This window comes from Homalodisca vitripennis, chromosome 5 (genome assembly GCF_021130785.1).
Source record: "Homalodisca vitripennis isolate AUS2020 chromosome 5, UT_GWSS_2.1, whole genome shotgun sequence".
Taxonomy (NCBI): Eukaryota; Metazoa; Arthropoda; class Insecta; order Hemiptera; family Cicadellidae; genus Homalodisca; species Homalodisca vitripennis.
In genome coordinates, this window is record NC_060211.1 from 173,792,172 (window position 1) to 173,849,587 (window position 57,416).

At 33.3% G+C, this 57,416-nt stretch overlaps 1 protein-coding gene across 2 annotated transcripts; it reads left to right on the forward strand.

The window, feature by feature from the left end:
• Positions 1–5,628: 5,628 nt before the first annotated feature.
• LOC124363198 (arylsulfatase B-like) lies at positions 5,629–54,383 on the forward strand. Of its 2 annotated transcripts, none has more exons than XM_046818359.1 (12): positions 5,629–5,754; positions 34,605–34,716; positions 36,538–36,697; positions 41,895–42,121; positions 45,388–45,637; positions 47,602–47,759; positions 48,031–48,176; positions 49,260–49,402; positions 49,990–50,129; positions 51,210–51,343; positions 51,894–52,118; positions 53,611–54,383. In XM_046818359.1, the coding sequence occupies exons 2-11, from the start codon at positions 34,609–34,611 to the stop codon at positions 52,099–52,101; spliced, it is 1,674 nt and encodes a 557-aa protein (XP_046674315.1). In that variant the 5' UTR covers positions 5,629–5,754; positions 34,605–34,608; the 3' UTR covers positions 52,102–52,118; positions 53,611–54,383. The 2 variants fall into 2 exon arrangements, with proteins under 2 accessions (XP_046674315.1, XP_046674314.1); XM_046818358.1 differs by having other exon boundaries at positions 5,635–5,754; positions 51,894–52,075.
• The last annotated feature ends 3,033 nt before the right edge of the window (positions 54,384–57,416 follow it).

Sequence of the window (57,416 nt, forward strand, 5' to 3'; positions counted from 1 at the left end):
GCGAGCCTATTGTTATTTTTGTAATATAGATTACTACTGCAAATACAAATGCCCAAATTTAACTGTGTTGTGTCAAAATTAAACTCGTTTTATTAATAACATGTGGTATGTACGAAATTAAATTATAAATTAATTACAGAAGTGCAGTGAAATTAAGAGCAAGGAAACGTAATAATAGTATGTTAGCATTTCTCTCGATTTTAACTTAAGTCTAGTTCACATTGTAACTTTTATAGCATTTAACTTTTTATAGCATAAAGATACAACATTGTTTTAACCCCATAAGAACAACATTAAACTTCAAACACGTTTACGACCTTTTTAGTCGTAGAATTAAGGGAGATGTTTTAGTTTAAAGATAGTTTATATGCATCAAAAGTTGGAAAAGATACAATTGTTCGCAAGTTATTGAAAACTGATGCAAACGTTACTTGAGTAGGTGTTCTTCTGTTCGGAAATCGTCTTTCATATTCACGTTTATCTGCAGGACTATTTCTATTGGCAAAACCATAGACGAAAACAATATCTGCGTATTCTTGATTTGAAAATGTAAATGGCATTTTGTCGTTAAAAACACTAATAAAGTACAAATAATACAATAATACACATACGCTGCACAAACCAAAGATGATAGTCGAGTTACTACAATAGCTAAATTGTTGGACAGCTGTACAATAATAACTTGTATTCAGGTATTGTTGCAGCAGTGTTGCCAACTCTCGATAAACTATAAGCATTTCAATTGACGCTGTATTTTTAAAATCTTGTTTCTCAGCCTACATGTTTTATACTGTAAATGTTTTGTAACTATTTACTTGTCTGAAAAACATCATTAAACGTTATTTTTACGAAGAATGTTCATTTTATTACAATATATTGCATTTTCAGTATTATTTTTCGTACGTGTTGATTTAATTAAGCATTAGTTTTTTAAACCTTGTGTTTGATTATTATTAGCCTATTTTACATTATTATCTTTGGAATTAAATTATCTAAAAGTTTTGGTTAAAAAGTTTGCGTGTTTATTACCATTTAATGAAGTTAATGTACTTCAAATCTAAACAAAGCATGTTTTTCTAGACCTCATTTGGTAAACGGACTGTAGGTCCACGTCGTAAAACTGTCGGGGTAATTTCTTACCTACTTCTGAAGGGGTGGACAGTGGGTCCCAGGCCGGGACCGTGGACCTACTATCCGACCTACGGGTTTCTTTTGACGAGGGTTTGACAGGGGATCGCCGTAACTCACTCTACTGCCCTTGAACGGATGTTTCGAAATCTATACTCTATAATATCTGCTAAATATTATTCAGTAGACTACTGTCTTTTTACTACTTCTTTCTGACTTGCTACAGAAGAAGACACCTACAGAAAGAATGAAACAAAAAGATAAATGCATAAATGAAAGTCGGGTTTATTTTCTTAAATATATTGTTAAGTAATACACCATTTGTACAATAATTGTACACCATTTAAGAATTGCTGTTACGGTTATAATGGTCTTTGCTTTGTGGATTCGTTTTTCATCCCGCTATCAAAACAACTATTAAAGTAGGTATCGTAAAATGCACGGAAAAATCAGGTAATCAGAACAAGAATTTACACTTGTTTTTGTACAAATATTATATCAAAAGAGTAATAAATAATGTGCAACTACGTTTATTTTATGTACCAATGCTTAAAAGGAACTTCCTTCTTTAGAAATTAATTTACTTTAAAGTGGATCTAATGTCCACATAAACAAGTAATATGAAAGGGGCATGTCATCTCACCTATGTATCATCAGCTAAAATATAATAGGTCCAATGCCATTAAATACTGTCCTCCGCTGTAAAATGTAATGATACAATTGTTCAAATCCTAAATTTACTAAATATGATGTCAGTTTTGTAAGATAATGCTTGGATTCTCATAAATGCTTCTGGTTTAGCACTTATATTAGGACAGGATTAAACTTGTCATAGCAAAACCGTAAATACCAACATAGCAATTCACTGAGCAGAACATGTTACATAAAAAAGGTATACAGGTATTTATTTTTATCAGCTAGGTTTCTAACTTGGTAATTTACAGTTTAATAAAAAAAAGATATAATATATATGTAGGGCTATCATATAAATATCTAGCGCTAAACAATAATAAAATACACAAAGATGCAATAAACGTCATTTTCATAACATTTCTGTTGAAAAAATATTATTTTATTGTTAATCGTCCTCCTTTTAAAATTTTACTATAGATATACAAATACATAGATGAGTAATATACGTTTTTTTAATTTGTTACCTATCTGGACTTAGGGCAACTTATTAAATTTGTATAAGTTATTATTTTCTTCAATAACAGTATCCGTCGGTAAAGTCATTTTCTTCCAGAGAATTATATTAAATTTGTAAGTCAAAAGTTAACTTACATTTTAGGTTAATCTAGTGTTACTATTCAATTCAGCATTTATTTGTAAATTGTAATTAATCATGTATTGGTAATTCAAAAATAATAATTGTTTGTAAAAATCATAATTAGTTTTCATAACACCTTTTGTAAAAATTGTCCATACTGCAAGCATGTTTTTTAAATAAACACAAAAGTTCGTTGTTAGTACAAAGAATCACCAAATTTCCCTAATTTTGTACCTCTTATAAAAGTTTAATTTTTAATATATCTTACCTCCTGATATACATGTTAGTACTCGTATAAACTCGCACTTTTTTTGTGTGAGCTATGTGTCTCTGTAGACAGTTTCATTGAATTTTTGGTTTATAGGCCAAGAGCCACTATTTAAGGTAACCTTGAGTGACCAAGATAAGGTATAATTAAAACAAAACTGTAGATGTTTATCATTCATTAGTATATTGCGGAATTACTCAGGTAGTAATGTAGTGATGTATGGAATTTGTTCAAATTTAATCCCAATAAGCAATTCACTTTATATGTGATACCTTGAGTTTTGGTTTAAGTAAGCTGTTGTTTATATTTACTGCCTAAGCAGTACGCTGTGCGTGTGTAGTGGAAGTATCACTCACACTCTTCCACAGAATGAAGAATGAGCGCAGGTAGAAAAATTATTGCACGGCCAGGTCAGTTTTGAAAATTAGGACAGTTAGTCCACGCCGACACTCGTGGACTAACTGTCCTACCCTGCAGAAAAGTGACGTCAGCCACCCTAGTCAAAACTAGGCGTGGACCTACAGTCCTACAATCACCTCATTTTGCATATTTTGTCTGATATCTCAGAAATGGGTGGTCTTAAAGGTCTGGCACGTATTTTATTCAATTTTCAGTTTACTTTACTTAAAATCCGATAAATTTTACAACTATCTTCACGCCATATAAACATCAGTTTCGCTTTATTTCCGTCCTTTCCTAGAAAATAGGGTGAAATCTTTCTTAAACCATAGCTCGCTAATAAAGTGTTTCCGGACATATGTTTATATGAACATTTTTCATTATTTTGATGAGAGGAAACCACCTGAGAAGTTTTTCGGGTTACTCGTAGGACATCCTGCATATACTACACATCCCTTATCTCCCAAAAGCACATTGCAATGAATATGTGACACGATCGGAAAATGTAAAGCCACAGTCAATTCATTAATATCCTGAGAGCCTTCAACTGTTTATACCGTGTCCAATTAATTTAATTAAGCACATAAATATTCCATGATTCAAAGATCTCACAAAATGTTCATTTTAAAACGATTTAAATAAATGTATTTTGTTTATGTGTTGTACTTCTTAAACCTCCATAAATTCAAAAACAGGTTAAAACATCGTGTCTAATTTTAATTTTGTTCGTGGATAAATTTAAATAATACAAAATCCTACTTCGTTCTAATCTTAGTATTAATATCAGGGGCACAGCGAGTAGAGGTTTGGGGATTACCCAGTTCAGTAGAGCTTAGAATTATAATATATATTTTATGGGATGAAAATATTTTAATGAGGCAGATAAATTTGTTACTAATACAAGGTCACCCACCACTCACCGTGAAAACCGTGAAACCATAATTTTTGTTACATTAAAAAACCTCCTTTAATAAACCGTGAATTTCGTTTGCAAGCCGTAAAAATCTCTTAAAGCGTGCGAAAGACGCGTGAAAAAATCAACATATCTCGTCGCAGCGTCATCAGTGGACAGGGGACAATCGTTATTGAATGGTAAAAAGCATTACGCAATCAAGGGAATAAACTAGGAAGTTTGACTGCTGCTGTACTCTCCTTGAATCCGTAAAAATAAATAGTTTTTAATTATTAAAACAATTTAATGTATTAATCTAAAGTTTCTGGTACTACACAAATATGCAAGTTTCTACAACGGATTTACTTCATCACGGTTCGGATGAATCAATCTAGAAATTTTCAAACTTAAGTGCACACACACTTCTTTATCGTATACTAAGAGCCTACAACTGATTTGTGTGGAGTCAGAAAGTGTTGACTGTGCATTTGTTTGTCATTTGATTGACTGACTAAATGTGTTGTAACGTGTTAAAGGTCAGAGCCATTCAGATTTATGGCCGTTCTTTAAGTCTGTCCATTTGCATAAGCGATATGCAGCCGTCTTCATACAATTGGTTAGTACGAACTTAGAAGCATGATGCACGTAATTCTAAAACCTACTAAGTTGTCAAATGAATTTCCTGAATGGCTTTATTCTGTTGTAACCAACTACAGAGAAGGACAACGTTCTTACTTAACACGTTAGTACAGTCGCTGCAGTTGTATTAGCACTGTAATAATTAACGGAATGTGACTGCTGGGGTTTTCAGTAGTTTGTAACAGGTAGGCTACAACCAAAATTCTATTGTTTACAAAGATAATTTTATCGTAAACTTACAGTGATGGTTAGAGTTATATTTTTCTCATTAACCTTAAGTGAAAAAATGGTTCAGAAATGCTATAACCTACAATTAATTCTTTATTATTTTATCATATAACTTTACCGCTGTCACCATACTATGGAGAAATGTTTCAACCACCAGATTTCTAAAATGTGATAATCATTTGAATAAGAAAAGTTGAACCAGTAGGTAGCATTAGATTATCCTTTAAATATTCAGTGTGTGGTTTGAATGTAGATGGTATTTTGGTTTTATCGTCTCCAATGTTATAGTTGATTAAGGATGATTAAGGACTATTACAAAGGCATAATGAAGATAACATTCTGTGAACAGTTCTTCTTGTTTCAAATTTAAATAGGATTGCTTACCATGAATGATGCTATTAAATAAAAATAACCTCGGAATCGTTATTTTCAAACAGTGTTCAAAAACAATATACGAAATGAAATTACCAGCAAGTAAACTCATCCATAACATTTAACTGTCGAAATCAGGAGCTTTTCGTGGCTGTATCTTTTATCTTATGTCTATAAAGACACTCTCCCGTTTGTTTGTTTACAAACTCCTTAAGAGGTGCCACTCCTATAAGTTGTGACCTGATAAACTATCTGTCTTAAATGTTGTATAATACTCGAAGGTGACCGATTTCAGATCGCCCTCCAATCACGTAAATCCTTGCCGTTAAACCACAAGATGTGCAGTCCGGTAGATGAAGAGGAAGAACGATAAAATGCACCAGATAATAACATAACCTCAAATTTGTAATCAACAACGTATGCGCATGCGCGTTGCTGTTTCACAGTTCGAAGCAGTATTGTGGTCGGTGGCCGCGGAGGGAGTAGCAGACGCAGTGTCTCGTTAGTTGATCTCCCGGTGTCTGAGCTCCACTGTCGCTAGTTCCCGCTGCTTCACAGGTAGGCTACTTTTCTAGCATTATAACAATCGTTAAGATTTAAAAAAATAATCTTAGAATATAAAAAGTTTAATTTTAAATGTATAATTGATCTGCAGTCAAACTCTTTTTAGTGTTGTTTTAATGTTTTTAGTACGTAGGGATTCAGTAAAATTCTCAAAACCGTTTTCTATTTATCGTTTTTATTTTCAAAAAGCATAATCTATACAAGAAAAACTAGAAAGCGTTTCGATGGATATAGATATGTCTAAAATTGGGCGTCTCCAATAATTTGTTGACCAAAGATAAGAGCGTAAGTCTTTGAGGTTAAATATTGTTTTTATGTGGTTGAAATCAAGATTGTCGCCAGGGACAGCCAGCTCAATATTCATCCCTTTCGGGAATGAATAGATTTTAAATTGGTTTCTAAAATGATATTCTAAATGTTTTAAGTAAGGTGTGTTCCATAATTCGTTGACCAAAGGTAAGAGCGTCAAAGTCTTTAAGGTTAAATATTGTTTTTTAAGGGATTAAAATCAAGATGGCCTCTGGTATATCCGGTTTAATAGGTGTTCATCCCCCTTTGGGAAAGCACTTTTTGGCGTAGAACTTAGTTTTTCTTTTTTCAAAGTAATTGTTTATAACTTCTAATAATTACTTTTTTAAATTTTTAAATATATTTTAAGTTATCAGTATATTGTTTTTGAAATATGTTGTTTTCAGTAGGATTAATTATAACAAATAAGCCGCCTACTTTCGTTTAATTTGTTATTACCACAATTAATTAAGTATCCTAAGAGGAAGATTTCATTCTCCCTTTCATCTCTTACCCAGTGGTATAAATCTTGTAGTGCGGGATTGGTCTTCAGTACGGTATCAAAGACCCGTCGTGGAAGGCGACTGATTATTCTTTTGTACCGAGCAGGTTACTTCTGCTTTGTTGGATAATTGCCCACTTTATTCGGTTCTCTATTGAATTATTCCTTCTAATAAAATGTTGAAACTCCTTTTCAATTTTGGGAAGTATTATACTTGAAACTTAATGTTTTCACTTATAATAAAAAATAAATATTTTATTTATTAGAACACTATGTATTAGTAATATTCCCTACTCATATTTGTGCTTGAAAACTCAAAAGCATGAGAGGCAAAACATTTAACTATACGGTTATGTAAATCTCAGCTCAAAATGTAATTTATTTACAGATCCACTTGTAATACTTATCAGCAACATTGTGTGGCTTATATTCTGCTATTTTGTTTATATAAGTTATTTTTGTACATAACAAATTTTCGTACGCTGTTTAAGTTCACACGAAGCTTTGCTTTTTGCACAAAGTGGTTATAAACCATCTTTAAGTTTTGAAAATAAACATTTATCACTTTAAAAAGGTAGTTTTTATTTTTAAAACTTATTATGATTTGATTAGTGTAGCTTGAGATTGTTGCGATGGGATTGAGTAAAAGGTGAAAAAGATACAGTGCAAATAAATAGGAAAGTACAAACACATTTGAAGCTTCTAAATGTTACTAAGCAGCTTATTTTCATTGATGAAGAATGACATGATTATTTTGTTAAACTGAATTTCGTATAAGACTATTGTCAAATAGTTTGTTTGAAGCGTTATAAAGATTGCGACTATTTTGGCGTAAGTTGCCCAGATTGAAAATTTAGTTCTGTATTCAAAAATTACATGTAAACATTCTTTCATGATATTTTGATATATGAAGAGCTTTCAGTGGCGTACTTTTTTATTAAAACAGTATACTATTTTTTTAAATTTTCTTGGACCCCATAACAATTTAAAATGAGCTGTATAATATATTGTCTAAAGTTACTCTTATATCCCAGATCTGTCCGAAATGGTACCATTTGTTATATTCGATTTATATGAACAAAAATTTTAAATTCTTTTTTTATTAATTATTAAATAATATTCGTGGTTAAATCGTTTTGTTAGGTGTTGGGCTATGAACGTATTTGGGGAAATTTTTGAAAGGTTTTTGTGTTACACTGGATACTTGTGTAAAAATAAAAGGTTGTGTTTGTTATTGAAAGCATAAATCGAAATGTATTTGGCAAGAAAAGAATTCAAAGTCAAGAATCCTCGCTAGAAATACTGTATACAACTTTATCTTCGTCTAAGGCCGCAGATCATTCTGAGCGCCCTTTTCTGATACACAAAAACTCTTCTCAAGAGGATTGATAATCCTCCTTCTGTCACGTGACATGTAGCCGAATGTGGGATGAATATGACCGAAATATACTCTTTTTAACGTGCCTTCTTTTTTTAATTGGATAAATCCGAAATAAAACGTTATGGAGAGCCAAAAGTCACTAACTAACATTTACAATAAATTTAAAAACTGTTATAAAACCCATCTTAGTTGTCTTTTGACACACGTAGGCTTCTCAGACCTGTGTATGTATATTATTTTCTTGATCGGAAAACGAGGCAAAATGAACAATGAAACAAAAATACTAAGATCGGAGTAAATTACAATAGCCATAAATGTACCCTTTTTACAGATTTTCTTCACTTTGGCTACAAGGAAAACTCAACATTGGCGTCGGAAATATAATTCACTCGAACCAGAAGTGTGTTCATATACGTGCAAAGCCAACGAGATTGAGTGCGAAGCTGCGGGTAACTGCTAGTAATATTTATACACAGCATTTCAATTGATGCTGTATTTTTAAAATCTTGTTTCTCAGCCTACATGTTTTATACTGTAAATGTTTTGTAATTATTTACTTGATTTAAGAAACATCATTAAACGTTATTTTTACGAAGAATGTTCATTTTATTACAATATATTGCATTTTCAGTATTATTTTTCGTACGTGTTGATTTAATTAAGCATTAGTTTTTTTTAACTTTGTGTTTGATTATTATTAGCCTGTTTTACATTATTCTCTTCGGAATTAAATTATCTAAAAGTTTTGGTTAAAAAGTTTTGCGTGTTTATTACCATTTAATGAAGTTAATGTACTTCAAATCTAAACACAGCGTGTTTTCGAGACCGAATTCAGCATATTTTGTCTGATATCTCAGAAATGGGTGGTCTAACAGGTCTGAAACGTATTTTATTCCATTTCCAGTCAATTTTACATCAAATCCAATAAATTTAACAACTATCTTTACACCATAAAACCATCAGTTTCGCTTTATTTCCCCCCTTTCCTAGAAAATCGGCCGAAATCTTTCGCTAGCCGTAGCTCGCTAACAAAGCGTTTTCGGATATAATATGTTTATATGCACTTTTTTCATTATTTTTATGAGAAGAAATAATGAAAAGAGTGCAAATAAACATATATCCGGAAACGCTTTGTTGGTGTTATTTTTATGAGAAGAAACCACCTGAGACGTTTGAAGTTTGTCGTGTTACTCTTGGGACACCCTGTAGACTATCCTCTGTGAAAAAAACGTTTATTTTATAAAAAATATACATCAAGCAATCATATGACCATAAACGGAAATAAAGCTCTAATATATATAGATTTAAATTATTGAAAAAGAACTAAAATCCTATTAACTTGTACTTTATATTTTTAATAAACATTATTTAATATATTTAAACGGGAATTAACTGGAATTAATTGTTTATTAGAATTAAAAAATAATTTGAATTGTGCAAAATCTTACAAAATCCCTTAAAGAACAATTTTTTTAATTATAACGGTGTCTTCTAAACACAGTAGGCCTATATTCTAATTGTCTCACAAAACGAAACCTTCGGGTATATTTGTAATGAAAACTATATATCAGTACAGAGTTAGATAAGTCGTATCTGAACTCAATCGAAGAGATAAAAAGAATTCGGCGAAATATGCTTTAAATCGATATCACTAATATAACAAATGGTTTTGTCCAGAGTTTAAAACATTTTAATATTACTGCAATTGCCTCATTTGTACGGATTATTGAAACACATATTAAAAGCGTTTAAAAATATTTAATAAACACTTTGGATTTTTATATTTGACTTACTTTAAACTAAAAGTGTCATACAAAAGTGTAATATTGGCATATTTACAGATTATACGATACTGGGTCATCTTTATTAAAATCGAATCGTTGTCCATCCGTCTGCAACTCTTAATAAACATTTCTGGAAACTTGTAACTTGGTACATAGGTCGCTCTTGGGTCAACGAAGAATGGGGGAATTTGTTTGGGGGTCAAAAGGTAAAACGTTACGAGTTTTCGGGTCCTTCCACAATCCGTTATGTCCGTCTATTATGATAACAATTTTATTTATTGCACTTTTTAAGCTCTTAGAATATGCTTAATCACAGTAACTTCGCTCCAAAATGTCGCAAGGCAAATTTGTCAAGGTTAACTAGGTGTATTTTAGGTTATCTCGCGGCAGAAACAGCTGATTCGCATCACTACCTCAAAGACAGTGTTTATGCAGAACTTCAAAGCAAGTTTGTAGGTTATGTGAAAGTCGTCCAACACGTTACGGATCTCCAGTGCTCCAATAACCTGACAGTTTTCAAATTGTGGTGATTAATAACAGCACTAAAGTGTATCAGAAGATGTACGCCAATTTTATTTATGGCATATAACGCCAATAATATTCTTTCTAAGGTCCTCCACCAAATGCTTTCCTTATTGATCTCAGAGTTTTTTTTTTATTTATAGTTCAACTTAAAGACTCTCTCGGTCATTTAGTTTGATTTTTAATCTCGATTGTTTATTTCATAATTAAAATCAATGTGCTACAATCCTTTAACACCAAACAGATGTTTTTATAACGTAGCCAGAAAAAAGTTTGGGGGGTCAAGACAAAATTGGGAGCCTCCCCTGGAAAGTTTTGAAGATTTTAAATTTAAGAAGCAAAATAGTAAATTTCGCACAGTATTTACGTATTTGAATTGGTTGTATTTACGATTGATATTCATAGTTGTGGAGGCAATGCTTTAGTAGGTTGTGCAGGATTAATAATTGAAATCGATTAGTAGTAATCTAATAACAAACAATATGCTTTTATTGTCTGCAAAACACAGTAGTACATAGTATACAAATCCACATTGTAAAATGATAGTATGTAAAAGAGATTTTACAAAAGTAAAATTTTTCTTGACTTCTGAGCCATGGTATCTAGTATTTGCTCTGGAGAAACTGATATCTTCCTGTAGTGGACAGAGAGTAAGACAAGTGCAGTCAACCTTATATTCCTCATTTTGTTCCTTAAAAAGCGCTTGACCCGTTTCAGTGTTGAGAACGGTCTTTCAGCAGTACATATGTTGATACAAGAAGTGTCCCTAACACTTTCAACAAACAAAATATATGTGGGGGACCGATTATCACACCTGTCGAGAAATTCGGTAAATAGAGCTCGTAAAGATAGCCATAATAAACAGCAGTCAGAATTTAAGAGGCTGCATGGTAAAATGAGTGTAAACTGATTTGGTAATAAAGTTAAAGTGAGAGTCAATACAGTTAAATGATTATAATCGTTTGTTAAAAAAGTAATTGAACAAATTGAAAATTTGGGAAGGGGTCCGGGCCTTTTGGACCCCCTCGCTGGTTACGCCCCTGCGTCTGACATCTTGCACTTTCACAGACTTGACTCCCGGAATCTGGAGTCCAGGTCCTTGTGAAGAAATAAAAATAATTCGGCGAAATATGCTTTAAATAGATAGCACTAATATAACAAATCTTTTGTCCGGAGTTTTAAACATTTTAATAATATAGCGGATATATAAAAAAGTGTAATTGTTGGCGTGTATGGGTTACCGGATATGCCATGTAGTACGTTTGATTATGTCAGAATAGACCTTGCATACAGATGAGGATTGTGTGACATAAATGCTATTCTGTAAACCTAGTTCTATTCTTTAAAACATAGATAGCGCTAATATAATATTTTTTAATAGTTTTAATCCATTTTTATCTTACAATAATCTATCTTCTTTTTATGGATTAATTTAAAATGTCGAGTGATTTTTATTATTGTCCGTACTCAATATAACATGTTTGGTAGTTTTCTGTAATATATTCACGATCGTTGTTTCCTTGTTTACCCGCTAGGTAGCGCACATCAAAAGCGCTTCAAGAGGCAACAGATTTTAGCACTGGGTGCAATATCTTCTCATAGACTGTTTCGTAATCAACGGTCCTAGCGAAAGTGCCAATAGCTTAGTATTTGATAGTTAATTGTATTCAGGCTTCTCTATTAATAAGTCACCAGATAAAAAAGGCAACGAGCAACTACGACATAACCATGCAGCTAATGAATGATCAAGATCTATGTTCCTTAATATAATGATAATTAGTAAATGTGAATGACGGTGTTGACATTACGCACGAATTAGCTGCATAGATAGACCTGTGAGTCGACCATCACGAATTATTTTTAAAAACTGTATCAGAATTTTGTACTTTTTTACCTTTTTGTACCACAAAAACAAAATTTTGTACCAATCACTGAAAAAAGTTATTAACCATTCAAAAGTCGGCTCACAGGTCTACGTTTTGAAAAAAAAACTTTGTCGTAAATTAAAATAAACTACACCATATGTTTGTACCAGTTTTGTACCACCAATTTTTATTTTTGTACCAGTCAAATAACGGCTCAGGAAAATATTTAAGTGTTGCTTAACACGATGAAAGAGAACTAGACGTGCCGTTGCCCATGCACCGCTGGTTGCAGCTGATTAATTGCAGGCGCTTGATTAACTTACCGCACTAATAATAGGATTGTTTAATTTTTATCCCATTTGCTTAACTACAACGTAGCTAAGTTAAAAGACGTACCAATTAATTAACCATTGGTTGAAGTTCTAACGAAAACGTGAAATTAAAGTATTTTCATTACATTAATCTTTAGTTTGATTGGATTCAACATTACCAACTGCCAACACCAAATATTGTATATTTAAAATTATTAACGTATACTTTTATTAAGATCAAAATTAAATGTTGATAATGATATAAAACAAGAAAGGGTTTAACTAGGGATTTAAATTGTTGGTAAATGAACCAACAGGTATAGGTTATCTTATCGTTCCGGTTCTCGTTCCAGTTCCCAGTTCCAGTACCAGTCCCAGTCCAGAATCCGTTGCAACTGCAGTCGTTCGTTGTAGCGGTTGCGTTATGTGATAGCTCCATTGGAACCTTCTACTATTGATTATATATATACGAAAAGTGAACAGTTCTACCTTTATTTGTACGGCCGGCATTCCTTGTAACGGTCTTATGGAACCAGCGTTCCTGGAACCTTTTACTTTTTCGTTTTCGCAGTTCTATAACCGTTCCCATTGTGAGTGACACTTAACATTCTTAGTCAATTAACCCACTGGCCGATTAATATGTTTAGGTTATGTTATAAATAATAATTGAAGGAACCCACTTTTGGCTCAGGAAATCAAATCAAAATCACATTTATTTCCACAAAATATATAACTGGACATACAGAAGTAACTATTTTGTGTTAAATAAGAAGAAGAAATAAAGAATTTCGACAACAAGTGATAATATGATAATTCTGAATAGGTAACATCAAATACAATAATACCTAATGATAGAAAAACATCTTATATCACAAAATAAATAAACTAACTCGTCAAAATAAAGAGAGATAATTAAAAAGAACCAACATTTATCATTAGAACTATTTTATACCTAATTTTGTTATGGTAAGATTAAGTGGAAAAAGAGTCCTTGTAGTAGACTCGAGTTTAGATTTATATTTAGGATTTTTATCTTGAGCATAGTGTTGATTACTTTTATACAATTTTAATTGAAAGAAGTGATTTGAAGTAGAATAAACTATGGATAAGATTTAAGAATTCTGATCATTAGCAATGTTGTAGAGAAAATAAACAAATCAAATAAAGATAATGAATGAACAAAAATTAATAAAAATAGGATAATAACTTAGTGAAAATGGATCGTTCTATATTTAGTTTGGGAGGGAGAGATTGGACAGTCCAGTCAGTTTATTTTCGTCTGCTGTAAACAGAGATAAGTGACTCGGCTCCTCACTGCTGATAAGAATCAACAAACCTTTGACTTGGAACTTTTCATAAGAGTGAGAATCAAACAGCTTTAAATTTCTAAAACGAGTAGAATAATTACGATATGAAATATGTGCTTGATAAACACTGTTGTTGTCACACATGATTTGTGTTGGCGTTAAGTAACAAATATGAATTTTCGATGATGAAGATGATGATAAAAGAGAAAGGAGTCAGCTCATGGGATTTGCTCATGGTCTACTCTGAAAAACGTAATTAAACATTTTTAAAGTAACAAATCAAACCAAATGAAACTATATTTGCTGTTGACCACAACAAGGAATAACCTAGTTAATGTCAATAATATTAAATGTCTAAAAGTATATAGCCCAGTGAAGCCTTAACCTATTCAATTGAAAATGAGTATTCACTAGATCTTCTGTAAAACCACTATCTTCAATTTAAGTATATAATAATAATTTTTATTGCAGTTTGACGATATGTACATTGTATTGCAAGCGTCATTTGTTTGAACTCCTATAGCTGAAGCATTCACACATACATTCAAACATACATAAGTGATCATTCATTCTCTCATTCAGTACTATTAGGACCGTCAGACGCGCACAGAGATTAGAGATTAATTATCACAGCGGCATGTCAGGAACTCATCGACAGGGTAAAAAGCATTTGGTACCAAAAGTTGTTTCAACTAAGCTTTGTAATGATTACACTTTTGGGGTCTTTTCTAACATGTCCCCGCATTCATAAAGATCGTAATTAAAACGGTTAATTCATTGTCAATTGAAAAGCGGGAAATCCTGAAACTCTATTTGGTCACTTTTAACCGACGAATCACGAGTTTGGCTACCTCCTACCTATATAAAGTGCGTTTTCCACTCGTCTTATCTTATCAGTGATAAACGCGCGCCGCTTGATCTGGGCTTGGACTTTGCAAGCTCGAGTTAATTTTTTTTTTCTAAAAGAGCAAGCAGCGCGGAGCGCTGCGCAGCGGGCAAGCATCGCGTGATCTAACCCATTCTGAAAATTTTGTTGATCCTACAACAGGAGCACACACACAGAGAATCGAAACGCTCTGGGCGTTGGCAAAACGGCGTAATAGGAACGAATGCGGTACAAGTCACAACTTGCTAGACTCATACTTGTGTGAGTTTCTGTGGAAACATCGCCACCAAAACACAGATTTGTTCGAACATATCCTGGAGGACATTAAAGCATTCTGGCCACCAGAATAGTATATTATTTTAAACATCTTTCATTACTAATTTGTGTTTTTTCGTACAAATTAATAAACTCGTTTTTCGTTTTTCAAAATTATTGTCAAAAACCTAGCTTAACCTAACCTCAATTACCTTTAGAAATTACATTTGTAGCTCTAGTAACGTAATCTAACTTATAGAAATTAAAATAGAGAATGCGGGGACATACTAGACCCAAATTTTGAGTGAGTTTTAGCTCTTCATGGATCCCATTAATTAATTTGACGCCAACTTGTTTGGGAAGGTTCGCGAAAGAAACAGTTCTGTGTTGCTGAAGACGTAAGATATCCCTGCCTCTAGTCCCATTATTAATTGTGGACCTCCCTTCCCTGCACTAAAGTGTACCGTGAAATGCAGTATAATACCACTTCAAGAATATGGAGGCAGGGTAATGTCAGCAACCTAAGCTCAGTGAAAACATCTCTACACGGCATGCCAATATATGCAATATAATATGATGTTAAAATTTGCACACAAAATGAGATCGAAAGTGGCCTACTATGAGTGACACGCACTATAGTGGCCCACACGAAAATAGTCCTATTACATTTGAGGCAGCGTTGCCATATCGCTGATGACCACCAGCTGTTTCCGCTATGACGTAGCTATGTTCTCTCACTGTCTACTTAAATTAACATTATGTCTGTAAAATTAATGAATTACGTCAAATGTATTACCATAAGGTAATAGTTGTTGATATTTGTTTATTTTAGCAGATGTTAAGACGGACCATTAGTCTTCATTCGTAAAACTGGCAACACCGTTAGGCGCGGGGTGTAAGGGGGGATTCAGAAACAAAAGCCACCGTTGGACTCTTTTCGTTCGGGATACTATAGAATATAACATCTACCAGCACCATAACAATTTTAGTTAAATTTATAGTTTACTAAATAATTGAAGATGTTTTCAGCTTTGCATACGACGGATACATTGGTGCCCGCAAATTCACACAGAATGTCGTGAGCTTATTAACATAATTGTTCGTGCCTGTTGTACCCATCCTCGAGTAAGCTATAATTCTCACAATAATGATGAAGTCATCACCGATTGCGCTCAAAACCTGTTGTGTATACAGGGTGTAACATATATCCGGTCCACAGTTTTTACTTAAACAAATTAACTAATGGCCGGAACCACCCAGGGGAGTCGATTAAAATGTGTTTACCAAATTTTATTTGCAGATTGTTCCTGGATTTGGTGGCTTTAATTTATATTCTCGGACATTTTAAATTTAAACATAAATCATTGAAACCTGGATAAAATTTTAAAGGTTTATACCCAAAGCATTTTTGAGAGGAAATAGTAGAAACAGCTTCACAGGATTATAACCCGAAGTGACGGTCTCAACAAAAGTGTTTAACCATCAATATTTTAATTGAGTTCCTCTTGATATAACACCTGTACGGTTTCAAAATTGCGAGTATAGGTACTAAACTAATAAAAATCCAATTATTGAAAAAAAATTACTGTCATTAAACTTAAAATTACTGTATGTCGAGGTAGATCTTGTACAAGAAATGACTTATTTTCAGAAACTAAACATTTACGATTTAGCAACTTTTCATAATCAAGGGAAAAAGGCGTCAACAATATCCTGTCGATCTATGTCCGTCTGTGTAATAATTCTTGACAGAAAGGTCCTTGAAACTTTTCTTCTTGAAATGTTGTACGTATAGGTTTTTTTTTGTCCAAAGAAGAATTCTATTTTGAAATCCAAATTTGAATATTCCTACTATTTCCAGTATTAAATATTAAATAAATCGCTATTGTCTATCAATAACAGATAAAACTAGGGCAAATGTCACAGATTGCTTGTCTCAAAAAAGGAAAAATCAATTACGAATAAGTACATCCGTATGAGATATGAAGTTAAAAGACCGAAACGTTTACTTAACATTATCATTGGCCTTTTATAATTGTAGAACTTTATTAGTGACGTAATATTGATGAACTATTTTTGTAACTATTCCCTTTAATAAATACAACCTTTTCAAAAACGTAAAAACTTTATGCACAAATTCACTATTTTGCTTCCTAACTTTGAAATTTTAAAAAAAAAAAATTAGCGTTTCCGGAGAATTCCCCCAATTTCGTCTTAACCCTCCCCCCAATTTATTTCGGACTACGTCCTTGGTCAGGCGCTGAAGATGAACTGGAGCTAAACTCCGCATTCGCATTAAAGAATCGTCATATCATCAATATTGTATCTTATGGTAAACGGACTGTAGGTCCACGTCATAAAACTGCCGGAAGCATTTCTTACCTACTTCTTAAGGGGTGGACAGTAGGTCCACGGTCCCGGACTGGGACCCACTGTCCGACTCACGGGTTTCTTTTGACAAGGGGTTGACAAGGGATCGTCGTACTCACACTGCAGCACTCGAATGGATGTTTCGAGATCTAAACTCTATATCTGCTAAATAATTTTCAGTACACTACATAAGACAGCTGCAAAAAGAATGAAACGAAATTATATACATAGTCAGGTTAGTTACGCCATTTCTAACTTAAGAATGTCTGTAACGATTATAGTGTCTACTGGTATATACAGTATTATACAAACGATGGTCCAATCTAAGGAATAACTAATACAAACTTACTGTAGATGTTTATGATTCATTAGGGCAACGCCAAATTAATCAGATAGTAATATAATGCTATATGGAATTCGTTAAGATATAATCCCTACTAGTAATCCACTTCATATGTGATAGCTTGAGTAAACTGTTGTTAATATTTGCTGCTTTAGCAGTACGCTGTGCGAATGTAGTGGGAACATCACTGACCAGAACAAAGAATAAGTGCAGGTAGAAAAACTAATGCACGGCCAGGTCAGTTTTGAAAAGTAGGACAGTGAGTCCACAGGTGTCGGCGTGGACTAACTGTCCTACCCTGCAGAAAAGTGACGTCAGCCACCCTCGTCAAACTAGGCGTGGACCTACAGTCCTACAATCGTATCTTATAAATTGATCCCAACAACTAATAATTCATCTTCCGTTCGAAAAATAGAGATACAGCAATGCATGAAATACATCTTTTTCCTTTTGCGCCGGAAGGGATATTTGATTTCAAAACAATGTCGGTTTCATTGTCTGGTATGATATAATTTTCACTCATGTTGAGAGGCAAGACATGTCGGTTTAGCAACAAGACAATAGGAGACAAACGCGCGGTTGAGACATATAATAGCTGATGACTTCTGCAAAAAGCGCTTCAAGAGCAATTAAGTGCGATTCAACATCTAGAATAAATGACCTGATGTTCTCTGACTTCAGTTCATGTTTAATTTACTGATTATCACTTTCAAAAGGTATTTCTTACATCACATTGCGTTGTTCTAAGGAAGACACTATAATTTTAGCAGAGTAAGAGGATTTCGGACATTTATCATCGTTATAATTATGTTACAAAAGGTATAACACAACGTTTCAAGGATTGGAATCTATCCTCTTCGTCAAGTAAGGGAAGTATTAGTACATCTCGTACAAAATTAAAGAACGGAAAGAAGAAAAGAGGGGAAAGAAAAGGGTTCAAACATACCCAAAAGCTGCTTGGAGTCCAGTCCAGGCGTTGTCACTGCAGAGAATGCAAGTCCCGAACACAAGTCACGAGTACGAGAAATACAATCACACATGACACCAGCACGGATGAAAGTGGGATACTGACGAAGAGGGTAGATTCCAATCCTCGAAACGTTGTGTCATACCTTTTGCAACATATAACGATGGCAAATTTCCGAAATCCTGTTATCTTGCCAAACCTTCCATCGTCAATAACAAACTTTTTACAAATGACTATAATTTTATTTTACACAAAAAATTATGTTTTATGTTTAAATTTATGTAATGAAATATGTTTACGTCTAAAATATGGAGTATGTTTTATAATTTTGATAAACTAATTTATAATAACAACAATATTCGTGTTTATATTGTTGAACGTAAAGTAAAAATCCAATTTATTTCAATAACAATTCAAACTCTCGAGCTTACACTTTATAAAAAATACATTGCTCCAATAAACCAATTAGTAACGCAACTTACTTTTTGTTTGACGTGAATGTAGAGTTAAGCTCCACTTCACATTCCTCCTAGTGCAGCGTTTGGAATCTAACGCTGTCACAGACTTGACTCCTGGAATCTGGAGTCATGTTCGCCATATTCCAGACGCTGCACTAAGAGAAAGGTGATCTGGAGCTAAACTCAACAATCACATTGAATAGCTACGTAATGTCTCATTGCTTATTTACTCGTTTTACACTTTAGCTTCCAGACGGCTCAGTGTATAGTAGTAGAAGAATTACTCACTAGTAGTGTTTTAGTAGTGACAGGTACTCCTACTAGTAGCGAACATGGCTTAACTCCTTTAAACCTTATCTTTCGCTAAGCCAGCCACCTTCGTCATGTTTTTTACTGTAACGATCAAGTATCAAGAAATTGGTGTTCAAGTATTAACTTTGATATCCAGAAATACGTTTAAAATTTAATCTTTGTTATATGGCTAACCAGAATACTCATTAATTAACTAGTATAAACTAAGGAAAAACAACCGGAAACTTTGCAAAGCAAACTTGAACATTATGTATTGAGGATTGAAATAAAATTCACACAATCGCTGCAAAGTTACATAAAATTTAAAAATAACAAGTTAAAAAACACGTTTCTCATAAAAGTTATTTAAATTTTAAATAAATATTTTCCTTTTGCAAGGTACTGACAAAATCGAAATTATGAATGATAAACAAAAATGGTCTTATTGATTCGCAAAATTAGAATCTTCTATTGTAATCTTCGGATGCACAAACTAAAATTTCAAAAAAAAATGTGCAATTAATTAAACTAGCTGCTGAAAATATCTATGTTCCATTGTAATTTTAGTCATAAAGCTTAAAGCTCTTAGGGAGACGTACATAACAACTGTGTATGTCAATAAAATTAAAATAGGAATTCCAAAATACCATTACAAGTTAATTTAAGATTTTATAAAAAATAATATCAGACGGAAAATAAACAATTTTCTGTCCCTTCGTAATTCGAAAAATCAATCTAAGCTACATGCAGTTCTAAAACTGAAAATACATCTGTAAAAAATCATTTTTACAGAACTCTCTAACTTTCGAAAATTCCGTGGTTCCTCTTCAAACCAACGTCACATAAAACAGATCATATGACCACATCGATATGTTCTCGGCCTACCGCACGCGTTCTCCACTACATCAGTATTTTCTTTTGCTGATGACACAACAGTTACTGCATCAACCAATGATTTTGCAAGATCATTAAAGCTAGAAAACAACCGATAACACGATTGTATTAGCTGGGTTAAAAGCACTCTGCCTGATGATTCCGCCTCAAACTGACTTCCTCATGAGGTTAATCATAAAGTAAACTAACTGTAAAGTAGTAGTACAATGTGAAAATGTATGCAAATGTACAAAGATGGCAGTTTTATTCTCGGTGTATTCCAGATTTGGTCGCTGTCTGTCATCATCAGATCACTACTGCTCCTTATATATCCACTTCCCTTATTGTTGAACTAGCAATTACCCGCGGCTTCGCACTCAATTTCGTAATATGTTAAGTGTATATTTATGGCCATTGTAATTTACTAAACTTCGGTGCTATTATTTTTTGTCCCATTGCTGATTTTGTCTCTTTTCGAATCAAGAAAATACATAAACAGCTCTAAGAACCCTACTTTTATCAAAAGACAACTAATTATTTAGGTTTGATTACAGTCTTTAAATCTATATATAATATATATATATATATATATATATATATATATATATATATATATATATAAAAGAAAGTCGTGTTAGTTACACTATTTATAACTCAAGAACGGCTGAACCGATTTGGCTGAAAATTGGTAGGGAGGTAGCTAAGAACTGGGAGAAGGACATAGGATACTTTTTATCCCGTTCCCGTGGTCAGGATTCCGCCCCACTGGTCTCTAAAAGTTAGGGAATTACCCGTAAGAAATGCATTGCAGCAAACATATGTTATTAAGTGAAAGAGCCTGTTCAAATTTAATCAGCAGTTCTTTGTAAACATATATAATGCGACAAAAGAAATATATGTTTACATAATTTAAAGTTGGTTCTCAGAACTCCGTGCGTACATATTCTCTCGATCGAGACAACAAAGCAAGCTCAATCATGACATCGGAGATATAACTAATTCGATCCAGAAGTGATACACGCGCAAAGCCTAAAATAAAAACCATACACAACTTCACTTAACATCTGAAGCTCATAATCGTTAGACTGTAATATGTACCTACAATATGCCTATTTTCGTTTCAAAATTACATTGAGCGCAATCATTTATTACATTGTATGTGCACTAATGAATTCGACTTTTTGTCTCCTGCCCACGCTGGGATAATATAGTTCAATTATATACAAAAATCATAGAATATTGGAGAAAAATTCCAGTTATTTCACAGGTGCATATTGAGACTGTTATAAAATTTAAATCTTTAACAGATCATGAGCTTGGAGTATCTTTCAATGACTACCATTTATCTCAGAAGGGTAATAACGACGTTCAAAAGAAATATGCCTCCAATGTCCCAATTTTTCTGTAGGAAATCGCGTGCGAAGCCGTGGGTAACTGCTAGTATAAAGTAAAGGTTACCTGCCTTTTTGGCACGCAATTAGTAGGCGTTGCACTTTGTATGGCCACTGCTGGTTCCAGTGAATGATAGATAGTAACATTATATTTAATATTTGATAAGAATGTACAGCTAAAAGTACAGTAACAATGACACTACGCGTTTGTTTCTTTATAAACTAAAATATATTGATAGTACTTTATAAGGTTTAGAGCTGGAGTTAGTACATTTGATAAAAAGCACAGTTCAGCGAACTTTCATCGTAGCGTAGTCTTGCCGAGTGCTTCAAAGGGAGTCTTCGGTGTCAAATTTTGACCATCTTGTGTTTTGTGGCATCTTGTAAGATTTTACTTCGACTTACCTAATCGCTGAAATCTTAAAATGCGTTAAAAATTTGTATTCACTATAAATGTAAACAAATTGTAAATAATAGACAACGTTTGCACAAAACAGGTGATTACATTAGAAATGCTCTGTTAATTAATATTTCACAACTTAAAAGACCAGTGGGGCGTAGCCCGGAGGAATTATCAAAATAAGAATAAGCCTATATTCATCCCAGGGACCCTAAGAATGTCCATGTAAAATTTCAGCGCACTCGGTTGAGTAGTTTACGCGTGAAAGCGTAACAAACAAACTCACTTTCACATTTATAATATTATTAGGATCTTCGTAGACGCAACAATAATCTCTTTGTTGTATTATATTCATAATATACATTGTATCGCAATCGTTACAAAGTTTACTTAATTCAATTGTTAGACCCTTTATTGAAGGAACAATTACGCACATTCAGGTTTAATTTATGTACACTCGTCCAGATTTAAAACCAGAGCCGTGCTTAGCTTTGGGGGCCCGGAAAAGATATTCGCCCGGCCCCGACTTCACGTGGAGTCGCCTGATGATGAAACCTTTGGTATCGAAAGGCCTCGTCCAAAAAATAAATAATTTGGAAAGTATTGTATTATTTACATTTAGTAGTATTTATTGCTTAGATTAATTTAGTAAACTCTAAAAGACGTGCTTTATACATTTATTTTTATTCACAACTAAACATAGTTCGTCTTTTGTATCGACATTCCAGTTACGATTCATTGGATCAGACCGAAGACAAGTGTTGAGCTATTCGTTATTTGATCGCAGGAACTAATATTGGCTTTTCCGTTTAAATGCAGGATGTAAATGAACACGGTCGAGATTGTTAAATCAAAAGAAAGATTATTATTTTAAAAGTGGTGTAATAGCCACAGTTTCTTTGAATTTGTAATGAACGATATTACAAATTTACCCTGTAATAGTGTTACCGTTATTAGATTGAGCTATCTCGTCCGTCGACACTGTCCGTTAAATTGACGTGTAGTGGGGCCCGGCCGGGCCCCCTGAAAGCCCGGGCCCCGGTAAAATTATCCGAAAACCGGTCTGAGTACAGACGTGTTCCAGACACAACCGCAGTGACATCAGGATCCAGCCTTGTTAGATATCCCAGCGGCTCATCGTGAATTTATCAACAGAGCAAAACGTTTGTGACACCAAAGGGCGTTTGAGACGAGTTTTAAATTGATTTTTGTTGTCAGAATTATTTATTGAAGCTGTCGTCAGTCTGTATTGGTGAGTTCGGAATTTGTTCCTGTCTCTGGTTTCAAATTTATGAACGCCGTCGCCACTAATCGAGGCGCACTTAGATCTGCAATTCACGACCATTTCGAGAATACAGAGGCAAGGCTAAATCAGCAATCCCAACTCCCTGAAAGCTTCGTTTCACGTCTTTCTATCATCTTGCTGATTTTATTACAAACGCTTTTTTGGAGTCTGAAGACTCGATCCATTTTGTTTTTGGCACAACTTTTCCAAAGTCTCGCTCCACAAGTACTATGTGGGATTAAGCCATAGTATGGCTCTTTCAAATGCCTTAGAACAGAACATTGCTTCATTAAGCAGAGCATAGATGTCAGAGGTGACTCTAGCAGAAACCATACAAACATGCTCGTTCCAGGTAAGCATAAGGATGTAGGATCATTCTTAGAACTTTGTAGAATTACTCTCTTCTAAAAGGACATCACCCACACACAAGATGTCTGTATGAGAACCCATGCTGACAAAAGTAGAAATGTTACTGATTCGCTTTCAAATTAATTTCAGTGAGTACATCCGTTTAATTTCATGTAATAGGTGATTTCTATTCTTGTGTTAATCTGTAAGAAAATTAGATTCGTGCTGGATTACATAATTAAATCTTCCGATATAGGTCAGAAATAGAAATCCGAAGTGTAGAACCCTCTGGGACACCGTAGTAGGGCGTTTTAATTTTGTTTGAGAGGACGCTCGTAATCTGAAATCTCCACGCACTGATGTAATAGCTACGGACTTACTTGGGTGCTGTGTCGAATTGCCAGCTCCTCGAATGCATTCACAAGCACAGTCTAGATTGGATCGGTTTCAGGGCTTGATTATGTCAGGGTGGCTAGAACGATCTCGGTGTTTTTCGGTCTGGCTAATGTATGTCCCATAGATTAGAGGTGTTGCTACGTGACCACCTCCAGGTCACAGGAGCGAGCTATCAACGCTCCACAGCAAGTTCCGGGCAGAGGCGACAATTATCTTGTGTTGAAGATACCAAGCAGCATGGCGCCGGGCAAGCACATGCCGTCAATCGAGGTCACAGGTCCCATCATGTCGCTGCAAGTCCAGTGACATGACTGGCATGACTGTTACCTCTGACAATGATGGATCTAAAATGGGAAACGTTAGTTTGGGATGGTCACCGGTATTGGGGGAGCTTAATTTTTGCCTGTGTGGTTAAATGAAGAGCATTTAGGTGTGTGGTCTGGTGGGACGTTTTAAGCTAACAAAATACGGTGACATATATTTGGCTGCAGTATAGTAAGAGGCCACCACTGCAATCGTGTCAGGGTACCAAATTATCGTATCAATTAGAAATACTTAAACTGTCAAATACAAAAACATTTTTATTACAGTTATTTACAATTAATGTTTATCAGCTCTTTTTAATGTATTAAATAACAATATTGTTCCAAATTAATTCAAACAATGTATAATCACTATCGCTTATATGGTATTTGAGTAATGGCCGCTAGTATATGTGTTGTGTCACTAGCTGTCACACAAATTTATACTTAAAAACAGTAAAAAGAAACTAAATGTTAAACTGTTTGTTTGTTATTATTTATAGATATACATAACATAGGTTTTTATTCATCAATAAATTATTAATCTTTTAGATTGAAAACAGCTGAATTATATTATAATTTAAAACTAGCTGTTACCCACGGCTTCGCACGCGATTTTCTACAGAAAAATTGGGACGTAGGAGAGCATATTTCTTTTAAACGTCGTTATTACCCTTCTGAGATAAATGATAGTCACTGACAGATACTCCAAGCTCATCTATTTAAGATTTAAATTTTAAAACAGTCTCAATATGCACCTGTGAAATAACTGGAATTTTTCTCCAATATTCTATGATTTTTGTATACAATTGAACTATATTAGACCATCGTGGACAGGAGTCAAAAAGTCGGAATTCATTAGCGCGGAATTCAATGTAATAAATGATGGCGCTCAATGTAATTTTGAAACGAAAATAGGCATATCTTAGGTACATATTATTACAGTCTAATGATTATGAGCTTCAGATGTTAAGCGAAATTGCGTATGGTTTTTATTTTAAGCTTTGCGCGTGTATCACTTCTGGATTAAATTAGTTATATCTCCGATGCCATGATTGAGCTTGCTTTGTTGTCTCGATCGAGAGAATATGTACACACGGAGTTTTGAGAACCATACTTCTGTCAAAAAAAAAACAACTAATGTTGGTTTTATAACATTCTTTATATTTGTAGCCAACGTAAGATAGTAATTTTGATATCTGCATTGCTCTTCTGATCAAGCATGAGCATGGTTTATATTAGATAAATATTGCAGTTAAAGGTGAATTTTTACGTCAAATTTGAATTGTATTATCTGGATAGTAAAGTCTATGTTTAACAGTGATTGCAGAAACAGTTGAAACAAAATTTGCTGTTTCTCTTAAGCCGCGTTTACACTGGAAATAAAACATGTTTATAAACAGTGTTTCGGAACAATGTTCCTCAAATCGAAGAATAACTACTTGGAACAATGTTTATAAACAATGTTTCGGAACAGAAATTCGGTTTTCTCCACATGTTTCTTGTTTCCCGTAGAAAGCGGTAAGATCAAAGGGTGTTTATAAACATTGTGGAATGTTTCGGAAACCCAAGACGTTTAGATATAGGAACATTGTTGAGAAACATAAATCATCAGGTCTACCAATAATTATTTATGCGTTCTGTTGGTAGAACAAGTTGTCAGTATGTTTTGTTTCTATGGAATGAAAACAATGGTTTCATACAAAGTCAAGAATTCCAAAAATGTGTTGCTTCTATCGACTTGTCATGAAAAGCCATCAATTGATAAGGACTCAAAAAAACCTCTAATCATTGAGACGTACAACGCAACCAAAGGTGCAGTTGATACTTTAGACCAAATGTGCCATCAAATGACGTGCAACCGAAAGAGGAGGCGGTGGCCATCATGTGTATTTTTTGGCATGATAAATAACATGCTAGTAAATTCTTATGTTATTTACACTATTAACATGGTGAAAAATGGGCCCGAAAACGCTTTCAAGGAGAAACTTTGCAATGCAAATCCAATATGACCTCATCACACCATGGCTTCAGCACCGTATGAACTACCCAAACTTGCCAAGAAAACTCCGCCAATCAATTGCTGAAATAATTAAGGCACCTCTTCAAACAAAGTTAATATCCCTCAACACCCCCGTCGTACAATTTGTGGAATATGTCCATCAGCAAAACAGAGGATGACGTCAATCTTTTGCTGCCGATGTGCCAAGCCAATCTGTGCCGAGCATCGCGGAAGATGCTGTGTCCATTGTACAGATGAGATTTAACCATAGACTTAGTTTTAAAAAGGTTTACTAAGCTGTATTATAAGTGTTTATACGCAATTAAATGGCATTTTTGTAAAATAAAATGTATTTATACATTTTTTTAATCCTGTCGTAATTTTTACGATTCGTTAGCTTTAACGTAACTTTTTGAACACGTTAGCTCTCTAGGGTTAAGGTCTTTGAATAGGTCACTTCCACTATAAACACCTCGTGACACAAGTGAAGGCCTTACCCAGAACCTCCTGGGTTCTCTGTCACATAACAAAACACAGGTAGTGGCAGCTAGAAGAAGAACATCCTCCTCGTCAGACGACATCTTCAAGAGTGGTTGACCTAAAATGTTTAGGAACATTGTGTGCAAAATATTTCATGATAGTAGCAAAATATAAACAAAGTTCCAGGAACATTTTTTCTGGAACAAAAGTTCCAGAAACAATGTTTATAAACAGGTTTTGTTTCCAGTGTAAACGCGGCTTAAAGCTTACTCTATGCTTTCAAACTATAAGTGTAAAGAAATTTAAAATAGTAATTAAATTATATTATAAACATATAAATTTCTTTTGTCGCATTATATATATGTTTACAAAGAACAGCTGATTAAATTTGAAAAAGCTCTTTCACTTAATAACATATGTTTGCTGCAATGCATTTCTTACGGGTATTTCTGAACTTTTAGAGACCAGTGGGGCGGAATCCTAAATCGGGAACGGGATAAAAAAGTATCCTATGTCCTTCTCCCAGTTCTTAGCTACCTCCCAACCAATTTTCAGCCAAATCGGTTCAGCCGTTCTTGACTTATAAATAGTGTAACTAACACGACTTTCTTTTTATATATATATATATATATATATATATATATATATATATATATATATATATATATACTGTAGATATCTATAACGTTCGTGTCAACATTTTTTAAATATGATTCTATTGTAGTGCTGGCCTCTTACTATACCGCAGCCCATATATTTTGCCAATATCGCTGAACTCGCGGTTGATAGTCTACATAGGCCAACTGTTATAATCATCCAACGACTGTTATATTCCACTCTCCCTGGTCACGACAACCCACCAGAGGATAGCTAACTCTCATACTTTGATTGAAGAAGATGAAGCGCTGCGCCGAAGACCTTGTAGAATCGGCCGCGCTCAATTCTGGCAAAGGGACAATAGTCATTACATTAGCTCATGGTCAAAGGTAGGCGCTAGGCGGTCATTGTCGGTGAGTCATCATAATTTACATACGGTCAAAAGAGAATATGCATCATCCCTCTAACGACCGTGTCCAGGATCTGGAAAGATTGTTTTCTTTTTAGGGTGCAGCAAATATCGTTGGATGTAATGTGTGCTACAAGCAATCACATAATAAAAGGTGTAATTTCGTTGACGTAAAAGAGGTTTTAAATAAAATTTTGACTACTAATCATAATTTATGATTTATGAATCAATAATTTACACAGTGCTACAAATTTGTAGTGGAACCCCGAAGAAATAAACTCACTATTATTCTAAGCCTATATAATCCATGGCCACAAGATAAACAGTCAAATATTTTAACAGTTCAATTAAAATTTGTATTTTGGTACTTATCCCAATTTACAAAAGAAATTATGATAAACCCTGGCTGGACTTCAATTTCATCAAATGATACTCTTTTTATGATGCTACTAACAGGATGATCACAGCTTAAGGTTATCATAGGATGGACGTGAGTACCTTTTCTATTATGATCTCATCATAATTTTTAGTTGTTAACTAGGAGTGAATTTGTAATTAGTTCTATGAGGCACATCCTTAAGAGTGCAATGCTAGGTATGCCGTAGTAAAACTGCAATATTTACTTCTAAAAATATACAAGATATTCTGTGCAATAAAATTTGTCAAGTAATTCCTTTAAAAAGGTTTACTATGTTTTTTTTTTTAAATTTGGAATTACTTCGAAACATATTTATAACACAAATTATAGATTATATATTATAGGCCGTGATACATCCTTATTTAATGTATTTGCTTTAAATCATCCCCAAATTGTTCAGATTATTGGATTTTCAAACAATATCTATGTGATGTAGTGTAGGTTTAATATTGTACATGATGCTACTGGAGATTTTTTTTTAAATCTCATTTAAGCCTCAGCGTCTTAGCCATGCTGGCTTCGATGTGCACTGGTTTTTATTGTCAAAGTTCATGATTGGACCTACCCGGGATTTGAACCCGTGATCTCTCGGTTAGAGAGCCGAGACTATAACCGTTAGTCTACGGAGGAGGACTACTGGAGATTGTTGCAAGGCACGGAGATTAACGACTACAGTAGCCTAATTAGGCTATTAGAGACAGGGCAGCCGACAAATTAGCAACACAGACAATAGCGTTTGATTGCGTTACAATCACAGGCTAGGGATTGGGCTGGAGCCAGCCCACAGGCTAATCACTACAATAGGCCCTACAGCGGAAAGGGCTCAAAATTTATGTCACAGGCAGGCATTCTAGGCCCTTAGGCTAACGTCAAGTGATTTTGTTACCAAATTGTTGAAAGGTTTACGATTATACGTGTAGATACGTATTACATGTTTGTAAAGTGCTATATTGAAATTTATAATTAACATATAGTATATATTACTCGTAGAATTAATAGTAGCTAAATTACAGATTAGTAACGTAGTAATATTTATTTTAGCTCACTAAGGTACCAATTTTAGTACCACAGTATTTAGTTATTATATTATGTTTATGTTTCATGCCAATCAGATTATTTTATTGTAATCCATAATACCTTATACAGAACCAAAGCATTAAAGAATAATTGGTTACCGGAATGAATAAATACTTTGCTAATAAGATAGTCTCCATGCAGCTAAGCTATGCAGTTGAACTTTGATTATTTAAATTTATTCTTAAGTTGTAATAAATTAGCAACTAATAAATGCTACTCAATATCTACCACATTTCTTAGCTAAATTTTGCTTTATCATGATCCTATATTTTTAAAATGGTATTTATATTCAGCTTTCGGTAATCGCTTTATGTATGTTTTTGATTTCCTTTTTTATATTTTAGTTATAGAAAAATTAAGAATCTACAAATTGTATTAGTCATTGGTTAGATAACTTATTAACGTACTACATTAGTTTATTTTTTATAAAAAACGTTACTTATGAAACTACGATTTAAATCTCATAGCAAATATCCAACTTAAAAATATTCAAGAAGCAGGAAGCTTATTTCACTTATGAGTACAATATTTATTTATTATTTACGACTCATAACTAGTTTTATAACTAGTTTTAGTTCCTTTACATCCTGTTTGCATTACTGAGGAAACAATATACAATAACAATAACCTTTAACATTTTTATGTTGTGAATCTAAGGTGGAAATTAATTGTCCTTGGAAAAATTCAACTGAACATATTACAAGAGTAGACTACTGAGATGAAGAAACTGTGATAACGACCTAATCTAAAACAATACATTCCATAGTTTACGCTTTATAGGCCAACAATTCATTCTATTTGCATATATTACTTATTCATTGCAATTTTTCTATTTCCTAACTTTACCTTAGCCTACAAAATTCAGTACAATAGCTTTTAATATAATAATTATATGCAAATAGTTAGTAAAATAAACTATTTTACCGATCATCATGAAAATTTGTATGTATATGTATTTTTTCACGGATAAGTTTTATGTGCTATGCACTCGCCACCAGGCGGCGCTGCAAAAGATAAAAGTTTTAAAGACCGCCTGCACATTAATTAACTGCAATTACGAGACAGATACTTATATTAAATATTATTAAGCCAAACACTATTTTGAAGGCGCTAGGTTATGATGTACGATTTGTCTTTAAAATTCATTTCTAGTTGAACCTAAAGCTTTAGTGTTAGACCACTTTATAATAAAGTACATGTACCGTACCTACGTGTACGATGGCTATAAACATACATTTCACAGATTTTCTTGATCGTGGAAACGATACAAACTCTATATAGGCATTAGAAATATAATTTCACTTGAACCAGAAGTGCTCATATACGGGCAAAGCTTACGAAAAGCGTGCGAAGCCGCGGGTACAGCTAGTTTCAATATAGTTCCATAATATTTATTAAATACACGATGCAACCTATTACATTAGGCCTAAGTTGTGTGCTGAGAGCTTGCTTAGTTCTGTGTGTTCCCTGGTCGAGAGTCAGCAGTTGCTCTCTAATATGATGTGATCAGTTTTTGTTTGAGCTTTTGTGTGGTTTGTAAGAAACTGTCTTCTCTGACGACCGAAAAGCTCTGTTCATTCCACGAGAAATTATTTCATCTTAAAGTTAAAACATAATCACATATTCGTGTAGGGGATGCACTTTGTTCAGTTAAATTTATGACCATTTCTGGGAATGCTCCTAAACATCCCATTCTATTTGTTTGGGAAGGATTCGTATTCCACAAATCTCAAGTTCCCAGAATGTGACAATTCACCTCACATCCGTCACAAATAAATTTAAATCCGCGCTTGTTGATAAAACACGTCAATCAATATCCATTTCCAACCTTTCACTAACTGTAAATTAATTTCAAGTTAATTTCCTTTTTTCAGATATTTCATCATTATTGTAATGTGTAACTAAGAGTGTTTGTCATTATTGGTTGGCTGAGCATTAGTGAAGCCTATCACTCGAGAAATTGGACAAAACCATTTCTGTCTATCTGTCTATCCGCAAGATATCTACAGACTTGAACTTTTGCACGAAGCTTCATTTCTATCTAAGCAACACTGAGTTCAATGATGATGCGTGTTATTCCATGGGATGTGGCTGAGCGTTAGCGAATATTTTTACAAAGGTTTTATTGGTACACGAGGTAACCATGTGACAACGAAAAAATAGCAGAATAAATACATTTAAAACAATCTGAGTACGATCATGACATTTTAACATATTTTCATTCATAGAGTAAAAGACAAAAGAAAACAGTAGAAATTTAATGGTAGGAAGGGTTGATTCAATTGAATTTTGAGTTTAGCTCTAGTTCACCTTCCTTTTATTGCAGCGGCTGGTAATTGTGTACCTGATGAGACAATGAGACTACCACTTCACCTATTTATAGGTGTCTCTGATGTCGAAACGATGTAAATGTTTCGTTTTGAGCTTCTTCACCGTCGACTTTCTTTGGGTCTCTTCAGACAAACATGACTCAAGATACCGGGAATCAAGTCTGAGACAGCGTCAGATACGAGACGCTGGAATAAAAGGAAGGTGAACAAGCTAAACACCAAAATTCAAGGAAAGACAATGTTAAAATTTAGTAATAAGATACGATATCAGCGCACTCTTGCATTTTAGTTCCATCCATAGCTGTTCATAACTCGTTACGCGACACATGGTGTGGTGGATTCCTATCTTGTTTAGGAACAAGAGAAAAATAACAGGTGATTTTAATTAAGGACCCGACCGAGCCTTTTTAAATAATAACGTTGTTGTCTGTATGTTTATGCGATCACATTTGATAGAAACGACATATAGACTTAAAACTTGATATACAGGCTATTCTGGATCCAAGGAAGAATTTTGTTGATTTTGGGACCAAATGGTGAAAGGGCAGTGAGTCCATCTGTGCGGTAACTTTTTCGTTACGTTTTGCGAATCCTTCGATGATCAGTTATATCAGTTTATTTGTTTTAATAACAATGTACTCCTCTATGTGTGGGGCTCAACTTATTAGATTATACATGTTATATTGGATTTTTTTTATTTGTTAAAGAATATTTGGTTTTTCTTCTTTCCATTCGCTTACTTTCGTGCAAACAATCACAAATATGTTTTGCTTTTTTGAGTCTATACTACCAATTGTCATTCACATTGCTGTTAAGTACACAACCTTGACAGGATTTCTTGATAGACTCGCCTGATAATTTATAATTCACTTCTGGCTGGTTTATACCTTCCAGTTGAACCTACACTGGGTACAGCAAATACCGATGTATCACTTGGATCTGGGCAACCGTATGGACTTCCAGGAGCCGCAAATCTGGGTTGAGATCTGGGTGCAAAGGTAGCTCGATAGGTTCCTAATGTGGGCGATGCTATTGGAGTTGGTGGAGTTCTCTAAGAGTCAAAGGTTGTTGTTAGCCTAGACATAAGGGTGTCCCACCAGAGTTCAGAGCTGGCTTCCCCTTCTTCCGAGGGGACATTACTTGAGATTAATGGCCTAAATTCTTCCTCATGGATCTCAACAGGAAGAATCCCAAGTTTAACATCCAGAATATCCTGTCACTCCGGAAGCAGCGCAGAGACCCTTTTAGTACTAAATGCATTATCTAAGCTTCTTGTCTTAGAGAAAAAAATTTGGCTAGCCTTCCTCTGTTTGATATCATGAAACGCTACCAATTAACAAGAATTTTGGAAGAAAATATAATTACATTTTTTTAACATATTGTAGACGTGCATATTTTCTGCAAAAGACTTGGGAGTTTGCTGAAAGGGGTTTAATTAAATTGTATTTACTGTGCTATTACATCATCATAATCTATATACAAAAAAAACTAAACTAAACAAAAACAAATATCACTTACTGAATCATCACTAAATCTTCAAAACTCCAAAACAGATTTATATGGAACTTTGTAAACATGTTCGTCTTGCCTCTCATTGCTCGCTAAGATACGGGTTTGAAAATTTCGCCTAACTGCGGGAATCTTTGAAAAACTTGTGATAATTCTATAATATAGAAAACTGTAGAAAAATAAAAATTGCCACTACCGCATGAGTTCTATAGTACTCGGTAAAAACGTTAAAAATAATCAAAGATAATACTCTCAACGCATCACGAATCTTCATAAATATTGGGTGCTGAGGTTGAAACAGGAGAGTAGTTTACTTCCTGACTACGAAATGATTTCAAGCACTTTTCAAACTGACCGCGAAAATCCTCGGAAAACCGCGATACTATTTTTATCATCACGAAATATTCGAAAATACAAACGGATTATGCTTTGAAATTTCGTACATTTCACCTCTGAGATGTTCGCTAATAAGCGAGTTTAAGAACTTCGCAACCTATCCCCAACCGCTGAATCCGCAATAATTTTTATGACAGTTTAAATCACTTTCAGAACGGTTACACATTAAAATTGCCATTAAACATAATGCCTACACACAGGTGTCACCTACAGTGGATGTATTACCAAATGTAATAACCTTCATTACGTAACAAAGTATTGAAATATTTACATAATATATTGACTCAATCACGTTATTTCCAATCATATGCTGAATTTTACTAAGGATCAGATAGGGCCTTATTGATATCGTATTATTATCCGTCCACCATCTGTCCGTCCATCATCTGTCCGTCCATCATCTGTCCGTTCATCATCTGCTAGTCCATCATTTGTCCATCCATCATCTGTCCGTCCATCATCTGTCCGTTTATCATCTGCTAGTCCATCATTTGTCCGTCCACCATCTTTTCATCCATCATCTGTCCGTCCATCATCTATCCGTCCACAATCTGTGCAATAACTCTTGTAAGAAAGATACTAGAGACTTGAAACTTCGGCCAAACGTTCCTCTTGGTCCAAGAAAACCCGATATTGATTTTAGGGTCAACTGTGTGAATGCTGCTGTGATATTGTTCATTGCTTTAGATTCTAACTAGATGTCTTAAACATTTCTTTTAGTAGAGGCCGATCCACTTTTCAGCCTTGTTCTGCCCATCCTCATGGGCCACTGGCCTGTGCGAGGATGTTATCAAACAGAATAAGGGGGAGAGTCGATACAGTACAAGATCGATGTACTGATAAAAAGTGCAACGGTCACAGACAGGATTTGAACCTGCGCTATCTCTAAGGATTTCAAGTTCGACATGTTAGTTTTTCTGACAAATTAAAACCCTTCGATCAGGACAAGATAATAATCTTTGTAACTAACTGCTATTGGTGTATAAATCCAATGTATTGATACTGTAGAAAACTTAATTATCCTCTACTTAAGAGTTATATTGCTTAATTATGTTTTAAATTAATTAACAGCCCAACTGATCAGTTTACGTTTTGTTTCAGTGACATGTTTTTGAAAACAGTCCTGTTCCTGGTTGCAATTCTCCTGAATTATGTCATCTCAAACTCTGACATCAACAGGCCACATATAGTGTTCATTATTGCTGACGATTTGGTAAGTTCAAGTTTGACTTTCAACAAAGGGACTTTCCTGAAAATATACAGGTAAAGATAGAGATTATAGATAAGTAAACCAATGTTTGCTTATTTTAAAATCATAACAGAATGTGATGAAAGTGTATACAGACATACTATGACATATTGAGGTATTATGGAAATAACTAGATAAGATCTCCTCCACTTTAGTGAACTGTCTGTCCAACTGCTTGCTCAAAATTCAAGACGTAAATACAGTTTAGATACTTTGTGAACAAGTAATCAGTAGTAAAATCCTGTATATTCATTTTCCAACTTTAGAAGTACATTTCAAAAGCCTCATTGGACTAATATTTTTGGGCAGATGTAGCTCTGGAAGTGAGAGTGGTGAAGAACTCCTCATGAATTGAGTTACAAGCATTGGCCAACCTGAGAAGAAATATAATTTTTGACTTTGGAATGACGTTAAAGCTATATTATTCAATTATCCTGCCTTCAAAAGCGAGTGGTTTTTTTATTGATTTTTTTCATTAGCAAAAATCATAACATCTGGTTAAAAGAAGATTGTTCTAAATCCAAAACTATCTAAGTTTTTACCAATTCTAATTGCATTGATATATTACTAACACAACTCAATTCTTGAAATATTTTGGCCTTGTGTTTAGAGAGCCATCTTCAGCTTGAAGATTCTTTAAAGAAGTAATCAAGGAAGTGTAATATCTGTAAGAAACACTGTAAGAAACAACTTGTAAGAAACATTGCTCCAATTATAGGACACGTGCTAGCATCAAGAAACTCGCTGTTGTAGTATGCACAATAATACATATAACTTAGTTTAAAATAGAATTTTGTTAAAAGAAAGATTTTGATTATTAAATTAAAGGAATCATCAGTATGGGTTGAAGTCTATCTAAGGGGAGGATGGTTAACAATGATAGTCAGAGAGTATCATTAATTTTCGTAGATGCTTTCTGGAAAATCTTGTACAATTTTAGGAAAAAAAAAAACTAGGAACTAGATATTCAAGAGATTTTGTGGCAAAATATTACTTGTAGCATTTTTTTTTTTTATTTTAAGTTGCACATTAAGCATTCTCTTTTCCAACAGACATTCCTGTCTTTGCCCTTGATACAATAAATTAATAATTCATGTTCTTAACCATCAAAGCATTTGCAAATTGACAACTCCAACCTTTAAGGGTTGTATTTATACAGGGTGATTGAAAAGTAAGTTGCTTAACTTTTTTGTTATTTTAGATATATAAAATGTTTTTGCAGCAATCTTACTAGCTACTTATACAAATGGCACTTATACCATCCATGTAGTGCTATTTGAACATTTTGAGGTACCCCCACCCCCTTTACCTCAAGGTCAATAATTGGAAAACTATCATAATTAGTGTAACCCTCTGTAACTAGTAACAGTGCCACAAACAGGTTTTACAAATGTACAATAATAAACAAGTGAGGGGGGGGTGCAACTTACTTTACAACATTATCCGTTTGGGGCTGCCATTTCTTTTATAGAGGTCCGAATTCAATTCTTTAAGTGTATTTTTTATTGACTAACCAAGACCTTTAAAATTATATGTTACAAGAGTATAAGTGCCGTTTGGAAATTTTGAGTTGCCCCCCACCCACATTTCCCCTGAGTGTCAAAAATTTTAAAACTATCATAATACTAGCCCTATGTACAGTAGCTAGTAAGATTGTCGCAAAAACATTTTATACAGTATATCTAAAATTGGAAAAAAAAACTAAGAGGGGGCAACTTACTTTTCAATCACCCTGTATATCTATAATATTCTTCCTGAAGCTCTTATGACTGTCATTTGTTGCAGGGGTGGAACGACGTCGGTTTCCATGGATCGAACCAGATCCCAACGCCTAATATCGACGCCTTGGCGTACTCCGGCATCGCGCTACACAACTACTATGTGAGTCCCATCTGCACACCCTCTCGTAGTGCGCTCATGACTGGGAAGTACCCCATACACACAGGTCTCACATCCCATCTTACTTTACATCCTCAGTTTTAGTAAGGTATTGTGTACCCCCAGCTTACTTCTGGCTGATTTATACCTTCCAGTTGAACCTATCCTGGGTACAGCAAAAACCGATGTGTCACTTAAATCTGGGCAACCTTATGGATGTCCAGGAGTAGCACATCACTAACCACAAATGTCGAGATCTTGAGGTAAAATTTATTTATTTACATCATTGTCACAGACGCGTTACAAGCACAATGCTTTGGTAAAGACTCATCAATTATTACAAATTTTATACTAAACTAATTAAACTAACTAACTAACTTAACTTTAACTTTTTTTTTAACTAAATTTCTAATACACTGATACACAACAAACTGTACAATTTTTGTTCTTATTGGCAAGTCGAATGCCTGTAAGTCCTGAAGGAGAAGCCAAGTACTCAGCTACACTGTAGAAACATCAGCATGTCTATAGCAATTTAACACGAAGCCTCACACGCTGTCCAAAGTCTGGTGTGCATTTAATCTTGTTAAATAATATAGATTTGAATATATAAAGAGTACAATATTCACAAGATAAACTAAAATGTAGATGCTTATTAATCATATCTTTAAAATGAGACTTCTCTCATGATTCTACGTCCATAAATAATAAGGTCATAAAATTGTCTGATGTTTAACATTGTTCTTATAGGGTTAATCAAAATGGCAGCCAGTATAGGTAACCTTATAACAGTATAGCATGTATTATTGGCCTGGATGTAACAAATAAGCTGTTATTTAATACACTTAGGCCTGAGATAAATTGTTGAACTTCACAAGAGTATAACAGATTATTTTCTTGTGATAACACTAATATTAAAACTATTATTGAGATCTCTTTATATTATTAATAAATAATAAAGTGAAACGGTCACAGGCTTTCGTATGTCTTGTACTATAGTATTGCAATCCAGCATGTAACATTTGTTGATATATCTTGTACTATAGTATTACAATCCAATAAGTAACTCATGGCCCTCTGAGGAAGCACCTTATGAAGGTAGGCCTTAGTCAGAGTAACGAATGTAGACTCTGTGGAGAGGAGGAGGAGTCAGCAGAGCACATTTGGTTAGATTGCCCTGCCATCGTAGATACTCGGAAAAGGTACCTGGGAGCATATCTCCTCAGCCCCAAGGACATTAGAGAACAGGAGCCCTTAAATCTGATTGGTTTCTGCAAAAGCTTCGGTCTTTGAGAGCACAAAATTAACGGAGTGGCTATATGCCCGGTCACCGGTCTTGGTTTCAAAGAACGGGAACGACTATGACGTCACAGACTGTGACGCCAAAGGTTTTGAAGTAGCTCTAGCACTGTGCATTGTTATTAAAATGGCGCGTTGTAGAAAGTTTAGTTCTTTTGACCAGTTGAAAACTTTTATCAATAATAAAGAAAATACGGACCATATTCAATTAAGAATAAGTGATTCGAGGTTTGCTATATACTTTAAACTGTACCAATATCCCTTCTATAAGAACCTACAGTCCTGATAAAGTCCGATAATACATGTGATTAATAATAAAACTATTTTTAATCGGTAAATGGAAGAATTAATTTTCAAGTATCTCAAGACGAGAGACTAATTTCCCTCTTACCACTTACATACAATATACAATGAAATCATAACCATTTGAGTGTTATTAGTAAATAAAACAAATGTTCCAGTTATTTTTGCTATTAAATGACAAACATATTTAATATGACAAGAATTATTTATAATTAATTATGATTTCTCTTAATGACTATTAATTGAAACATTCCAGTAAAATTGCGAGAAACAAAACTATATCTTAATAAACTACGAAGAGTAGATTCTGATACGGTACATGGTTTATTTTTAGTTGTATATTTCTTCTTTTTAATTTATTTAAGCATACACTTTTATTACATTAACGTTCAATACATTAGCAATGCATAATATGCAATTAATAAAATAGTCTACAAATTGTGTTTTTTTATATTTCTAAGGCACTGGTGTAAAGGTGACAGTTATGGCTGCCCTGTCGTTACGCCACGGTTGACGTCACCACTCATCGTCCGTCTGTCTAATCTACAGGACGGTAGCCGGCCATATAGCCACAGCGCAAAATTAAAGTAAGGGAGGCGCAAAGGTCCTTTTAGGACTAAGCGCTGGGTTGAACTGTCCTTTTCCCTCAGGAAGGAAAAAGAAAAAGAAAAAAATACATTTTTTTATATATCTTGTACTATTATAGTATTGCAGACCAACACGTGAAATTTATTGATATATCTTGTACTGTAGTATTGCAGTCTAACACGTAACATTTATTGATATATCTTGTACTGTAGTATTGCAGTCCAACATGTAGCATTTATTGATATATCTTGTACTGTAGTATTGCAGTCCAACATGTAGCATTTATTGATATATCTTGTACTGTAGTATTGCAGTCCAACATGTAGCATTTATTGATATATCTTGTACTGTAGTATTGCAGTCCAACATGTAGCATTTATTGATATATCCGGTACTGTAGTATTGCAGTCCAACACGTAACATTTATTGATATATCCGGTACTGTAGTATTGCAGTCCAACATGTAGCATTTATTGATATATCTTGTACTGTAGTATTGCAGTCCAACACGTAACATTTATTGATATACCTTGTACTGTAGTATTGCAGTCCAACACGTAACATTTATTGATATATCTTGTACTGTAGAATTGCAGTCCAACACGTAACATTTATTGATATATCTTGTACTGTAGTATTGCAGTCCAACATGTAGCATTTATTGATATATCCGGTACTGTAGTATTGCAGTCCAACATGTAGCATTTATTGATATATCTTGTACTGTAGTATTGCAGTCCAACACGTAACATTTATTGATATATCCGGTACTGTAGTATTGCAGTCCAACACGTAACATTTATTGATATATCCGGTACTGTAGTATTGCAGTCCAACATGTAGCATTTATTGATATATCTTGTACTGTAGTATTGCAGTCCAACACGTAACATTTATTGATATATCTTGTACTGTAGTATTGCAGTCCAACATGTAGCATTTATTGATATATCTTGTACTGTAGTTTTGCAGTCCAACATGTAACATTTATTGATATATCTTGTACTGTAGTATTGCAGTCCAACACGTAACATTTATTGATATATCTTGTACTGTAGTATTGCAGTCCAACACGTAACATTTATTGATATATCTTGTACTGTAGTATTGCAGTCCAACACATAACATTTATTGATATACCTTGTACTGTAGTATTGCAGTCCAACACGTAGCCTAACATTTATTGATATATCTTGTACTGTAGTATTGCAGTCCAACACGTAACATTTATTGATATATCTTGTACTGTAGTATTGCAGTCCAACACGTAACATTTATTGATATATATCCGGTACTGTAGTATTGCAGTCCAACATGTAACATTTATTGATATATCTTGTACTGTAGTATTGCAGTCCAAAACGTAACATTTATTGATATACCTTGTACTGTAGTATGCAGTCCAACACGTAGCCTAACATTTATTGATATATCTTGTACTGTAGTATTGCAGTCCAACACGTAACATTTATTGATATATCTTGTACTGTAGTATTGCAGTCCAACGCGTAACATTTATTGATCTATCTGGTACTGTAGTATTGCAGTCCAACATGTAGCATTTATTAATATGTTTTGTACTGTAGTATTGCAGTCCAACGCGTAACATTTATTGATATATCTTGTACTGTAGTATTGCAGTCTAACACGTAACATTTATTGATATATCTTGTACTGTAGTATTGCAGTCCAACATGTAGCATTTATTGATATATCTTGTACTGTAGTATTGCAGTCCAACATGTAGCATTTATTGATATATCTTGTACTGTAGTATTGCAGTCCAACATGTAGCATTTATTGATACATCTTGTACTGTAGTATTGCAGTCCAACACGTAACATTTATTGATATATCTTGTACTGTAGTATTGCAGTCCAACGCGTAACATTTATTGATCTATCTGGTACTGTAGTATTGCAGTCCAACACGTAACATTTATTGATATACCTTGTACTGTAGTATTGCAGTCCAACGCGTAAGATTTATTGATCTATCTTGTACTGTAGTATTGCAGTCCAACATGTAGCATTTATTGATATATCTTGTACTGTAGTATTGCAGTCCAACATGTAGCATTTATTGATATATCTTGTACTGTAGTATTGCAGTCCAACATGTAGCATTTATTGATATATCTTGTACTGTAGTATTGCAGTCCAACACGTAACATTTATTGATATATCTTGTACTGTAGTATTGCAGTCCAACGCGTAACATTTATTGATCTATCTGGTACTGTAGTATTGCAGTCCGACACGTAACATTTATTGATATACCTTGTACTGTAGTATTGCAGTCCAACGCGTAAGATTTATTGATCTATCTTGTACTGTAGTATTGCAGTCCAACGCGTAACATTTATTGATATACCTTGTACTGTAGTATTGCAGTCCAACGCGTAAGATTTATTGATCTATCTTGTACTGTAGTATTGCAGTCCAACACGTAACATTTATTGATATACCTTGTACTGTAGTATTGCAGTCCAACACGTAACATTTATTGATATATCTTGTACTGTAGTATTGCAGTCCAACACGTAACATTTATTGATATATCTTGTACTGTAGTATTGCAGTCCAACATGTAACATTTATTGATATATCTTGTACTGTAGTATTGCAGTCCAACACGTAACATTTATTGATATATCTTGTACTGTAGTATTGCAGTCCAATAGCATTTATTGATATATCTTGTACTGTAGTATTGCAGTCCAACATGTAACATTTATTGATATATCTTGTACTGTAGTATTGCAGTCCAACACGTAACATTTATTGATATATCTTGTACTGTAGTATTGCAGTCCAACGCGTAACATTTATTGATATATCTTGTACTGTAGTATTGCAGTCCAACACGTAACATTTATTGATATACCTTGTACTGTAGTATTGCAGTCCAACATGTAGCATTTATTGATATGTTTTGTACTGTAGTATTGCAGTCCAACGCGTAACATTTATTGATATATCTTGTACTATAGTATTGCAGTCCAACATGTAGCATTTATTGGTATGTTTTGTACTGTAGTATTGCAGTCCAACACGTAACATTTATGTGTCTAGGAATGCAGCACACAGTTCTGTTTGGGGCCGAGCCCCGAGGTTTGCCCCTGACAGAGCGTCTACTGCCCGAGTACCTGCGTGATCTCGGTTACGTCAACAGACTCGTGGGCAAGTGGCATCTGGGTTCCTACAAGAAGGAGTATACGCCAACCTATCGCGGCTTCGACTCCCACCTAGGCTACTGGACTGGCCATCAAGATTACTTTGACCACACAGCGTGTGAAACGGTAATATTTGAAAGGATAATAGAACTAAAAATAATTAAATTATATCAAATGAATAATAACAGTAGTGGTGAATGTAGTGAATACAGTGGTAAAAGGAGAACATGGAATTTCAGCAATTAAAGTGTTGAGTAAAACCGTTTAACTGCAATTTAAAGCTTGCAGAAATGACAGAAGATGCAAGCGGTTTCAGCTAGAGGTTTCTAAACCACTAATTACCATGTTTATCTGTAATCTTACTGACTGTTAATAATATATAAAGTGCCTGATAATTTTATAACGAAATCTAGCACAAGATCTCATCAAGTATCTGCCTTGAAGAAGATCGTTTATAATACATTAAAACTTTTGAAAACATTTTCTTTTGTTATATACACTGAGTGTAAAAAAGTCTAACAAAGATAAAAAATGTATTATAGTAGGTTTAAGTAATATAAAATAAAATTTGTACAATAATTTAGAGCCTAAAACACAATTTCTTTATACTGCCAGCAACTTAAACACCACAGTGCAGTCTGTGAGAATTCTATTAAAAATCTTAAAATTGGTCAAAATGCATATCGTTTCAAAAGAACTGCTGAAGCATATACTAACCACACCAAAAGATCAGTTTTAAGTGTTTAAATATTGAACATTAAATAGCTTATATAATTTTATACTTCATGTTTGCCAATGAGTTAATTAAAATATATAAATTTATAATACAGCAATCTAGAAAACTATGTATCACAAGTAACTATTTCCTAAATATAACTTAAAAATCACACTTGTAAGAGCTCTCTTGGTTATAATTTCATGTTAGTACAAATTAGAAAGATTTTCATAAATATCATTTATAAACACAAACAAAAGAAATCAGTTTGCTCCAAAAAGGTCATTTTGCCCTATTCCCTCTACCCCTTTTCTCAGTGCAATAATATAAAACATTTACATTTTTTCGAACATTTCTGCAATTTTCAACCCTGGTTAACTTTTAATTTGGGTTTTATAAATACAAAATTGTATACCTCAGGAACCAAAATGAATTATTTTGAAAAATTTAACAAATATTAAGTATTTGTTTATTTGAATTTTTTTGATGCCCATTAAAGTATAACTATCTTTTTTAATTTAAATATACTCTTAGATTTATAAAACTAAAAGGTTATGAGCATTGGATTCCAACAATTGAATCTAATAACTACAAATTGAATCTAATAATAACAACAAAAATTAAACATTTCAATACTCATCCAAGGTGAGTACCAAATAAAAGATAATTTCTTTACAATGCAGAATACAATTTAAATTTTAAACAGTTAAAATACATTGCCCTAACTGTTGATAATTTCACAATTTATGTGAGCTTTTAGAAAACTTAAATATTTCAAAACTTTCTTGGGGTACTAAGTTATGATAATTATTGTCATTGCTTGTCAGAATATCACCTACTTGTTAACCCGGGAGCACTCGCGCTATTAGATTGAATCTAACATAATTTTTGTGTTATATAACATTTTTTTTATTTGTTATCTTACAACACTGAACCCTTAATTTATGCTTCTATGGGTATGTCTGCTGCGTATTGCATCATGTTTAGACATTAGAAGTTGCTGGGGTGGGGTGTCATGGTGGGTGGGGTGGACACTCCTCGCGGGTTATTAGTTTCAACCTAACAGCGCGAGTGATCGCGTCAGCCCAATGTTAGGAGCGATCTAACGGCGCGAGTGATCGCGTAACTGCCAGTTTAAATCCATCAGTTTAGTGATTTTTCTTGTTTTTCTGTTTACTTTTGAGTTATATTTCGTAGATTGCTCTTTTATGACTTTACAATTATTGCAATGAATGAAGACCATGAAAAATCCGTTCTTAGTTAGTTGGATGATGTTAGATTCGATCTAACAACGCGAGTTCTTGCGTAACTTCTTGTAGCGCGAGTTCTCGCGAGTTAATGATGTGTAAAGTAATGACAATTACATACTTTTTCTCCATAGCTCAGTGGCTATTGTTCTCTGATGCTTAACTGGTTTGATCCCTTTAGGATTTCCCAGAAGAGATGAAGATGTTTTGGATGTCAGAGTTTTCACTTTTGTTTTGTCTGTAATATTTTTCTCTGATAACATGTTCTGTTCCTTGTAAAGTCTACTTGTGATCTCTTTTCAGAGTCTCAATGATGGAAGATCTGGGTTTGTTGAAATATTTCTTCTTCTTCTCCTTTCCTACCTTCCATCATGTCCAGTTCTATCACAAAGCTTGTGTTGCATGACATTTGTTGAAATCTCTTTCTTCACTAATTATCCTTTCATTCTTCACTTGAAATTTTTACTGTAAGCATTAGATTTTTGGATAAGGTCTGAAGATTAGATAGAATAGGTATGCTAAATAGATTTTCCTGCCCATGAACAATTTTTTACAGCTTGTAAAGCATACTTTTAGAGGTATTCAAAGAAAGAGCAAAGCTATTGGTTAGACCCCGTCAATGCATTGCTTGGTATTTTTCATTGAAGATTCAACAAATTTATTGTTCTGAAGAAATCTTAGACTTGTTTAGCTAAACACCATGTTAATTTGAAATGTTCTGTAATTTATTATTAAGGAAGTTTTTTTCAAAACATGCTCTACTATTAGACCATGACTTCATGCCTTGGCATTATATAATCATGATTAGATAATAATATTTCCCAGATATAAAATAATCACATTCCTCTGAGTTCTCCTAAGGTGATGTAATCTTAGTCAGCTCCTAGAATAACCAATGAAACAATTGATATTGGTATTGATATTGATTGATATTGATGGATATTGATTGAGACCAATGATATTGTCTCGTGAACAAGACAATTGTACACCTCTTTATCTAAATTGCACTTTATTTTCTAGTCTAAGCAAAATAGTTAGTTTTGATTTTCTTCAACGCCACCTCTCTTGAGACGGACATCAACTCCAGATTCCAGAAGTCAAGTCTGATCGGATTTCAGACGACAGACCACAAATTCATTCATTTTAATGAAACAGTGTACTCAACTTAATTATCTTACAAATACACTAAGGTAATCCTCTACAACGTCTTTGATTTATTCAATCATTTTCAGTCAAGAATGTTTATAAAAGGTCTTATATTTTGTTTCTCATATTTTGCATTAGTTGATTAGCACCTAATGCAATACTGCATTAGCTGCTGTTTTGTATTAGCTGTGGATACTTTTAACTTTGATTTTTTCGTACAATCTTAGATGTTTTATTGTATATTTTCACTCCTGTATTCATGGATATAATTTTTTCATCTGAAGGGATTCTGGGGTCTAGACATGCGCCAAGGGATGGATGTGGCTTGGGATCTCCATGGACAATACTCAACTGATATATTCACAAAAGAAGCAGTGAAACTCATCCATAGTCACAATACATCGAGTCCTCTATTCCTGTACCTGGCCCACACTGCCGTTCACTCAGGCAACCCCTACAACCCCCTGCCAGCACCCGACAAAGATGTTGCAGCGTTCACCAATATTGAAGACTTCAACAGAAGGAAATTTGCAGGTTGGTATAGTCAAGCTGTTTGCAGTAGACATTCTGATGTGCTGTGTCATAGTTGTGAAGTTTGCATCAGTTCATACTTGCAGTAGTACAGTACAACCTCGTTTGTTTGGATCAGTAAGGAATTTGTTTTTTACAAGTCTATATATATATATATATATATATATATATATATATATATATATATATATATAGATATACATAAAATTGAATGTTTGTCTATATGTCCTTTATAAAATCGTAAACTATTTGACCGATCATTATGAAAATTTGTATGTATATGTATTTTTCCACGGAAAAGGTTTATATGCTATACCCATTGATGTAACTCGCCACCAGGCGGTGCTGTAACAGATAAAAGTTTTCAGTGCCTGCACATTATAAACTGCAATTACGAGACAGTTACGTATATTAAATAGCCAAACATTATTTTAAGGCGCTAAGTTATAATGTATATTTGTCTTTAAAATCAATTTCTGAATGAACTTAAAGCTCGAGTGTTAGACCACTTTATAATAAAGTACATGTACGTGTACAATGGTTATAAACATACACTTTTGACAGATTTTCTTGATCGTGGCAACAAGACAAACTCTACATCGGCATTGGAAATATAATTTACTTGAACCAGAAGTGTTCATACACGCGTAAATCTTATGAAAAGTGTGCGAAGCCGTGGGAAACAGCTAGTATATAAATAAAAGAGAGAGTCAATTTATTATTTTATTTTACAGAGATTAATTATAGAGAAATCAAATAAAATAAAATTTTGTTTACTGTTTCACAAAAAATAAACTTAGGCAGTTTCTTTTGTTTAACTTGGTACTCTGCTTCTGAGAATTATGATCAACCATATGTATAAAAACCATTACACAGATACACGGACATGTTAATGAGTTAATGCAAAGATCTATTAAAGAAAATACAAAAATTTGTACAAAAACATATCTTAGGGTGGCCTGCATTGCTCAGAATGCAGAAATAGCCGGAATCATTGCAGGAACTTTTGTTATTTCCAATTTCATGGTTTCTTGACAAATTCTCTATTGTCATTTCTCAAAAAGTTGTTATGTCCTATTTGATTTACAATTTTATTTCTTTCCGATACCAGAATTTCCTGAATTATCAAATAGTAGTTTAATTTAATGACCAAACAGATTGAGTAAAATCAAAAGAGGAAAATTTTGTATGTTTTCAAGCAGCTAATTTTATAGTGGGTCTGTTTATTTTTTATGTACCCATGAATTCTTGAGATGAACAAAAAAAATCACTTAAGCTGACTGTAGGAGATCGATTTGAATATTTACATTTGTAGATAAGGATAATACAACATGTAGGATTGTGTTTGTTTAAGACACAATATGTTAGAGTGAGATTAAAAGGACTTTTCAGATACTCAAAGAGAGCAATTTAACGAATACTGCAGCAGGTTTATGTCCATATTTTAGTAGTCATAGGTGTTAGGGCTGACGGTTATTAATGTCATTCCCTTGGATCTGAATGTGAAATACGTCAACCAATGGCACGACCTATAGTGGATACAGATAACCTCATATCATACTTTATAAGAAAAATGTGCCTCGGCTTAGATATACATATTTAGTGCATATACGACTAAGATTAGATACATTTCCTCCAACAATAAAAAGAATTCACAATCTTATTTAGGATTTTTGGTAGGATCCAGTGGCGTAACTAGGATTTGGCTTGGGGGATGAATCGGATTGAAGAGCACACCATACCAGAGAATATGGAATAAATCTAAATATAAATAAATTACATAGGCCTAATTTAAATTAAAACTTTTAACAGCTGTATAACAAACATTTTGATTGGTGTTATGTTGGTGTACAATTAAAAAAAAGTTTAGGGTATTTGGGGGGGATTCTATTCCCCCTTCCCAACTTTAGTTACGCCACTGGTAGGATCTTATTGTTTGCTTGCTTCAAGCATTGTTTGTTCAATAGCTATGCTGAGCAAACTTGATGATTCTGTGGGTCAAGTGATGAAGGCTCTACAAGATGCTGGAATGGTCGAAAACAGCATTGTAATCTTCACTACCGACAACGGAGGTCCTGCAGCTGGCTTCAACCTAAATGCAGCTTCCAACTGGCCTTTGAGAGGTGTTAGTGTTGTTTAATGACAGTTACATCAGAAATCAAACTATTTTGTTACTGTATACTTATTTTAACTATTTTTCTTTTTTGATATTTATAGAAACATAGCTGTTTTGTAACTCACTGAAGAGACAAAAGTGAAAAGAATCTATTGAAAACTTACTTTATTCACTATATGAATTTTCTTCTGTCAAATTATATTTTTTGAAAATGGAAAATATCAATTACATAGAGATATATCAATGAGTGATTAAAATGTTCTCTGTGATTGTGGTCTAGGTGAAGAACACACTGTGGGAAGGAGGTGTTCGAGGGGCAGGGTTGATATGGAGCCCTATCCTGCCCAACGGTTGGGTGTCTACTGACCTCATGCACATCTCGGACTGGCTGCCTACCCTGATCTCTGCAGCCGGTGGCAACACCAGGTATGTTGATAGTATATAGGTTAAGTTAATACATATGTACATTAATAGATATGTACGTACAGTAATACGAATGTATGTTAATATTTATGTACATTAATACATACGTACATTGATATGTTTGTACGTTAATATGTAAGTACATTAATACGTACATACGTTAATATGTAAGTACCTTAATTCGTACGTACATAAATCTGTACGACCGTTGAAGTGTGCGTACATTAATAGATATATATACATTAGTAAGTATGTACATTAATATGTATGTATGTTAACACAGAACAACATGTGAGGTGAGGATTCCCAGCTTTTAATGAATTTTTTTATCTGTGTCAGAATACATATTTATTTTAGAGTTCGTCTCTAAAACATGTCTCCTCTATAAACCGCTGTTACAGTTCCAATTGACTTTGAACATTTGGAGTCAACATATAAATGTTCAATTTAAAGGGGATTCCCTGCCTGTTCGTGTTATAGCGTAACATTTTTCTTTGTAGATTTTTACAACGTTTTACTGGTTTCTATAGCTTTTTATTCTAAATTAACATGAAATTTGGAAAGAGAAGCAACTCTTATTAGACATTTATTTATGGAGTTTAAGAATGAAAGTGCAGGAGAGGATTTGGACATTGAGAATAATAAAGATGTGAGGGAATCCCCCTCCTAAACGTTTTAAGTTACTAATCGTAACGGAGAATGACATTGTTAGTTAATTTTTTTAAATGTTTCTTACTTTAATGACTATATTAAATATATTACATAAACCATAATGTAATAGCAAGGAAATTTATTTTATTGTTCAATGAACCTTTATTCTTAAAAGCACAAAACCAAAACACTGAGAGTCAAGAATTCACCCTACACGTGTTAATATGTGACTTTTTTACATGTTTCATGGTCTGTTAATATATATGTACATTAATAGGTACCTACATTAATACGTATGGACATTAATAGATATGTACTTTAATATGTATGTACATTAATACATATGTATGTTAATATCTTGTCGACATATAGTACTTTCTCCTTAGGGTGACGAAAAAAAAAATAATTAAGACAGGTTTACCAATTGCTGTGTAGTGAGCTGATGAACATTGACGGGGTGGATCAGTGGCCCAGTATGTCCCAGGGGGTGGCTACAACCAGAACCGAAGTCCTCCACAACATCGATGACATCTACGGCAGCTCAGCTCTCACAGTGGGCGATTGGAAAATAGTCAAAGGTAAAACAATTGTGGCATGTATTCACTACTCTCAGGAAATCACAGTACTCTATGGCAAAAAAGAAATTATTGAGAAGTTTTAGAATCCGGTGATGAAATTTCTACTCTAAATGTGTTTGTTTACTAAATGCACGAGAACAATTTTCAAATTTCATCTCTAGATCAGATTGGACAAAGCTTATCAAAGAGGCAATTGTTATAAAAAAGAAATGTTTACAATGCTTAAAAATTGTCATTTTGCTATGTAAAAAGAAAATTTAATTTAGTCTTTCTTTCCAGCTAAACAAGAAAGTTGAGGTGGGGGAGACTAGTGTTAGTAAGACATAGTCTTCGGTACTACAAATTACATATTTATGATAACCTAATCTAAACCTACTTACATTGTGTAATAACAAGTAGTATATAAAGACAGAGTACTCTCCAGATAATACCAAAGTACCCAAAATTACAGTAGAGGATATAATTTAGACTGGTTTAGTTACCAATATGGTCAAAGGACACTACTATGGCTGTCTGTATTTAAATACGTACTTATATTTTACTGTACAATCTATATTCTCGTTATAAAAATGTCTTAATACAATTAGGAACCAACTACAAAGGCCAGTGGGATGGATGGTATGGCCCAAGCGGTCGAGATGATACACCTTACGATATAGAAAGAGTCATCAACAGTCCTGCAGGCCGGGCAGCTGCTTCCGTCAACCACCCTATTTTCCGAGAAAAGGTAAAACTACTCTTAAATTAATGAGTAGTTTCTTATAATGAGGTACAAGTAAGCCACACCACGTGCGGCATCATATCGCTGAGCCTCTTGCAAAATTTCATAGCTGTAAAAAATCCTATACCTCATTTTATTCTAGGAAGTCTTGACATCAGATAAACATACAGACAATCAAGCAAATAAAGTTTTTACATCCCCCGGTAGCCAAAAGAGAAATTGTGTAAACCAACAGGCTTCAATAATGCTCAGCCAGATTTCATGGTTGGACATGCACCATAATAATACCACCACCACCAATGCTCACCACCATAATGCTCATTCTTGTCAATTCTGTAGAAATTAATTTCATACCAACATTTAAAAAATTACAGATGAAATCTTTTTCGAGATATCTTCCCACATGATACATTCATATTTTTGTTCATTAACTTATGTTTACAGCAGTGTACAAATAATAAAAGTTCTGGAGAGCTACGGAGAGTACTAAAACGCAAGTGTGCATTGAATCTAATCTTATCACCGACTTTTAGCATTGACTATCCATTCTACTACTTTTGTTACTCTGTGAATAAAAATATGATTGCACTCAGTTCCTTTACAAATATATTTATTCTGAGATTTTCTCGTTACCTTCATGGTTACCCATGAGACCAATGTAAAAATATTCGTTAACGCTCAGCCAAATCCCATGGAGTGACACGCACCATCTTCAAATTCAGTTGACTATATAGGAATGAAGCTTCATACAAAATTTCAAATTTATAGGTAAGTTTTTTCAAGATATCTTGCAGATAGACAGACTGACACAATAGAAAATTTTTCAGCCTACAAAAAAAGGCTTCGCTAATGCTCACCTAGTATTAAAAACAACAACTAGTTTTTACTGAACAAGGATTAACAGCATAAGAAATTTTAATTTATATGCTCATAAGACTATTCACCAGGAAATGTTGAACTATATTTCTCCAATAATATTACTAATTCTTATCAGCAATTTAAGAATTTTAGGAGATTACTCAATTATATAATCCAAGTAGCTTATAGTAATATTGGATAACATGTTGAACACAAACTTAATTTCAGGCATTGAAGATGCGCTCGAAACTGGATGTCCAGTGTACACAAGAAGTGATACAATCTCCATGTCTACCTCTAAGACACCCGTGTCTGTTTAATGTCAGGGCGGACCCTTGTGAACTAAACAATTTAGCCGATCGGTAAGTTGAACTATCTAAATGAAATGAAGAATATTGTTTTATGTTCTATTTATAGAATCACGACAAACTTTAGTGATTTTTAGTAAATATAAAAATAAAATATTGAGTAAAGAAATATATGTTGATTGTTTTTGATTTAGTTAAAACTCTCTTGTATGCAATAACGTAGCCAGGAAATAATTTTGGGGGAGGTCAAGACGACTGATATTTTTCCGTAGTAAGGCAAAGTGCTCATTCCCCATTTTGTTTCTTTCAAAATTCTTGACCTGATTCAATGTCGAGAACAATCTTTCAGCAGTACATGTCTGCAATAATGAATCATTTAAATAATAATAATAATAATTGTTTGCTAAAAAATTAATTTAAGAAAATTTGGGAGGGTCTGGACCCCTTGGATCCCCTCGCTGGCTACGTCCTTGCTTGTATGTACATCTGATGTGGATCAAAGCTCTGTACAATAAAACAAAACTATCCATGGACAGCTAGAAATGATCACTTCTAATATTATTTTATTACAACCACCTTAAATATAAATTTAAAATGGTTCTAGATATCCAGCTGTACTTCGTCATCTAGAGTCGCAGCTCAGTGCTATCAACACGACAGCTGTACCTCCTGGAAACTTGCCGATCGACAAACACGGAGATCCTCGTCTGTGGGACCACACGTGGACCAACTTTGGTGACTATAGCAGCAGCAATGATGTCGACATGGCAGTGGATCTGCCCCAAGGTACTGTTGCTGTCCAAGAAACATAATTCAAAGACCTATTACTGTAAGTACTGGCTGATAGCTTCTATAACCTTTCTACAATGTGGGTTGTAAAAAGGGAATCTACAAGAATACAAGATAACGTAGTAACTATGGTAGGAAGGGTTGAGTCAATGTGAGTGTTTAGCTCCAGTTAACCTTCCTATTAGTACAGCGTCCGGAATTCCTGGTATAACACAAACACTCCAATAATTAAGTATTATATTTCAATAGAAGAAGCTAGTAGAATGTATTAATAGTATGTTTAATAACTTCACAACTTAAACTAATTGTATTATTTGTAGAGGACATTAATTTGAAAGTATCTTTTCATGAATTATTTTTATCTTAAGTATGTAAATAACATCAACAATGATTCTGTTTTGAAATAAATTTTTCTGAATAACCCCATTTCCTAATACAAAATCAATCCTATAATTTAGTCACATTTCAAGATAACATTTAGAAGTCTTCACTGAAATGTACATCATTGTATGCAGGTTGGAAAATAATAACTGAAAAACATAATAATTGAGACGACAGGGCCCTTTTGACTTTTCATCTCGCTTCTGTAATGGAAACATTACTTTGCCAGAAATTACTTAGTTTTTCCAGGGTAACGGAAAAAAGGTGAAAAATGGCTTTTGCTTTCACCTGCACTTCAGGAAGAGTTATTTTCTCTGCTACTTAACCCTTTCAGTGCCATTGCCATTTCTCCAAGTCATATTCATAAATCGCTGGACCATTTCTCATAGTTTTGAAAGCATCTCCAGGAGAAAAGATTGTATAATAAAAGATTAACCAATCAAGTTTGATAAACTTTTTTATTTCTTTGTAATTAAATGAGGATTAGATTAACCAATCAAGTTTGATAAACTTTTTTATTTCTTTGTAATTAAATGAGGATTATGATTAAAGTGACAGTTTTGTTCTATTCATAGTCATGTAAAACAAGTTGTTATAAACAAAAAGTAAAAAACATTTAATTTACAGTTTGAAGTAATTTTTTGTATGTAGAGTATTTTTTATTACTTTTCAGTTACATCATGTAAAGGAGCATGTAAAACTAAATAAAAATCATATATAATACATTATTTTAACTTATAATGTTACATGATATTGCAATACAAAACAAACAAATATGACAAAAAGCTATTTTGTGCAAACCCACCAAAAGTTCAGAAATAATAGCACTAGGCTACTAGGAGATAGCAAAGAGAAAATTTGATAACAATCGATAGTTTGGTTCTCAGAGAATGTCGTAAACTAAATGATTAGTTAAAACGAAAACGTAATAGATTAAATAATATTCAAATACGGATCGTCTAGTACGCAGACACTGGACATTTTTGCACAGTCGATATTGTCTACTATGTAAACGCTGCACCACTGAAAGGGTTAAATAGAGATTATAATTCCAAGAACTTTTTGCCCCTAACTCGTACATTTATTCACAAAAAATATTGGTACATTGTATTATAAACATTCATGAACCCATTTCAGTAAATCTGTTGCAGAACGTCCCATCGTAATTAGTAACTGATGCCTCCCCAACTAATTGCTGAAGAACGTAAAGAAGAACACTCCACGAGCCTCGTAGTGAAGATCTCACTTAACACCATGTTTCATGTACAGAGTTAGTGTGTAGGCCTAATATTAGACTAAAGATGTATGCTCCTCATTATGATTGCAAGAATACTAACTGCAGCAAACACTGTTTATAACGAATTTTCAGGATTTGTGGAAAAAAATCTAAGCTGGAATATTTTATATAAAACACGTTATCAGTAACGTATGTTATATACGTTGTACGTTAATGTTAAAGTACAATTATGATTTTTATTCGCAAATCGCATTATAGGTTCTTGATTTTATTTTTTTTAATAATCAAGTGGTTTCTTTGCTTAAAATTGATATTTAGCTAGGACTTATCATAAATTCCATGCCACAATTGATGTATTTAACGACCCTCGTTCTGTAAATTACAACTTCACTGATGTGTCTAAAACTAGTTGATGTTAAACTGGGTATTGGATCACGGCTAGTTTGATGCAGTAATTAAATTACTAAAAATTTAACATGATAAAAGTTAGTATTGAAACTGAGTATAATGCTGATCTACATAAGAATTGATGTGGGTAAAATAATTTTTGACTGGCAATGGTTGATTCCAGTTTTAAATAATTATATTTAGGTGAATTTATAAATTTACATTACCAGAAACATAAATGCAGTCATGAAGGCAGAAATGGAAATAAGTATGAAGTACAGAAATGAAATAAGGCACTGATGTCCCAAAAAAAAAGTTTTGTTTACATGAATATTTCACAAGGAAGAGATGTACAGATAGGGATTGAATTTGTGAGCCATTTTTTATCCTGGGATTAGAGAAGCTCAATTCCAAGATTGACAAAATCTGCTTTTACGCTTTATGATATAAATTTGGTAACAAAATATCCTATAAATTATTTAAACATTTAACGGTTTTATTAAAATTATATTGCATCTAGTAAAAAAAGAAAAACTGATACAATTTAAATCATTTTTTTGTTAAATTAAACATAATTACAGTATAAATACAAAATTGTTAAATTGGATATAGATGATTACCATCACACTATTTACTTTCATTGATGTTTTGTTTTAAATATATAACAAGTATGTAAATTTAAAAAGATAAATTGTGTTGAAATACATTTTTTATAAAAAAATACTACAATCCAAATTGCAAAAAGAAAGTATATTTAAGAAAATGTACAGTCCAAATTCAATTAAATCGAATATTTTCAATTCTTCTTGATCTTAAATTTAATTGAACTTAATCTCTTTGCTTCACTAGTCGGCGTACAATATCCTTGTTGCTAAGCGTTTATTTTATTTACTAACTAATAATGACTGAAAATTAAAATATGTAATATAACGGAGTAAGTTCTTCCTATAAAAGTGGTAATGGATTATTATTGTATATACAACTTTGCTACAAACGTTGTTCTATAATGATTTATTTTTAGTAAAGTGTCATGATTTTTAAATGATAGAAAATCCTGGGATTTGTCTGAGAAACCAGCCTTTCAAAACAATCTTATCAAGTTTCATAATATTAGGCTAATACCATCCGGTAAAGAAAATTTTCATTACAGACAAGTACGTTTTAAACAGTGTTCACTGTAGTTGATTCTAATGATAATGACTATTTCAGAGAAGTAGTGAGCAGGTGAATCGTAGGCAATCATGGAGTCAGCACTCTCTAATTAATGTGATCTCTATTCCTAAGTAACAGTAGTAGTAGTATAATAGTTAGTGTATTAGTAAAATAAGGATTCCACAGGGACTATGAGTGGTTCCATTGATCTTTATTAGTGTTAATATTTAATATTCTATCATGACTGGAGAGCTAATTCAAATCCAGATGGGATAACTCTATACTACATTACAAAAACTAATTTTTAATTTGAAAATATGAATGAACAAATGTATCGTTTGTAATATTCCTAAAGCTGGAATAACTAATGTAAGTGGAAAATATGAGTATGGAATAAAATTTTGTTAAGTTAATTATTATTAAAACAAATTCCTTAAAATTACATTTTGAATTAATTCAGTGTATTTTAAATGTTTTAGTTTGCTAGCATGTTTAAATTATTTCAAATATAACCTACTGGTACCAAATATTCTAACAATGATACATATGTATTCATATTCGATACATAATCTCTCTGTAATAAGTATTTTAATTATTTATTTGACACTGAAAATTAATTTCTCAAAGATTCCAATACCATTGGAGTGTATCGAATCCTGGTGTAAAATTTTGGTTTACCTTAGAAATGAAAGAACTAAACAGTGTTTTAAAGCTTTAATAAATATTTTAGTTTTTAATGTCATTAAATTATTAAGAAGTGTGGCTAAAATTCTCAGAGTGAAAATAACATTCACTCCAACATTCAACACATGACATAACATAATATAACAAACATAACATATGAAATATATATATATATAAAACTATAATTCATATTCTGCAACTTATTTTTACCTAGGCACCCATTTTATTCTTGCACAAGCACAAAGATGTTATACAAACTAAAACTAGTTTTACAATTATATTTTAAGTTTGAAATGTGTTTACTATATAGCACATGTTAAATATCCCTTTGAGTGCCAAGTATATATTGAGTGGGTATACTGAAAAGTGTCAGGTATTTTTCTAGTGGGTTTGTACCTAAAAGTGCCAGCCCTTTTGCAGGCATTTTGCAAGGTTTTAGTAAAAAATTCACAGTTCGATTATTTAATAAGCTATCAACATGATTCTTTTTTTATTTTTCTCTGAAAACTCTGTTTAATTAACATAAAATAACAAAGTTACCATAACACTAAGTTTAGGAATACCAAAAATGGACTTACCTAAAAAAAATTCAAAAATATTTTTAAATGTAATTTTTCAACCAAATTATTATGACCAAAATAATTCATATCCTTTTCTTTGTCCATATCACTGGAAAGTGTATGCAATTGTCTGTAAGTCTTGAAAAATTTATATTATTATCTTCAATAATGAGTGAGTTATACAACTTTTAAGAAACTATTGTCACATTGTTTCCGGTAGCTATGGCAACCAAAAATGTTTATATGTGAGTTTCATGATTTAAAGTTTGATCGGAAGTGTACTATAACAATTTATTTTGAAAAGAACGATTCTTCACAAACATTTCAATATGATATTATTTAAAAATATGAAAGGTTAAAATTTTTAGTGACTTTTTCCCAAACGTCCAGTAAAATCGGACGTTGGCACTCAAAGGGTTAAAATGGCATTTTATCACAAGGTTGTTTCTCCTCTTATACTTTTCTTTTCTTGCAACCTACGCTATTGCTTGTACATTAAATTCTTGTTCTTCTCACTGCTGTTGTATATTTCTTTTGGAATACTGTTCTGATTATAACAACCACCAAACTGTTACCTGATGTAAAATATTACTATAGTTGGAGAACATTTGGTTAAAAACACATAAATATACATCAGTGATGTGGAATTTAGTTAGAAAAATTTGTTTTAGAAAAACACAAAATCAAATTTTTACCTATTTGTAATTAGTTGATAAGTAACAAATAATAAAAATATTTTTCATGCTGAATTAATTTTTATTACCCTATTAAGGAACCTGGTGTAGCAGGTGCATAGCTCAGGTTTTACTACAAAAAAATAAAATCAGGCATGAATCTTTGTTGAACTGAAAAATAGGTCTAGACTAAATTTTAGACCAAAAATAACCCGAATTAATTTTCATAAGAATTACCCTAATGTCTTCTAGAAAAATTGTAT

Bases quoted from the DNA above. Each gene is read 5' to 3' on its own strand.
- LOC124363198 (XM_046818359.1), top strand. From the start codon at position 34,609: ATGTTTTTGAAAACAGTCCTGTTCCTGGTTGCAATTCTCCTGAATTAT. The intron at 34,717-36,537 runs GTAAGTTCAAGT...CATTTGTTGCAG, and splicing joins TCATTATTGCTGACGATTTG to GGGTGGAACGACGTCGGTTT. The intron at 50,130-51,209 runs GTAAAACTACTC...ACTTAATTTCAG, and splicing joins ACCCTATTTTCCGAGAAAAG to GCATTGAAGATGCGCTCGAA.